Below are 72,089 nucleotides of genomic sequence, written 5' to 3' on the forward strand. Positions count from 1 at the left end.
TTAGTATAAAAATATATAATTATAATATTTTTTTGGTTAATTATTATTAATTAATTACAAGTTGATAAATTTTAACTTGTGATATATATATATATATATGTATATATATATGTATATAAATTTAAATTATGTATATATATATATATATGTAATATTAATAATATATAATTATATTTTTATACTAAATAATTAATATTTTATCCATAACTTGAGTGTATAATATTATTGGATTGAAATGAATTTATTTATTATGATATGTTTAGTATAAAAATATATAATTATAATATTTTTTTGGTTAATTATTATTAATTAATTACAAGTTGATAAATTTTAACTTGTGATAATATTTTTTTATCTTAAATATTATCAATATGTATTTGAAATTAAATTTAAAGATTTTTGTTAATTTTTAAACTTTTTAATTTAATAAATTTAAAAATATTTAATTTTTGACGGGTCCAACGAATCTAACCCGGATTAAACCCTCCGGATTCGCAGGGCGGAGCGGGTCCCGGGTTTAGCCAAACCCACCCCAGTCCCCAGGGGTGTGCAATGGTCTGTTCGGTTCGATTTTAACAAAATTCGGTTTGGTATTTTGGTTTACGATTTTTCAAATTCCTAATCCTAAACGAAACATTTTATTTCGGTTTGGTTCGATTATTTTTATTATGGTTTCGGTTATTACGATTTGAGTAACAATTTAACTTATAAATGAAGTTGTATGTTAAATTATTTAAAATAAATATAATAAAAAAACAGTGATCAAAACAGGTTTTTGATTATCTTAAAACATCAAAATTAAGTAATAAAAATAGGCATAACTATGATTTTTGTAACCAATTTATTAGTTATCTTACAGATATCAAAATAAAATAATAATAAATATAACGATTGACGGTTACCATGAAACGCCTACTACTAATAAATGCAAAATTTTTTTTAAAAAAATAATACTACTATACATACATGCCCATACATAAATGTATATAAAAATAAAATACTTAATATTAAATAATCTAAAAAATATTAAATAAATAAATTCTTAAAAATATTTCATGCGTCAATTTAAAATAATAAATAACGCTACTGAAAAATCTCATATGCGGAATAATAATAAAATAAAACATGTTTCAAAATTCAATCATAATAAACTAAATAACTGCGACGGTCACGGGGTCCACTGCTCCGTGAGCTTATACGTTCTCACCACCGGTAGGAGCTACATAAATGTCATTATGCTCACCTGCACCATATAAACGTAGTGAGCCTAGGGGCTCAACATGTCTAATCCTTTATAACAAGATTAAAAATAATGCATCACGTAAATACTAATACATATACATGTACATGAGCATGCATGGAAACATTTTTCATAACATAAGTGCTGAATCATAAATCTTAAACATAACATAATTTTCTTCATCATACATAACATAATTGAGCAATGCTTTTGAAACCTGAAGATGGTCATATCCATAAGTGTGACGCTCATTTGATAAATCACCTCCTATGGTAGTAAACTACCGAATCATATGGTGGATAACCACCCCTATGCTAGTAAAACTACCGAATCATATGGTGGAAAACCACCCCTATGTCACACATATTTCAATTTCCACCAAAATATTTTATTGCTCATAATTTACATAATTATATACATAAGAAATTTCATGAATGCATGCACTGAAAATTTGTCCGTAATATATTTAATTTATTTTTCATAATAAATATACTTATACTAAAAATATGAATTTCATACATAAAATAATTAAATATATATTCCGGAATTATTTATTTTTTTTCATGGGTTGGTCCAGACTGTTGGTTACTCATCTAGGCCCATTAAACTTAAATAAAACCCAATGATCATATTTGTAGCCCAAATAAATTAATTAGACTTAACTGGACCTAAATAAAATATTTAAGTCCATTAACTTAATTAAACCCAATAAAATTCTAAACTGGCCCAAAAATCCACTGACTGGCCCAAAAATTCACATGGGCTCCTAAGCCCATAAAAATCATTGGGCTAACTTAAATAAATTATTTAAGGCCCAAATAAAATTATTTGGAGGCCCAAATAATTTTCTAACTAATTTTAAAAGCCAAAAACCAATTAATCTCTTAATTAATTAAAAATTAAAATACCCGAGCTCGGCCCACCTAACCCGGACCCGGACCACCTGACCCGACCCTAGACCTACCAGACCCGACCCAAACCCAGCCCAGCCCAAAAACCCGATCCCCCTTGCCCAGCTCCCTTCGGGAGTGAGCAGCAGGTTTTGTGGCCAGATGCCGGCCAGCTCCGGCAACCCACCGGCCGGAGCTCCACCATATACACCTAGAGAACTTCAAGAAGTTTCCAGAAAGCCAAAAACCAGCCAAAACAGAGTCGTAACGAAGGAGAACGAACCTCTGCAAGTCGACCTATCCTGGACTCGCGCGCAGACCTGAGCAGCGCCGGGACTTTCGATCGTGCCGCTTGCTCCGACCATCAATCACCGTGAAATCAATTCCTATAAACACGTAGGGGGTTCTAACACAACAAACCTCACATCAAACCGTGGCCCGAGTGAAGAGAACAAACTCTTTTTCCCGGAACTCTAAACCTGCGCGATCTGTGCACCAGATCTTGAATGCCACGGCTACAGCCCATTCCAGCCCCAAACTCCAGCAACGCTTAACCCTAGGAAACTTAAGACACGTCTCCAACCATAGGTAAGCAGCCGATACCAACCCCATGCATAAAAAACGTGGGTATGCAACAAGTAATCCAAGCAAAACTTGAGTTATTCACATTCTAACCAACTAGTCTTCATGAAATTCAAAGGTACCAGAAAAGAGTTGATGCTTTCAGAATATAAACATGATACATAGCTTATACCGTGTTAAAGGAGAGAATTAAACATGCCTTGATAATTGTTTGATGAATGATCACGCATTTACGGTTCCGGGACGACGAAAATTCTAAGAAACTTGAGGATCGGCTATGGCTTGAAATATTCTGTCAAAAACGTGAGAATGGAGCCTAAAAAATATGGGGGGGGGGGGGTGTCGGCTGAATGGGTGTGGGGTTTGGGGTAGGTTTAGGTTTTTATTTTATTGTAGATTGTAGATAATATCTTAAAAATATCTCACTAAATTAATATGTAAATATTATACCTTAAATATAAAGTTTTAAACTCCTAAAATATTTAAAAGTCTGATAACACAACCAAAATCCCGAAATATAAAATTAGGAAATTTTTAAATATTAATAAAAGTCATTAAAATGACTTATTTTGGCTAAAAATCAACCTTAAAATAAATACATAACTAAATACTAAATTTTTCTTGACAAAATACCTTAAAATATTATTTTAAGGCTCATAAAACTCATAAAATATTTTTTGCTAAATATTTTGGTATCTCGTCCGTCCACGGTCCCGTCTACGCGATCTAGACAATTAATTCCTTAAAAATCTAAAAATACCATAATTGCGGGTTAAATGCTAAAATAAATTTAAATCATGCATATAATTCACATAATAACACATAAATGTCATTTAACCCAAATATAAAATTTTAAATAATTAATTTCCTTAATTATGCATGCGAATTTACGTATTAAAATTTTTCGAGTGTTACATACCAAGTTAGGGATTAACGTTAAAAACTCAAGAAGGGAGGAGAAAAATCTGTAAACATAATGAAAATAACATATATTAGTTATTTTTATTATTTTTTATATTTTAAATGGTCGGTTCGGTTTTTTCGATTTTTTAAAATTCAAAATCGTAAACCGGACCGAAAAATCGAAGTTATCAAAAATCAAAATCAAAACCGACCGAAAAACCATTTAAACCGAACCAAAAAACCGAAATTTACGGTCTGATCGGTTTTTTCGGTTTGAACCGTTTAATGCACACCCCTACCAGTAGGGTGGTTCGATACGGTATACCGCATACCGTACCGAATACCGCATACCATACCGGAAATTTCGATACCAAAATTTTCGATATCGATACCGTATCGAAATTTCGGTATACCGACATGTCGGTATATCGAAATTTCAGTATGACATAAATCCATACCGATACCTTACCGAATACCGATATTCGATACGGTATCGGTATGATACCGTGTATACCGATTTTTTAAACTATTTTTTTTAAAAAATATCAGTATACACGGTATCATACCGATTTTTTTTCGGTATATCGAAATACTAAAAATTCAAAAATCTCATACCGTTATCGATACCGAAAATTTCGATACTTTTGGTTTTTTTCGGTACGATAAAAGCGACATAACGGCATTTCGATATTTTTTGCCAGCCCTACCTGCCCACCCCGCCCCCGTTGTCATCCTTAGACATGAAGCAAAAGCAATGTGACAATTTGAGAAAGATTTCCTAAATCTTCCGCAAGGAACGTGTAGTCATTTTCTACTTTTAAAATTTGATGATAATTCATGATTTGGATTTGCCCTCACAATATTTTCCCATTAACACAAAACGAAAAGAAAAAAAACAATCACAATTGTTTCGTACAACGAATCGAATAAATCATAAATTTCAATCGCTTCACGACACCAATGACCTATAGTTGAGCAACAAATTAAAACTGAATCATATAAGCAATTATGGTAGACATCGAATCATTTAGGGAAGAATATGATCTTTTCTTTTGGATTATGGATTTGATTTGAGAAAATAATTGACGGATATTGTAAATTTGGGATAATTTCATCCTACGTATTATTCCAATAATGCATTTAAAGGTGGAGATTTATTAATATTTGTTGGATCTACTAAAAAAATTATAGACTCGCATGTATTGATAAATCTAAACTCCTAAATTTGGGTTGAGTCGATGCTTGTATAGTTAAGATCTCATTTACGATTTGTTTGAATTGACACCTATCTTGCATTTCAAATTTACCACAAATCTTAAAAAAAAAATAAAAAAATTTACGACAATTATTATTGAATCTAAGGTGGGTGTATTCAAAGTGAGAGATTTAATTACTTTTATAGAGTCTGGTGGAGTTTAAACGTCAATATATATTTAATCTAGACTTTTATAAACTCTACGAAAATCCAAAGTTATCAAAAATAGACTTCCGTGGAGTTTTTAAAATTCATGTGATATTCAACATTGACTTTTAAAAACTTCATAAAAGTCTAGAAGTATTCAAATTTTCAATGGATTTTTAATGACTCCATAAAAATCATTAAAGTACAAACATAAAAACATAATGTAATGTACAATGCTAAAATGTCAAGATTTGTCTTTGATTCATCCTCAAGATTTGAATGGACTTCTAATTATTCATTTTTTCTCTTTCCTCTTTCAAATAATATTTCTACATATTTCTATGTTTTCTAATTCAAATCACATTTCTATAAACACATTTTTCCTTCAAAATTTATAGGTTTTAGCCGATTTAAAAAATATTTATAAATTGTTGATTAATTAATTGTTATAATTTGAAATTAAAAATTTTAAAAAACGCCAAAAATTTCAATTTTTTGAATTTTGTCTGTTGGAATTTTGGAATTAATTTTTTTATTTTAATGCATAAATTATACAACTAATTTTAATATTAATGGCATTAAATGATACTACAGAAAACTAAATATATTATGATATGTAAATATATTATTTTCGCCATTATACTATAATTTTAAAACTTTTGTGTTTGTTTGTAGATAGCTTTCGATATTTCAACACCGTTCAAGTTATAAAATCTATTAAACATATGTCTATGAAAGTCTGCCAAAAACTATGCAGTAATCCGTAGAATTCTGTTTATAATTCTATGACATTCTATAAAAATCAATAAAAATCTGTCAAATTCCATAAAAGTTTGTCATTTTAAAAGTCACTAAAAGTCATTAAAATTTTGAATTGAATACACTCGTGTAAGTGACATCACGTGTGTTTCGTAAAAAAAAATGAAGAATAAAGTATTTTTATTATATATACTTTAGTTTTTTTTTTTTTTAGGATTTGAGATTATTTTGGTAGAGGTTTTAGTTATCATTTTGGATAACAATGATGAAAATATATTAAATATATATGTAATTCGTTTAGATAATATATGAATTTTTGAATTGTTAAAAGTGGATGAGAGATTTATAAATTTACAAAAATAATTATTAAATAAAATATTATTATTTTTTGATTAATTAATTGACATGTGTACTTCTTTGTGTCAGAAAATCGAACAACTAAAGATCTGAACATTAATATATTAGTATTAGCGTATCTTGATAGCGTGTATATATATAATTTTTTTTTTATATTAGTTGATTTTCATGTTATGTTTAGAAGTCACTCGATGAATTAGATATTCAAAAGTTTAAGCGTGATAACTATTTAATTTTAATATTTTAAAATACAAACAAATATATCGAATGTTATTTTGGTAAATAAGATAAAATCTAATCGACTAAAAAGAAAAGATTGTATAAAATGACTATTCTATCTAATAATTTTGATTTTGCTAGGAATTAAATTATGATATAATCGTAATTTTATCTCAAACTTTACCAATTAATTAAAAATTAGTTACGTAAAAGCTCTCTCAAGCTTCACCAATTAATTAAAAATTATTTACTTAAAGACTCTCTCAAGCTTAACCAATTAATTAAAAATTAGTTATTTAAAATCTCTCGAGCTACTATAATAACATAATAATAAGATATATAGCATAATTAAGGTGATATAATATGCAGTGTTTTAAAAATCCCCGCCTAGGTGGCGTCCTGCCTAAGGGTGCAAACGAAACGAACCTATTCGTGAGCTTTACGAGCCCGTTCGATAAATATTTGATTCGCATTCGAGCTTAACGAACTCGAGCCGAATTCGAACATGTTCGAACTTTTTTTCGAGCCGAGCTCGAGCCAAAATTACTCCGTTCGATAGTTCACAAATAGTTCGTGAGTTATAATATTTAAATAATATAATATAATTATATAATAAATATATATACATTTCGAGCTTATCGAACCATAATATCCGAATAGTTCACGAATATGTTCGAATATTTAGAATCGAACTCGAACTTCATTTCGAGCCGAACTCGAGCCAAAATATTTGAAATTATCGAACTTCGAATCGAGCTCGAACTCGAATATGCTCTTATCGAGCCGAATTTGAGCCTTAAAATTTTAGCATTATTCGGCTCGATTAGGTTTGTTTGCACCCCTAGTTCTGCCGCCTCGATTAGAGGCGCCGCCTAGGCGGCCTGAGCACAGGTGCCTAGGCGGGTTACCCATTAATAATAATAAAAAAAAATGGTAATTTTTTAAAATAATAAAGCAAACTTAAAAAGAAGAAAAACAACCACAAACCCACGATTAAGAGAGATAAGAAACAAAACAAAACAAAAAGTGAAAAAAAAAAACATAAAAAACCCAACGTGAATTTGTTTTCAATCTTCAACCTTCTTGCTAAATCCCCAACTATTGAGTATTGACTATATTAGTATATATATTTTACTATATTATTAAAATTTTAAAAGAATTTTATACAAAAAACTGGAAAAACATAAGATATAAAAATTATTTTTCATAGTAAAACTCATAAATATTTCAAAATTTCAATTTTCTGGGTTAAAAAAAAAACCACTTAGACGGCTAGGCGCTAGGCGGTGGGTTGCCGCACGACTACCGCCTAGCGCTTTTTAGAACATTTATAATATGAATTTGAAATACACTCCTATAACCTATTTTGTTCATCCATAGTCAACAGATCTAAAATCAATGGATTTTTAAAATCATCCATTCAAACACAACACGAGGTGATTGAAGAAATCTTGAAAGTCTACAAATATTGAGATGAGTGAAGAGATGAAAACGAGAAGACAAACAAAGGTGTACTAATGAATAAAATTTTTGACTAAAGATATAAAAAATCACGATTTCTTTTCACCAAAATAATAATAATGTTATGGTTCTAGCTAGTGTTTGTCCCGGGGCAAATAATGTGCATCACATGAATTATTTTGACTATGCCAATGACACTTCCCCTTCATTGTCCTCTTTTAATTTTTTCTTTTTAAAAACCACCAACTTTTGGAAATATTGGTTAAATAATTTCTGAATATGCAGAGCAGTTGGTAAGGTACCCAAGAATTTGCACGTTGAGGGGTAGGCCTTTTCTTCAAGCAAACAACTTGTACCCCACTCCATTCAACGTAACTTTTCACACATATTTTTTTTTTGCATAGTTACGACCCTAAGGTCTTAGGCTACGAACTTCTAGGATAATTGCATTTAGTGGCGTATCCAGAATTTTGAATCAGAAGGGGCAAATTTTAAAAAATTAATACAACACAACGTATAATAAATATCATATATTAACTTCATATGTTTCTAGATATTTCATAATTTGAAAATGTTGAATACTAGCTCATTATCAACTGTCTTAAATACACATCGATCAATATGTTGTATCAAACAATAATTTAACAATACATCTTCTATCAAAATTTTATTTTAAGATTTTTTATTGCTGAAAATACTATATCTATATATTTATACGGATATTAATAATGCTAAATTTAAAATTATATCTATATATCAAATGATATAATTGATGTTTATTTGATTAAATTATTAATTTACAAGAATACTCTCTAATTCCTGCAACTTTACACGAATAATTGTTATTTCGCATACCAAAAATCAAGTTATCAAATTATTTATAAGATGTATTAACTTCATTAGAGATAAAACTGAGCAAACCGAAGCAATTTTTGTTTAACACATTCAAGCCAAAGGGTTTTTCATTTTTTTAAAATAAATATAAGACAATACAAATCATAATGCCAAATTTATTATAGCCTATAAATAAATTTATTTTAATCTAATTTTATTCATCAAAGATCATCTTAGTCAATGAATAAATAAATTAATATTTTATAGATATACCATATACATAATACTAAGTTATTTTTTAAAAAAAATCTAGGAGGTGGTTTCTCAATTAAATTTGTATTTAAAAGAGAGATCATGTATATTGTATTAAATATTTTTAAAATTTCAGGAGGGACGGTCGCACCCTTTCGGGATCATGTAGCTATGCCACTGATTGCACTCAATCATCTCAAATTATTGGATTACGTGTGGAATCCAATTTAATAATTTCAAAATTATCATTATATAAAAAAATTCATTTATTTATTTTTATATTTTTGAGTAGAAAGAAAGACATTCATTCATTTCGTGAGTGTGATGAGATAGCTGCAGGCAAGTGATGTTATATCATCAAAATTGTTTACATTTGTAGTACTTTAGGCTTTTCAGCACATGGTGTGGACAGTGGACAAGTCCTCAAATACTCAAATTGTGTTCCAATTCAGAGTATTTACAGAAGCGAAAAGTGCTTGCAGCAAGGGGGAAAAGGAAATTAAGGGGTTATTACATATTAGCCATGTTATTCTGGAAAAAAAAAATAGATTGAAATAATTAATTTGATTTTTTTTTCCCACGTCTTGCATTTACATTCATGGAGAGCAATAATTATATACTAGTAATCCACGCATAATAAAATCCGCGTACATAAATAGTTTATATTATATCTAAAAATAATGAACATTTTTTTGTATTTTTAAATTGATAAATAAAATTGAAATATGGTAGTTATAAGTATTAAGATATATTTTTGTTCATACATTAATTTGACCAAAATGATTATTCTAAAGAATTTATATATTATTATATTATATTATTATATAGATTTACATATGTAAAACCAGTTTTGTCGAGAGAGGGTAGAGAGTCAGATATCATAAATGTTAAACAAGAACGAATTCAAAAATTTTTGTTATGGATAAATTTAAATATAATAAAAAATAAATAATATATTTTTTAATTTCATATATTTAACTTACAATATTATTTTCAACTTCAAATTTCTTAAATAGTTAATAATAACTACATTCAACAAGTTACGAAATATACCGATTTCAATATAAGTAATTACTTTATAATTGAACTGCACAATTAACATCAGTAAGATCACATATCTTATAATTTTTTTTATAAAAAGTTATGGGTTAATTGTTTCTGTTTCCATTCAAACTTGAGCTCAAAGATTTTGGAGGCAACAATGGCACTCTAACTAAGAATTGTTCGGACATCACCAACCTTCCTCTTCCTCCATTAATAGTCAGAGTGGCGGAGCCACATATAGGTTCACTCAGGCTTTGGCTCGGGTGGCCCGAAATTTTTTTAAAATTATATATATATTGATCTTGAAAAAATTTTAGATTAATTTGATAGAGGAGAGAAACCTCTCCTACCCTACTCTATATGCATTCTCCGTCCACGCATTTTTTATTTTAGAGAATGCTACAGTGATCCTCATTCCTCCATATACATATAAAACACAATTTTAGAGAATGTCATTAATTACAAAAATGTCATTTTCGAAAATTACAAAATGGTTATTTTTATTTTTTTAAAATTTTTTTGATCCATTTCATTTTTCTAAATTTTTTAAAATTAATTTTATTGTTTGATTTTTTAAATTTATTTTTAATTTATTTGAAGCTTTTTTTTTATTTTATTCATTATTAATATATTATACAATTTATTTTAAGCTTATCGAATTAATTCAGTTGAATTTTATATTATATAATTATTTAATTACATATGAGTGGTGTGTGTTTGTGAAGAAAAAATAATAGAAAAATAGAATATTGGTAATATTTAAAGGATATGTTTTGGAGAATAAAAATTAATGATCTCAATTTTGAAAAATAGACGATGAAAAATAGAGGATATAGATTGTAGATGACCTTATATAAAGTGAGAAATTTTGTTCGTGTGATACAAATTATTGGATGTATAAATACATACGTGTGTGGGCTCTATAGTATATCATATAATTGAGATTCGACCCATTTATGTTAAGAGCTTAGCACTAACATTGCTAACCCATTTTTCCTTGTTTCAACGTTACCATGAAAAATTGAGTGTGTATCTAAAACACAATGAATTAATTTCACTTGAAAAAAGTTTAAATTAGTTGGGTTAGTGGTAGTGGGGTCCCACAAAATTTTAGCTTTAATATTGTATATCAGATACTGTCTTGTAAAGAAGAGACTGAGTTTCATGGTACAAATGAAGCGTGTGCGACAAATGTGACTGTTGAAGTAATTGACACACGTACAAATTGGTGTGTATATATTGAGTGGTGAATTTGTGAGTAAGTTTTGGGAGTGTGGAGATGGCGGAGTTCAAGCATTTGGTGCTGGTGAAGTTCAAAGAAGAGGTGGTGGTGGAAGATGTTAGTTATCAAAGAAATGGAGAAGCTTGTTTCTGAGATGGACATTGTCAAGTCCTTTGTGTGGCAAGTTTAATTTATTTGGTTCCCTTTTCATGACTAGCAAATTCATTTTTGCCTTCTTTAATTGTTTTTTGATTTGATTTCATGTGTAGGGGACGAGACGTGGAGAGCCTGGAAATGCTGAGACAAGGATTCACGCATGCTTTCTTGATGACATTTGAGAAGAAGGATGATTTCATTGCGTTTGCTAGCCACCCCAATCACGTCCATTTCTCCACCAAATTCTCCGCCGTGATCGACAAGGCGGTGCTGCTTGATTTCCCGGTTATTACGGTCAAATCTCCTGCCTAGCCTAGCCTAGCCTAGCTCATCATCATCATCATCATCATCATCAACAACGTTATATTAATCTTGTTGGACTTGGATCGGACTACTATATATATATATATATATGATGTCAAGTGTGTTTTGGAGTGATTTTGTGGATGCGTACGTTTGTTTTTGCTTTAGTGTAATAAATTAATGTGTGTTTTTTTTTAATATAACCGGATTCGCATTTGCCAATAGAAGTTACATTTTCCCACGCGTGCATTTCTGATATGAGATGAATATAATGTTGTAGGTTGTCATTGTCAAATGGGAAAATGAACTTTTTTCTTTCTTTCGCTCTTTTTTTTTTCTCCCAACCATTGCATTGTTTCTAAGAATAGGATCTGAAATAGAGGTACACAGAAAGACGAATGATGTAGAGAAGAAACTGGCAAGTGTTGATAAACGAGTTAGAAAAGAGATTAATTCATGCCTAGCTCTGATTGGAATATTTTCACACACATTACTACATCAAAATCGATTATATTAATGCGCTTCTTGAGCTAATTTGACCAGTCAGTCTTGTTGGAGAAACTGCATTTTGTAGTACAAACGCTTGATTTCAGCTTGGATTTTTCGTCGAGTGATCCGGCGCTCGACGCTTGCCACCAAATATGAATTTCAGGCTTTTTGTTCAGCCTAGCTCGGATCTGAGATTTTTTTAGGTTTAAAACGAGCACCAAAAAAAATGTCCTTAAAAACTTAATGAAACGGGATCACAAAAATTGTGCAGCCAAGTACGTGTCGGAAGATTGTCTGAAACGTATTGATAGGCAGAAAAATCGAACGATAACGACTTGATCATCGTAAAATAGTGGAAGATTTATTTTTTGGTGGGAACTCACGGGAGAGGTGTTTCGGATTGTATATCGATTCTTATTGAATATTTATGAATAAGATTAAAAATAAATAAATAAATAGATAGTGGGATTCAAGTTTTGGTCATGAGCGACTGTCCATTAATAATCATTAATATATATGAGATAGATCATAGCTAGATCACGATTTAGCTATTTTTTTTAATTTTATTTTGATGCCCAAAATTTGAGGGCCCAAGACGCTTGCCTCATATTTATGTTAAATCCAAACTATTAAGACAATCATTTTGGATACAGAAGCTCTCCCCTTAAGCTTGATCGATCCTGGATTTCGAATTTTGTTCGTCATTACAACCACAATTTGTCAATGACAGTCCCAAATAATCACCACTATTCGTATAGAATCTCTTATGATCATTAAACCCCAGTATCTACATCCACTCTATACTGCTCAATATGTGATTTTATCCATCTATATATTAAGCATGTCACCATCTGAAATATTAATAGCATCTGAACGAGCTTGACATGAGCCGAAGTGAAGTAACATTAATGGGTTGATAAAAACTTTGAATTTTAAGCCCCTAAAAGGTGTTTGAGTTTGTGGAGAAGGTATGCTCTTGACAATTGGTCAAGAGTTCGATTCTTTATGTCAGCACTTTCTCGGACGAGCATATCGCTCGCTTCATGCGGATTACTTGTTCAGCGTAGTTTGCGTGTTATTGTGTTAGTCCAAAAGTTTATCTAGTGCGCAACGAAAAGTAACAATTGCAGGTTTTCACATCATTAACACAATTTTTTTTCTTCCATATTTAGTAACGGGCAAACATCTCTAACAATAATAATAATAATAATAATAATAATAATAATTTAAGCCTTGTGTCAAAAAATCTACTATATATATTTCCTCTACTATGGCCCCAAATCTATTAATTATCTTTATTACAAAAAAAAATATCTATGCTCATTTCTCAGAGATTTCCTTAGGTTTTGCATACTCTGCAAGGTATTTGTAACATGGATTGTAGAACCAAAATCAATCCACCAAGTGTTATAAATCATATCAACCATATTAGATTCATAACAGACAAATGAGATTGGAATACCTTTCGTCTCAAGCCATTTCTGGAATTTAGAGCAATCCTTCCTCATGTGCCCTTTCTTTTTACAGAAAAAACACTTGGATGCCTTTTTGATTCCACCTTGGGGCGGTATTTTACCTTTCTCTTTCTTATTGGCCTGAATCTGATTCTTTCCTTTTGTCGTGAGTAGTGCACTCTCACCCGATTCCATTAACAATCTCCCTTCTTCTTGAACACACATGGTCATAAGTTCATTAATTGACCATTTATCTTTATGTGTGTTATAAGAAATTTTGAAAGGACCGTATTGTTGTGGAAGGGTATTCAGAATGTAATGCACCAAGAAAGTTTCAGATATATCCACCTCAAGCATCCTCAAACGAGCCGTTATATCCCGCATTTTCATGATGTGCTCGCGTACACCTCTCACATTGGTGAGCCTTAATGAAGAGAACTCCATAATCAAGGTGCTGGCAAGTGCCTTATCTGAAGACTGAAACTGTTCATCAATAGCCTTCAGTAAGTTTTTGACATTATTATGCTGATCGACAGAACCACGCATACCAGCAGAGATCTTGGTCTTTATGAACATTACGCATAGGGATGTAAATGAGACGAACTGTTCGGGTCTCGGCTCGTTAAAAGCTCTTTCGAGCTCGTTTAATGAGGCTCGTTAAGGCAAACGAACCAAGCTCGAGCTTTACAATATTCGGCTCGTTAGCTCGTGAACATGCTCGTTAACAGGCTCGTTAACAAGCTCGTAAGTCATCTCTTAGACGAAAAAATAATATTATTGATATTTAATTTATAAATTTACACTTTACTTATGAAAAATATTGAAAAATCTATAAAAATTAATTTATTAGAATAAATTACAAATTTGAATAATTATATTATATTCTTTTTAAATATATAATTTAGTTTTTAATTAATTTAATGAATATTTAAATTTATAGTTTAAATATATTAAGCTCGTTTAGGCTCGATAAAAGCTCGAATAAGCTCGTGAGCCATGAATATATTCGTTAAATAAGCTCGGGCTCGGCTCGTTTATAAATGAACCGAGCTTAAACATTCAAAAGCTCGGCTTGGCTCGGCTCATTTACATCCCTAATTACGCAGAGTCGATTAGATCGTTCACACTTTTCATAAAGATCAACATCATCCGGAATGTTGTTTTCAGTAATAGCAGATGGTTCGTCTTTCCGAATAGTATAATCAATATCCATCCACCCCAATTGAAGAAGAATTCTTTCCTTCCATATTTTATAATTATCGCCCTTTAATTCGGGAATATCACATTTCATATCAGAAAAATTCGCAGGTTGCATAACTGCATAAAAAATATATATGCTTTTAACTTTAAAATTTTTGAGGTAAATATCATGTTTAAAAAACATGTCATAAAAAATCTAGCCACATAAAACTTGCCTGTGGGCTAAAGTTTTAATTCAATAAGATTTTTCCTGTAACTTTTTAATAAAACTATCAAAAATAATTTTTCTTAACTCCTGTGGGTAAATCAAGAAAAATATAATTTTGATATTTTATTCTAATTAATCACATAAATATAATAAATATTCCTGTGGGATAAAATTCATCAGATTTATGTAATTAATTACAATTTATGTCCATTATGTGATCCAAAACAGCTTAATGCATAATTTTATATAATTAAGGGTACTGTGGCTAAACCTTAACTATTTAAAATCATAAGATTCACCGGACAACAATTTTGGCTTCACTTAATTTTAAATTATCATTTAGTAACACAATCGACACTTTCCAAGAGTGCTCCCAGTTGATAGGTAGGGCGAGGCCTCTTTAAAAACCTATCTTTTAAACAGAGCAACGTTCATCAGGGAGACCAGTCGTAAGTTAAGACAGTTTAAATCGGTTTATAAAAAACTCCCTTTAGATCATATTTTTTAATGTCACCTCATAATTAATTATTCAACTTCACAATGTGAATCCAAAATTTTGCATCAAAAAATTTATTATTCACATTTTTAACTTAATTGTTCATATAAATTATAAATAACATAATAATAATTTAATATAAACATAATGTGAATATGACTAATATTTTCCAATATAGTTGCATTTAAAGACTAGAATATAAATGTCAAACATAAAATTAAATTTGCATGTTAATCAAATAAATAAATATCCATAATATTTGACATAATATATAACATGCAAAATTAATTCTTAAACATGTATTGGAAATACATAACTTTAAATTTGAAAATTATTTTCAAATTTAACCGATTTAATGATTATTATAAGAAATAATGACAAATATTAACCGACAACTTTTCGAGCGTGGTTTTCCTTTATGGACTTCCACATGAATGTTCAAAGTCCGACACTTATTTAATTAAAGAATTGGTACAACACGACAACACGAACACGTGAAGGTTGTCTACTTAGTGCATATATATATTAAAAAATTCACATGCACTTGTGGACCTAATTAATCCAACGTGATGCACTTCCATAATTAAATTCCTCATTTGCACTCATCTTCAACCTCTCCATTTTCACTTCAGAAACTTTTACAAAAACCTTCTCCTTCGAAGAAAAATCCAGACAAAAATTTTCAAAATTTTCTTTTCAAGTTTACCAAAACTTTTCTGTACATTTTTTATTCTCAGGCATATCAAAAAGTTGAGAATCAAACCGAAGGTACTACCGAAGTTACTACCGAAGGTTTCGAAAGATTCCAGCAAAATGAAGAAAATATATCCAAGGCAGAGGTATCATGGCTCTGATACTAAATGTTAGAGATTTTTTCAATATCATGTTTATACAATTATAAGAACATGATAAATAATATGCGAAAGCAAGATCGAGCATTACCTCGGGCCATTGAATACTCCGTAAGTGTGCTGCTTTTCATCCTCCAATTGAAGTTTTTTAAACACTTTAACTCTCTCGTAGATGGTGTATTTGTGTTATTATGAGTTTTGTCGGTATTTATAGGCACACTCATACCATCAATGAGTGGTAATGGGAGCACGGCGTGTTTCATGACATTATAAGTTTCACGCCACAACGTCGTTTCATGCTATTGCATGTTTCACGCCAATGCACAGTTTTTCAAAGATGACAGCATCGGTTGTCATCGCTTCCGTCATCATAATATGTGCCATAATTTTCTTACATATTAATGAGAATCGCTTGCTTAATATTTAATGATTTAATAACGAGAAAAGATAATATATTTAAGAGAGAAAGTTAACATCTTAAATTAAGGCATGACAAATAAGGTGATCCTGTATTTAGGAGACGGTGTGGAGCAAACCTAATAAGTTGGGGTTTTTTTTTTTTTGAACCACTAATAAGTTTGGGTTTTAAAAAGCGATGTTTGCATAGCATTTTAAGACAAGATCCTTGTCCACGGTGGTCTTACGAAAACGTTACTGCCGAAAAGCACTAGATGAAATAAGGCTTCCGTTTTTTTATTTTATTTTTTATTTTTAAAATGAAACGATCCTATAAAACCAACTCAAAATTAAAAAAAAATTTAATTGAGTTGATAGGATTGTATAAATAAACAATGTTGTGATTATTAAAATATTTGAGTAGGATGTAAAATAATAGCGTTGAATAATATATAATGTGTTGAATTGGTTTAACCGATTAAAATTTGCGATATCGAGTGATTTGATAAATAATGAACGTACAAAATTTGAATCCAAGATTTGATTTGGATTGTATTCAAAATCATATCAAGCCGACCAATCACAACTTAAACGTAACGAGATTGATTAGTGAGTTCTCAAGTGGAATGAGTTGCCGGCCCTCCATCATATTCAATATCTGGTCCAGTTTTCTTTCATGGACCATCCATTGATCGATCCACGACCCATCAGGGCCCAGATTTCGTGTATGAATTTCACTTTCGTTCCAGTTCGTTAACCACGTCAAAATCGATATAATGTTAATGTATACGGTGTGGTTAGTTTCTGAACCCAAACATAAATATATGTTCAGTTTTTTGTCAGAATTTTTTTTTTTTAACTTCTTGGGCACACATGTTTTTTTTTCGGATGAAATTCGATACAAAACGTTGAAAATATGATACGAATACATGATATTTGAGTATCAACTGTTTTAAATCTGGTACAAATATATGATTTTTGAGTACTCAAATATGTAAACAAATATTGATATTAATGACACATTTGTCTTTTTGGATGAAAATCGGTACAAAATATCTTAAATACGGTACTAATATATGATATTTGAGTATCAAATGTGTTAGATCTGATACTAATATATGATCTTTGAGTACTAAGAAAATATTGATATTAATGACACATTTATCTTATTTGGATGGAAATCATACAAAACATTAAAAATATGATACTAATATATGATTTTTGAGTACCAAATGTGTTATATCTGGTACAAATATATGATTTTTGAGTATTCAAACATATGTTGCAAGTTCATATTAATAAAGATGTTCAGGTTTTAAACTCAAAATCTTTTTTTTATATCCGATCTTGAACAATTAGTGATTAAATATCTTGTATTCGTACCATATTTTCAATGTTTTGTATCATCTAAAAAAAATATGTGGGCCCAGAGAGTTTGAACAATTTTTTTTTTTGACGGGGAACTGAGTATGTAATTATCAAATTATGTTTGAGTACAGAGAGACTGAACACTGAATATTTTTAATAAACGAACTTGGTCAAAGTAGTGTTTTTGAAATCTAACCTTCCCCAAGTGTATTTGGAACACTAGAAAATTTTGTTAAAAGGTTGTACTCAAAATTCTGAAGAAACTTTTACTTCAACAGCAACTAGTCGAGGCGAAAGAATCTCTCTATCCGCAAGACGAAATTGCCCGTTAACAGTACTCAATGTTGGCGGCAATCGTCCCTAAGATACAACGACTAACGATCGTGATATAGCAGCACTACAAATATCACGAACTTCAGCGAACGAAAATAAGTTTCAACTTTTCTTTGAGAAAGTGGGTGAGTGAGGGATTTTCAGAAATCAAAAATCTGATATATACGTTATCGAATGTTTCTGTATTTATTTTCTGTGTTCTAACCAACGTATATATAGTCTTATACACGAAACAACACGTTTGAAGGCGTAAGGATGCAACCCATGACAGAAAAAGCCCAGAAAGAGTCGTGACTTTTCAGTGCACAGAAGGCGCGCTCGGGCGGTAATATTCTATCGCTCGAGCGGCAAAATTTTAGCCAACCTTCTTTCTCGCACTTTTGGCGTCGCGCACGGGCGGTAATATTTTACCGCTCGGGCGCAAGCCACTTTGAACGATGCGCTCGGACGATAATTTATTACCGCTCGGGCGCCCAACTTCTGCCAAGTTTTTGTCCCGCATGTGAGGTGCTGCGCTCGAGCGGTAATAATTTACCGCTCGGGCGCACTCAATAAAATAATAAAATATTATTTTAAATAAATTTTATCCAAAAAAAATAATCGGATCAGAAGACCTCGCCTTGCGCTGGTCGGCCGCGCGCGTGTGTTTGTTGCATCGATTAGCGTCTTGCTCCTTTACAAAACATCTGGTGCCCTAAGAGCTAAATCCCATAATCCAAAGTTGGATTATATAAGGTGAACAATACATTGAACATGTTCCAATGTGGGACAAACCAAAACAAGTTTTTCCTCAAATTTATTCACCAAATTTCAAATTTGTTTCAACACAATTCAAATAAGCATTTCAAGCCCATTTCAATTATAATTCATTCAATAATTTTTTCAAAATTCCCCCACATGAATAAATTTCACGTAAATTAGCATTCTTACTAAAAAGTCATTTTGAGTCATTGTTACATCAGGATAGGCAGCTTGTGACTTTGAACCTACCGTAGTAAAATACTATCGGATTTACTAGTTGCATAGTGACGCGATGTCTTGAACTAGTCAACCGTTTTTGTAAACCAAGACAATAGTACTTACATAACAATACTCTAACATATTTTGTTCTCACGTTGTGTTCATTTCGGCCCTGGACCATATCTTAGATTCATAAGTGTTGCAATCAAAGCAGCCAATACTTTGCACTTATATAGGTGATCTTTTATCAAGAGTATCATGCGTTACTCCACCTCATAGGTATAGGAATCATTAAAAGATAGCTTAACCTCACCACATTTTACAGGTCATTTATACTTGGATTTTTCAGGAATGAGTGAGTAATTATTTCAAGTACTCAAACTAACATTTATAACTTAGTTGTCCCATTGAACCAAGGATTTGAGATCTCCAATTCTCAAGATTGGGTTACCGCTATAAATATTTTTATTTGTGGATTTTAAACCCATTCCTCCAAGTAGTTTGTACATTTGATCTCCATTTATAATTTTTGTAAGAGGATCCGCAAGGTTTTCCTTTGACTTCACATAGTCAACCGAAATAACCCCATTCGAGATTAGTTATCTTATGGTATTATGTCTCCGACGAATATGTCGAGATTTACCATTGTACATACTACTTTGTGCTTTTCCAATTGCTGACTGACTGTCACAATGAATCGTAATGGAAGATACCGGTTTATTCCAACATGTAATATCTTCGAGAAAGTTTCAAAGTCACTCGGCTTCTTCTCCAGCTTTATCTAGAGCAATAAACTCGAACTCCATAGTCGACCGAGCTATACAAATTTGTTTAGAGGATCTCCATGACACCGTTCCTCGACCGATCGTGACTTTTCAGTGCACAAAAGGCGCGCTCGGGCGGTAATATTCTACCGCTCGAGCGGCCAACTTTTATCCAATCTTCTTTCTCGCACTTTTGGCGTCGCGCGCGGGCGGTAATATTTTACCGCTCGGGTGCAAGCCACTTTGAACGATGCGCTCGGCGGTAATTTATTACCGCTTGGGCGCCCAACTTCTGCCAAGTTTCTGTCCCGCATGTGAGGTGCTCCGCTCGAGCGGTAATAATTTACCGCTCGGGCGCACTCAATAAAATAATAAAATGTTATTTTAAATAAATTTTATCCAAAAAGAATAATTTATCAGAAGACCTCGCCTCGCCGCACCGCGCCAAGCGGGCCGGCCACGCGTGTGTGTTTGTTGCATCGATTAGCGTCTTGCCCCTTTACAAAACATCCGGTGCCCTAAGGGCCCAATCTCATAATCCAAAGTGGATTATATAAGGTGAACAATACATTGAACATGTTCCAATGTGAGACAAACCAAAACAAGTTTTCTCTCCAATTTATTCACCAAATTTCAAATTTGTTTCAACACAATTCAAATAAGCCTTTCAATTTCATTTCAATTATAATTCACTAGCAACCGATGTACACACTATGCGTGTACATAAATAATTTAATGTCTAATTAAAATTATAATAAATATGAAATTTTAATAATTTGCAAATAATATGTCGATATTAAAGAAATACAATGAAATTGATTGGAATGAATCCTTAATTTTAGCAAGACTTAAATAGTGGGTAATGAAATTGATTGAAATGAATCCTTAATTTTAGTAAGACATAAATAGTGGGTGGTTTTTTATAGTAGGAGTGAGAAATGTAACTATATTTTAATCATTTTATCCAATACTCTATATGAAGTACAATGCATGTTTTGGAGTTAAATTTATAAATTTATGTTGGTGTCATCAAACACACCAAAATTAGTTTTAAATGAGTTTCAGCTTTTATATAATAGTATAGATTCAATAATTTTTCCAACAAATTTTAGTTTTTTTTTTAAAAAAGGTTTGATTAAAGTCATATTGCTAACTATCACGAATATTATCTCTCCCGTTTACTTTTAAAATTTAAATGAATTGTTTTAAGAAATGCAATACTTCCTTATGCAAGACTCATCGCCGGTACAAATTATATGAAAATCATAAACAACCAGTGTTTCATGTTTGATCTTGAGGACTGCGGGGAGCTAACTAGCAACAGAACCAAGATTTTCGTGTAAGCGAAATGCCCGGAATTTATTCAGCACGAAAAACACAAGGCCGGGGCCGGGAATAGCTAGAAATCAAAGTTTACACAAAAAAAATATACATGATTGTATATATAATAATAACAGAGTAGTCTAGCTAGTTTGAAGCCTTGTAGACAATTAGAAGTGTATGGCTGTCAAGATTAGGACAGATTCACATTAAAAAAACACAAGAATAATGGGGTTATATCTGTTTACTGTCTTGAAAAGAACCAGTTGCATTTCCGGAAGAGGCTTCCAGTTCAAAATTCAAAAGGGACCCGTGACTTGTGGTCCAAAGTTATTGCAGATAGGAATGTTCCATCTGTCAACCCCTTTCAAATTTATTTTCATTATGCTAATTTGTGGCAATCATACCCCCTTCTGCCACTCACCAGTTTTTCTGTACTTTCAAGCCCCAGTACTACTCAATTCAACCATTTTTATAGTTAATATCAATATATATCAATGTGCTTTCAGTTATTCTCCGTCACTGTGCAATGGTCGAGTTCAAACTTCAAACTACCCCAAAGTGCTACCTTAACCTTAACCTTAACCTTAAATCTAATTACGCATGTTTCGTCACATCAGCACAGCAGTATCAACATTGATATTAGTCATGAGTTGAGATATTGACTCATAGATACACCGTTGAGGTACGTGTGAGATCGAAATATTGAACAATAAATAAACTAAGGTAGTGTTTTGTAAAGCTTTTAGAAAGCACTTCTCAGCTTTTTCTTAACAAAATTTTAAAAATTGTTAAAAAAAAGCTGAGAAGTATTCTTTAAAAGCTCTAAAAAACACTACCTAACAAAATCGATAAACAATGTCGTTTTATTGAGATTCTGCACTTCGATTTGTTTTGGTCTTTAAATTCACCTTCATGGCAAGTTTTATCGACGACCCAATTATCAGTCGTCCCTAACAAGTAGAAATTCAAACACAACTATGTGCTACTTCATAATTTTAATTAAATAAAAAGAATCATTTACATGAATTATGCACCTAAGTACGTAATAGAAGAGAATAAACATTCACAAACACGACACATATCAATCACATTAATTGATGCCTATCTGCTAAATCTTCAATTTTATTTCAGTAAAAATACGTTTCATCACAAAATATATATCTTCGGGGGATATGGAATTCCATATGATTTATCAATGAATTCATAATGAATTTCATATCCACCTTTTTCATTAAACTTCTAACCAGCTAATCTGAAACATATATATATTATGGAAGCATTAATTCACATGTTATTAGTTTCGGGTAGATTTCAACCTAACATATGGGTAATACCCCAATGATAAATCTAATGTCTCATGATTTGTCACGTCAACAATATATAATTAATTACGTGTATGTGTAAAAATACAAACTGTTGAATACATGATTTGACTATTAGCCAGATCTATCTTTCGTACTAAAGGATATTCTTGCAAGCATAGATAATTAATGAAAACTGATCTAGTTTATCTTGATCATTATTGTGCGTCATCTTCTCTTCCAGCCACAATCTGCTGTTGTCGAATCCGCTTCGAGTCCTGAACATGAACACCCCACACCCCGATCCAGGATTATAGAACCAATCATGAACATCCCACATCAAATCAATCACCAATCCATCCAAGAAAATCGTCTGATTCCCCCTAAAATTCCACTGCAGCCTCTTCACCTGAATCGCCATCTTTTTGTCTATGGAAAGTTTCGCAATCGCGGTCGCGGGCATCATCGCGGAGACCACCGTTCCAGTTACAATGAAATTTTGCGAAACGGTCGCGGAACGGATTTTAATTTTTAAATATTATAAATATTTAAAAACTAAAGATTTCATAAAATTATTTAGATCTACCAAATTGAAATGAATATCATAAAAATAGATTATTTGAAGTAAATAAGAAATTATATTAATTTATAAAATTTTATGTAACACAACTTAAATCATTAATACATATAAAATATTCGCAACTTTTCAAAATTTAAATATATTATTTAAAAAATTTAGTATGTAACCCTTTGAATTTTTGAAATTTTTTCAGTTGGAAATTTATATGTTCATCATAACTAAGATCAATTTAACGTGATAGACTAATATTATGCATAAAATCTTAAATAACATGGTGTTACAAACTATTAAACATCAATTTAAATAGAAATACTTTAGAATTAACTTGGTTTATTTTTATCACACTTTCTAATGAAAATTTCTCAATAGAAATAGTTAACTCTTGGTCTCCTCTTTATTAATCTTTCGTCGATGGATGAGCAAAAAGAAGACCGAGATTCACCATCTTACATCGATTGTTGTTCTTTACTTCCAATGTTCCTAGTCAAATCAATGTTAAACATACTAAATTACACTTATGAAATGAGAATAAAATGACACTGCTAAATGAAATATAAGTCGAAAAAAACTAATATATTTACATATAAATTGTTTTAACAATATTTATATAGAAAAGTACCTGTAATGTCATCGACATTAATACCATGATGAATGGCGTGGAGGAACAAAATCATCAGTGTACTCTCTACCGGGATTAAGTTGAGAAAATTGATCTCCATCATATCTTTGTGGATATAAACTAGTGTTAATTTGTTCACCTGAATATTGATTGAATAGGGGATTTGAAACCGAATTGGTATTGTGTGATGAACGTGGATTTAATAATGTGTCATCACGACGGTGATAGCCTCCAAATTCTTGATGCCCAAAAGAATTACTAGCGCCACTTGAAGATATCGAATTATGATCATCATGTCTAAAACCAGTTGCTGCGAATGATTGATGATCATTATATGTATTTTTTCCACTACTAGAATACTCTTCAAATTGATTATTTTTGGAACTGGTGTATTTAGACGACCCATCAAATCCATAATTTCCGATTCCCTTTGCTTGAGATGATAAATGATCCCGTCTTGTGTTATAACCATGAGAATACCCAAATCCTGGTTCATCATATCCGCTGGCACTATGACCAAAAGATTGAGAGTTCCAATAGTAGTTTCTCGAATCATCTCCAGATTGATATTGATGGTGACCCCCCAAGCCAAGATTTTTTACTTGTTCTTCTACACCCATATATGAATGTGAAGATCCACTCAAATTTTCATCATCTTCGGCACTCGAGAACCCTGTCAAACTTGCTAAAAAGCGACGTTGTGCCTCTATCCCAGGGCGATACCCATGATCAGTGTCTTGTGTGGCATAATAATTCTCTTTCCCTCGTGCCCATGACATGCTAGTATCATATTCATTATCTAGACGTCCTTATCATCATCTTGATTTTTTTTACCACTTTCTTGATTGTTTCCATCACCACTAGCATCACTGTCATCACTGTCATCATTTTCAGATTCATCCCTGTCACTTAAGACGATTTCTTTGCCTTTTGATAATCTTGAGCTCCTCTCATTGTTCGTCTTCTTTGAATGACTTTGACCACTAGGTGTGATGTTGTGATGTTGGGAATTTGAAGTTTCATGGTCTTGATCTAACCATTCTAAGTCATCGTCTTGCAATACAGGAGGTTCATTATCTCTTGTCCATTCATTTAAAATATCATCATCTTTGAATATGTGATCAAGATCTATAGGACTGTAGTAATCATCATCTTCATTTTTATGCATCAAATTTCGTACTCTTAATCGCATATTGTAATGGACATATACCAATTTATGCAACTTTGCTATTGCCAAATGGTTGCGAAGCTTGGTATGTATCAAAGACCATGTACTCCAATTTCTCTCACAACCAGAAGATGAACATGTTTGGCTAAGGACTTTAACTGCAATTTTTCTCAGATGAGGAGCTTCTTCACCATACTCATTCCACCATTCAGCTGATAGAAAAAAATATGATATATATTGTACATATTTAATATTTATGGAAAATATAAATAAGCTCAAACCTGGAAGACTTTTTTTAACTGCCATTTTTGCAAGTGGGGACACAAACTCTCCAATTTGTTCCGTGAACAATTTAATCTGTAAAACATGTTTCATAAAACAATAGTGTACTCAATATAAACCATGTTATGTAAAATTTATAACTATCATACCTCATTGATCATTGAAGCCTGTGCATTTAAATCGGGTTCTAATCTCTTGATTACTGTCTTCAATCCCCGTCGTACTTCATCGGTATAAACACAAGTTCCAGAATATTGGAGCATTGGATTCAGAAAATACGCTGAAACAATCAATATATTAAAAATATATTATCAACTAAAATAATGAATTTGTTTTATGTAAATATAACGTCATTTACCTGCAGCATGTAGGTGTTGGTGTAATTGATTATACCAACGATCATCAATCACATCCCAATACAATTTCCAGTCCTTGACACTTTCTTTTATAGACAACTTAGCTCTATCCATTGCTTCATATATAATTGACAGAGTTGGCTTGTTGTCTTGGTCAACCAACTTCAGAACTTTTACAAGAGGTTCCATTGCTGCGCAAATGTCACGAGCTGACTTCCAAAATCTCGTGTCCAAAATGATTGCTAAAATTTTTTCGGCAACGTTCCTTCTCTTGCTTGTATTATTGTACTCAGTCCACTCAACTGAAGTACACAATCTCTTCAAATCTTGACAATAACAAACGAGATTTTCCAAGGAAATGAATTCCGTAGCAAAGCGAGTGATTTCAGGTCTCAGTAGTTCACGATCATTTGTGTAGATTTTCATTAAGTTCACGACTTTGTCACTGTTATATATGAAACTTGTTATCTGCTTTTCTTTGTCAATGCACTTCTTTACCTTTGTCATCTTACCAATATCTTCAAGCATAAGATCAATGCAGTGTGCTGCACAAGGTGACCAAAATATGTGAGGTCTTTCAATCATCAATTTCTGACCAGCAGCCTTATTTGCACTTTCACTATCTGTAACCACATGCACAATATTTTCCTCTCCAACCTCGTCAATGACTTTATTCAAAAGAGATAATATAAAATCAGATGTCTTCCTTTTGTTGGTGCAATCCACTGAACTATGAAATATCATGTTGCAGTCACAATATATCATGAAATTGATGATAGGGTGTTTGTTGCGTGTGCTCCAACCATCGCACATTATTGTACATCCATACTTTGGCCATTTGAATTTTAATGTATTTAAATATCCATTAATATCCTCCACCTCCTCTTCCAAGAAACATCACCTATTTGACGTCCGGAAGGACCTTGTATTCCAGGTCCAACATCTGCGATAGTATTAATCATTGCTTGGTAGTATGGACCACTATCTGCCGCATGAAATGGAATTGCATTGTATATAAACCACTTGGAAATAGCCTTTCCAACATCTTTAACCTTTTCAGGAGCAAACCAACTTTTTATACTCTTTCGTTTCGATGGAAACATGTAAGAATCAATTCCTTTCGATGGTAGCTGAGCTCCCTCTCTCACGCTGAAGCTACGAGACATTTGTTTTTTTAATTTAGGATTTGCACCAAGTGATGATGAACTACCACCAAAATTTCCTGAAATTAAATAATAAGTTAATAACAAGCATTGGTATTTTTATCTATAAAAAATATTACATATATATATATATATATATATATATATATATATATATCTTCTAAAGCATCTTCATTGGTATCATGAAACGTATCATTATCTTCACTGTCACTGCCACTATCGAGTCCATGTATGCTCTGTTGAATTGCATTGATTGCAATCTCTCTCTTTTTTTGGATTATATTTCTTTGGGTCTTAGAATCTTGAAGATGTTTTCGTAACATCAATAATATCTCCTTCGGAGCTTTAGTGCACGACTCAACATTTCCAGCAATATGTGCAATATGTTGTTTTAATCTTGTGATTCCACCCGTTACAACTTTTCCACAAAATTTGCATTGTATTATTTTTCGATTATCTCCGATGGGTTTACCAAACTCCCAACCAATATCGAGTTTTGGAGCCATTGTTCAAAAAGGTTTACTGATTCACACTATATTCTGGTTTGAAATGTAAATACAAAAGATAGAGAAATCAAATGATGATATTATAATTTCGTTGAATTCTTTCAATAGTAATTTATTAATCATATCTAATCTTAGAATTATAATTTTAACGTTTACAAATTTAAATTAAATATAATTTCTATTAAATAGACACCATATTTAATTTTGTTGCCATAAATTCACAACTGTGGCCTTTAATTAAAAGTTATATTAAGTCAAAAAAAAAAATTAACTTTACGTGATCTTACAAAATTTCTATTAACCTTACGTATGCAAATATGTATGATTTTCCTACACTATTTTAGCACGTAAAGTTAATGGTGTACGAAAATACATAATCTAAGATTCAATAATTATCTTTAATCTAAGCACAAAATTCGTAAGGAAAATTTTTAATTAAATTAAATTCATTTTCAATATTATATCTCAATAAAATTAACCAAAAATATAATTTACAGGAAAGTAAAATTAAACATAGATGATACTTACCTTTAACATGTACGAAGAAAACACGAGAAGATCAAGAGATGCGTAGCAGAGTTCAACGAACTAATTAAATTACACTGTGATGAATAATAAAAAAATATTAGATCAAAATCTAACTAAACAAAAATATCATTATAACAAAAAATTATTATTATAATAATCAAAATTTAAACATTACTTATCTCTTAGGAAATAATGAAGACAAGAATAACACTGAGAATAAGAGCAGAAATCGATCGAATATATATAGAGAGAAATAGAATGCATAGGAAGAGGTTGGTTTTGCCGTGAATTATGATGAGAATGAGAGAAGAAATCGATCAGATATATAGAGCGAAATAAAAAGATGAGGAAGGGTAATTCACGGGCGAACTGTTTATTGAATAAAAACATCCGACTTTTTACGAAACAAAACAAAAAAAAAAGTTTTCATCATTTAAAAACAATAAGATAGGACATAGTCAGTGAGTCACAAGACTTACAAGTCACAACATGCTAATGTCTCTTTTTCTTCTTAGTTTTAATTTTTTTATTTACACTAGTCAATAGTCAAGTCTCTGTTGGAGAACGCGGCGATCAGATCAATCAAGATTGATACCCGGTGCAGCGGAAGTTTAAAATTAAATATGGAACGATTCCATAATGGGTATCAAACCTTTACGATTAAATTGTGTGTGTGTGTAAAAATTAAATAACAATTATGAATTTTTACCTCCAATCTCGAATCGAGATTTATGGACACCAACAGATTGCTCTGCTCTTGTTGTATATCCCTGGAACTGATGGACGAACTACTCTTCAATCAGGTCCACGAACGGATAATTAATCCCTCTGATAGATTGCACTAGAAAATCTATCAGAAGTTTCTACGAAGAGAATTAACGAATTTGATCCGTTAAACCAGACTGTAATTCAAAATTCACAGGCTGGATTTTTTCGAGCAGAGGGAGGGAGGGGGTGGCCACTTATTAAAAACGCAGCTAGGGTTTTAAAAATATTTTTGTGACCTGTTGTATGTAATTTTTGTACTGCAATAACTTATTTATAATGTAGGCCACTAACAGCTTAGGGCCCATTAGTCATAAGTTCAAGCCCGACAAGCAAAGCCCGCATGTTCAGAAATTAATATAAAATTCATCGTGACTCCGATTGATAAACCGATTTCACCAATGTGCACAGAAACCATTTCTGCACCTTTTAAAGTCAAGATAAATTTTTCTGAATCCGAATTCAGTGGTTTCAAAAAATGCCCATCACTATGTCATTTTAGGAAATCTTACTCCTCTACTCTTAAATAAGAAGTCCAACTTCTTTGTTCATTAAATTTAACTCTTTAAATTTAACTATCTCAATGGGGATTAAAAATCCATTACTCTGTGTGACCCTCAATGGTTCAGGGATACAGCTAGCCGTGGGCTCACAACTCCTTGTGACTCGGAACAACAATTTCCGACTTGCCCATCGATCATGGTAAGAGCGCCTAGCAACATCGCCCCATGATTCCCTAGGTATCACTGATAGTGCCTGCAAGAACCAATAGATTTTGGTTAGCGTACAGTACGGTCCCTTCATCCATATATCCCGATCGAATCAACAACCATTGGTAAATCGAGAGTCGTTCGAGATTCGATAACTATGCAATACATCTTGAAGATCAAATAGTGACATCGCATGTGTTACTAAGAAATCATTTCTTAAAACACATCATGTACTCTGGCCAGAGATTCGTCACACTAATATCTCCTCAGATCGCATAGGATATCCACACTCGCAAGTATGTGGTGAATCCTTGACAACAAAGCATCGACTCATATATGTGTTGTAACTGTACCCAATCCCGACACCTGATGACCCCAATAGAGTAGGTAAACGAGTCAAAGCACAGTACTAGCATATAGAGTCTCAATGATGTTTCAAGTAATAAGGACTAATGGTGTACAACCAAAACCGCGGACTTTATCCACTCGATAAGTGATAACCACTTGGAAAGTCCGGATAGGGTAGTTCGATCATTCATCATATGAATATCCATTTGCATGCTTCGAACATCTCTATATTCCTTACCAATGAAACGTGGTACTCTGCATCGCAAATGCTAGTCTCAAACTCGAGCGATCCTTATCCTCATTATCGGACGGCTCAATCGACTAGGAACAGTTTAGAATATACAGTGACTATAAGATGTGTTTCATGATAGACATCTCCATGTTCTACCACATCTTACATACACTATAGTATATTCAAGTTCTTTATCAAAACAACAATAGTATATCACAATATAACAATATGAAGAAAGATAAAGTCATTGCCATTAATAAAAGTGTAAATTATATTAAACAAAAGATTGTTTACACAAAGAGTCATCAAAGCCCTTAGCCACAAATTGGCTCACTGGGAACCTACTCTTTCAATCTCCCACTTGCCCTAAAGCCAACTAGTCATACTACGTAGACCCATTGCTTCGCGATGTTTGTCAAATAATGGTCCTGGCAAGGGCTTAGTAAGTGGATCAGCGATATTGTCTGCAGAGGCCACTCTTTCGACAGTGATGTCTCCTCTTTTCACAATCTCCCGGATGATGTGGTATTTCCTCAGTACGTGTTTGGATCTTTGATGAGACCTTGGTTCCTTTGCCTGAGCAACGGCACCCGTGTTGTCACAGTACACCGGGACTGGACCAACAACTTCAGGAATGACGCCCAACTCTTGGACGAAATTCCTCATCCAAACGGCCTCTTTAGCAGCAGCTGATGCTGCAATGTATTCTGCCTCAGTGGTGGAATCCGCTGTGGTGTTCTGCTTGGAACTCTTCCAAGAGACAGCACCGCCATTGAGCATGAACACAAATCCAGAGGTTGACTTTGAGTCATCCACGTCACTTTGGAAGCTAGAGTCGGTATAGCCTTCCAATTTCAGTTCTCTTCCTCCATATACCATGAACATATTCTTAGTCCTTCGTAAGTACTTAAGAATGTCCTTCACGGCTTTCCAATGCATTTGACCGGGATTAGCTTGATATCTGCTCGTGACACTCAGAGCAAATGCTACATCCGGTCTGGTAGATATCATCCCATACATGATACTACCTATGGCTGACGCATATGGTACATGTGTCATTTTCTCTATCTCTTCATCCGTCTTGGGACACATAGACTTGGATAGAGAAACTCCATGACACATGGGTAGATGTCCTCTCTTGGACGCATCCATTGAAAACCGTTTCAATATGGTGTCGATGTAGGTTGATTGAGTGAGTCCTATCATTCTCTTAGATCTATCTCTATAGATCTGTATCCCTAGAATATAGGATGCCTCACCCAAATCCTTCATCGAAAATCTACCTGATAACCATATCTTTGTTGACTGCAACATCCCTACATCATTCCCAATGAGTAGGATGTCATCAACATAAAGTACTAAGAATGTCACAGCTCCTTAACTACTTTCTTGTACACGCATGGTTCCTCCGGGTTCTTGATGAAACCAAAATCCTTTATTGTTTCATCAAATTTCTGGTTCCAACTTCTTGATGCTTGTTTTAGACCATAAATTGATCTCTGAACCTTGCATACCTTATGCTCGCTTCCCATGGATGTGTACCCCTCAGGCTGCTTCATATAGATTTCTTCCTTAATGTCTCCATTAAGAAAAGCAGTCTTCACATCCATTTGCCATATCTCATAGTCATACCAAGCAGCTATGACAATAAGGATTCTTATGGACTTGAACATTGCAACTGGTGAAAAGGTTTCATCATAGTCAACTCCTTGTCTTTGAGTATAACCTTTCGCCACCAATCGCGCCTTGTAGGTCAATACCTTACCATCAGGCCCAAGCTTTCTCTTGTAGATCCATTTACACCCTATTGGAACAATTCCATCGGGAGGATCTACTAAAGACCAAATTTGGTTTGTATGCATCGAATCTATTTCCGACTGCATAGCTTCAAGCCATAAATTTGAATCCGCATCAGAAATTGCTTCCTTGAAGTTTCTTGGATCACATCCAACATCGGGTTCATCTTGATCCCCTTCAAAAAGAAGACCATATCGAATAGGAGGTCTAGAAGTCCTCTCGGATCTTCTAGGTACAGGCGTGTCTATCAATGGTTCCTGAGGTGTAGGATCGTTATTTTGTATTTCGGGTTCTTCTCGAATTTCTTCGAGTTCCATCATCTCGCCTTTCTTATCCAATAAGAACTCCTTCTCCAAGAAGGTGGCATTCCTTGAAACAAACACCTTTGTTTCAGCAGGATAATAGAAATAATATCCGATTGAATTCTTCGGATACCCTACAAAATAACATAAGGTGGATCGACTATCCAACTTATCTCCCACTGTCTGCTTCACGTAAGCAGGACATCCCCAAATCCTCAAGTACGAATACTTAGGAGCTTTGCCATTCCATAACTCGTATGGTGTTTTGTCCACTGCTTTAGTGTGGACGTTGTTCAACAACAATACCGCCGTTTCAAGCGCATAGCCCCAAAACGAAGGTGGAAGTTCAGTGAAGCTCATCATGGATCGAACCATGTCCAACAAAGTTCGATTACGATGCTCCGATACACCATTCAGCTGTGGTGTCATAGGAGGAGTCCACTGAGAGAGAATCTCATTCTCTTTTAGATAGTCCAAAAACTCGGTACTTAAGTATTCTCCACCTCGATCCGATCGAAGTGCTTTAATACTTTTACCTAGCTTGTTTTTTTACTTCAGCCTTGAATTCTTTGAACTTTTCAAATGCTTCAGACTTATATTTCATTAAATATAAATACCCATACCTAGAATAATCATCAGTAAAGGTAATGAAGTAGGTGTGGCCATATTGAGTACCAACTCTAAATGGACCACAAAAATCTGTATGGATCAAATCCAACAGATTTTGACTACGCTCAGGTTTCTCCTTAAAAGGAGATTTAGTCATTTTTCCTTTCAGGAAGGATTCACAAGTAGGTAGAGAGTTAATATCAGACATATCAAACATGCCCTCTCCCACTAGCTTGTTCATCCTCCTTGAGGAAATATGATCTAGCCTATCGTGTCAAAGGTTTGTCGGGTTTTGACTATCGATTTTCCTTTTGTTTGTTGTTGCCGGTTTATCAACATAATTTATTGGAACGTATTTTAGTTTTAAGTTATATAGATCGTTTTCAAGTTGTCCATTTCCAATCAAACATTCATTCTTGTAAATATTGCAAATCTCATTCACAAAATTGCAAGAATAACCATCTCTATCAAGCATAGAAACAGAAATAATGTTTTTAATCAAATCCGGAACAAATAAAACATCTCTCAAAAGTAACTTAAAACCGTTCTGCAAAATTAAATAAATATCTCCCACAGCTTTAGCTTCAACTCTGGAACCATTTCCGAGCCTCAGCTGGGTCTCACCCATTCTAAGCCTGCGACTTCTTGTCATCACCTGCAAATCATTGCAAATGTGAGATCCACATTCGGTATCCAATACCCAAGAAGTAGTATTAAGTGAAACATTTATTTCAATATAGAACATACCCTTCGCAGTTTGCAACTGCTCTAGATATTCCTTGCAGTTACGCTTCCAATGACCGGGCTTCTTGCAGTAATGACAAACATCCTTGGACTTTTCCATGTTTGAAGCATTTGTCTTGTACTTCTTCTCGGGTTCAATTTTTTTGGGTGGGGCAGAACGTTTCTTACCCTTTGTACTTGGCCCCTTCTTAGCAGAAGAAGAGGAGCCCACCAAGAAAGTCAGACAAATATCAGTGATTGTTTAAGTAATTTACTAAGACATAAAATAGGCGAAATTTAATTTTATGAATTTCACTCCCACTATTTTAACGATTTCACTACCCTCTATTGAAAACGGAAAACTGTTTCCTTAGTGAGAACATGGAGTCCAATTGACAAACTATGATCCCGAATAATATCAGCCAACCATAATTTTCAAAAGGTAGAGCCCAATTGCTTCCAAAGCAACCTCCACGTTTTTACCTCATGTCCAATAAGGGCCCAATAATATGACGTCGTTTATTGTGACATGTCAAGATGACCCATCAATATTAAGTTGTGATGGACGGTCGCCATGTGGATCCCCCAATAATATGAGCCAATCCCATGGGAGTTCCACCCAACTTACAACATGTGTCGATCCAATGTACAGCTTTTCGACGAACGGGCCCCTCCAATAATATGAGCCGGACCGTATCCGCGGGTAGCATCTCATACATTGATCGTTGATGGAAGGTATGAACATTTAAACAAATTTAAATTTCCTTTATTTATCTTGATATCAATTTTAAATCATATTTAAAATGAGGGATTTTAATTTTGAAAATTTGTCTCATCATTTTTAAAATTTTGTATGCTTGCCGGATTCACACAATTTTGTCTAAAAAATGCATACAAACAATAATATCATATATTATATAGGATGATCGATTCCATTTCTAATCGACCCGTGGTTGCCAATCACGAGTCTTAGTCCAATCCTAGGTAATATGCAGTATGCAATGCAATCCTATTACATTAGCTTCCAATTTACATTTCTTCTGTCTTTATTGTCTGCTGGGCCCACCTCTATCTTCAAATCTTCATCTCCCACTAAATCTAATGTATTTACAATAAATAACAATGACAAGTAGGGGATACATTTTTAAGGGGTGGGAACGGGCCATAAACCAAGCCCACTTTTATTACATATGACAATTCATATTGGGCCATAAACCAGGCCCATTAATAAATCCAACAACAATAAAAACAAATGTAAATTCCTAACATACACCTACAAAATTGGTCATGACAATCGATCATCCTTATCCAATAACATTTAATTCAAAATTAATTTATTGGATAACATGCAATGGCAATTTAAATTTAAAAGGATAAAATCATATTTCATATATAAAATCTTATTTTACGTACAAAATCATATTTTATCTTTTTATCAAATAAAATCATATTTTATCTATAAAATCCAATTTTATACATAAAATCATATTTTACTCAATATATCCATAAGATCATATCTTATCATCAATTGTACCAAAAATAATTAATTTCAAAATTCAATTTAACGGATAAAATATTTAAATTTTCAAAAAATTCAAATTTATCCAAAAATCAATTTTAAAATTTTCGAACTCGAACAATTCGATCCGACGCCTCGTGGACCAATCAAAAACAATTTTCGATCGGACCAAAAATAGAATTTTAACATATTAAAATTTAATTTTAAAATTAAAAATTAATTTTTCCGCGGGCCGCCCGGGACACTCCCGGGCTGCCCGCGCCTCGGGCCGGGCAGCGACCATCGCTGCCCGGGTTTTTGCCCGAAAAAAAAAAAATTTATTTTTAAAATATTTATTTTGTTTCAAAAACCGAGGCTTAAAAATTTTTGTACAATCGATTAATTTAATCGCTTGATCTGAGCAACCTGTCTTTGATACCACTGTTGGAGAACGCGGCGATCAGATCAATCAAGATTGATACCCGGTCCAGCGGAAGTTTAAAATTAAATATGGAACGATTCCATAATGGGTATCAAACCTTTACGATTAAATTGTGTGTGTGTAAAAATTAAATAACAATTATGAATTTTTACCTCCAATCTCGAATCGAGATTTATGGACACCAACAGATTGCTCTGCTCTTGTTGTATATCCCTGGAACTGATGGACGAACTGTTCTTCAATCAGGTCCACGAAAGGATAATTAATCCCTCTGATAGATTGCACTAGAAAATCTATCAGAAGTTTCTACGAAGAGAATTAACGAATTTGATCCGTTAAACCAGACTGTAATTCAAAATTCACAGGCTGAATTTATTCGAGCAGAGGGAGGGAGGGGGCGGCCACTTATTAAAAACGCAGCTAGGGTTTTAAAAATATTTTTGTGACCTATTGTATGTAATTTCTGTACTGCAATAACTTATTTATAATGTAGGCCACTAACAGCTTAGCGCCCATTAGTCATAAGTTCAAGCCCGACAAGCAAAGCCCGCATGATCAAAAATTAATATAAAATTCATCGTGACTCCGATTGATAAACCGATTTCACCAATGTGCACAGAAACCATTTCTGCACCTTTTAAAGTCAAGATAAATTTTTCTGAATCCGAATTCAGTGGTTTCAAAAAATGCCCATCACTATGTCATTTTAGGAAATCTTACTCCTCTACTCTTAAATAAGAAGTCCAACTTCTTTGTTCATTAAATTTAACTCTTTAAATTTAACTATCTCAATGGGGATTAAAAATCCATTACTCTGTGTGACCCTCAATGGTTCAGGGATACAGCTAGCCGTGGGCTCACAACTCCTTGTGACTCGGAACAACAATTTCCGACTTGCCCATCGATCCTGGTAAGAGCGCCTAGCAACATCGCCCCATGATTCCCTAGGTATCACTGATAGTGCCTGCAAGAACCATTAGATTTTGGTTAGCGTACAGTACGGTCCCTTCATCCATATATCCCGATCGAATCAACAACCATTGGTAAATCGAGAGTCGTTCGAGATTCGATAACTATGCAATACATCTTGAAGATCAAATAGTGACATCGCATGTGTTACTAAGAAATCATTTCTTAAAACACATCATGTACTCTGGCCAGAGATTCGTCACACTAATATCTCCTCAGATCGCATAGGATATCCACACTCGCAAGTATGTGGTGAATCATTGACAACAAAGCATCGACTCCTATATGTGTTGTAACTGTACCCAATCCCGACACCTGATGACCCCAATAGAGTCGGTAAACGAGTCAAAGCACAGTACTAGCATATAGAGTCTCAATGATGTTTCAAGTAATAAGGACTAATGGTGTACAACCAAAACCGCGGACTTTATCCACTCGATAAGTGATAACCACTTGGAAAGTCCGGATAGGATAATTCTATCATTCATCATATGAATATCCATTTGCATGCTTCGAACATCTCTATGTTCCTTACCAATGAAACGTGGTACTCTGCATCGCAAATGCTAGTCTCAAACTCGAGCGATCCTTATCCTCATTATCGGACGGCTCAATCGACTAGGAACAGTTTTGAAACGACCCTAACTCTATAATAAATAAATATGCGGAATTTTTTTTTTTTTTTTATATATACTTACTAAATAAAATATGTACATATATGCCCATACATATATGCACAGAATAAAAATATTTAAAATGAATAAACAATTAAATACTGAAATAAAAATGCATTCTTAAAAACATAATAAATATCTGAGTCAATCATTAACTAAAAATATACTGCATAATTAAATAAAAGTTTGCATGCACCGAAAATATTAAATAAATATTCTAGAGCAACTGAAAATAATAAAAATATGTATCATGCTGACAACACAAAAACATGCATAGCGACTCAGAATATTTCACGGTCACGGGGCCACTGCATGCATGCTCATACGTCCTCGCCTCCGGTGGGTACAACGTCATCCTCAACGTACTCACCTGCACCATACCAGTGTAGTGAGCCTAGAGGCCCAACATGCTAACATAACAAGGGTTTAAAATAATTTAAACCAATTTAATACTAATACATACATATACATGAATGAGCATGCTTTAAAAATTAAATAACATAACTTACTTAAATAAACATACATAACATATTACATAACATTATTGAGCAATTCATTTTCTAACATCGCATGGTTGTATCCGTAGTATAACCTTAAATCATACATTAAATACTGATCAGCGTGGAAACCTACGTACGTGGCCGGTGACGAATCACCTCTTAAATTGGCAGTAAACTGCCCTTCAATCATATGGGGACGAATCCCCCTTAAATTGTCACACTACATCAACTTCCAACATAAAATATTTTATTGCTCAACTTAACATTAAATCATGCATAAAATAATATTTCATGAATACATGTACTTGAATAAAATATGTGTCCATCATATATATTTAATTTAATTTCTTACTAACATATAAATATTAAAATAACTTAAATGCATAAAAATAATTAAATATATATTCAGGACACATGCAAATTTCCTCATGGATGGTCCTGGACTGCTGGCCCTACACACAAGCCCATTATCTTAAATCTGGCCCATTAACATACTTAAGCCCATTATTTCAAACCTTAAGCCCAAATAATTATTCTAAGCCCAATTAAATTAATAAAGCCCATTAAAAATTTTACCAAGCCCAATAACACTTAAACTGGCCCAATGGGCCCAAAAACTCAAAGACTGGCCCAATAATTTTTATGGGCTCAAAAGCCCACAAAATTAATGGACTAACTTAATTAAAATTTTAAAAGTCCAAATAAAATTATTTGGGAGTCCAAATAATTTTATTTCAATTTATTTGTCTCAAAAACACATAATTTTGTAAAATCCTTTAAAAATAAAATACTCGAGCCCGGCCCACCAAACTCGGACCCGAACTCACTGACCCGACCCACTACCTAACCGACCCAACCCGGACCACTCAGACCCGACCCGGACACCTAAACTAGCCCAGCCCAATCCCCCCTCTCCCCTTGCCTCTCGGCCGAGAGCAGCAGGCCCTCTTGGCCTGCTGCCGGCCGGCTCCGGCCGCCCCTGGCCGGAGCGCCGCCGCCCGGACGTATCCCACGTCCGGGCGGACCTAACCCAGTCGGGCCCTAGCCCCCATGCAGCTAGGAACCCTGAACCCGAAGCCCCTGAACCCGTAACCCTAAACTGTGACCATCTTGGGGCCGATTGATGTAGCTCGGTCATGGCTCCATTCCAGCCTGAACCGTCCGACTCCAACCGACCCTAAGGCTCCCTAGGACCCTCTTGAACCCTAGCCAACAGCCCTTGACCGATCTATATCAACAAAACGTGAACATGAAGCAAGGCAAGGAAAAAAATCGAACCCTTCAACTCTTTTCTAAAAAATTTCGAAAGATTTAATGCATAAACCATCAACACAATATAGATATCTGATTGGCACGAAAAGTTGAAAGAAAATCATGCCTTTCACCGATTTGTAGAGTTAGAAACGTGTACGACGGACTTCGGGACGACGGGACGACAACGGGGTGCCTTGGCCTTGCTTGGAACCTTCGAATTAATTGGCTATGGGGTCTTGGAGGTTGCTGGAGCGTTGGAGGGGATGATGAACAGTAGGGGTGGCGGCTAGGTGTGTGATCGGTAGGTTGAGGGATGGGTTTGGGTAGATTAGGTTTTAATATATAAGGAAATAGGTTTTTAGGTTAATTAATAATACTAGAAAAATATCATATAAATTTAAACATTCTAATTACAAGTTCAAATCAGAAAATTAGATTAAAATTTATAAAATCCCGAAATTAAAAATTAGGGGAATTTTAAAGATAAGAAAAAGTCATTAAAATGGCTTAACTTTGAATAAAAAGGACTCCTAAAATTATATAAAGTTAAATACTTAAAATTTTGAGATAATAAAACTCAAAAATAATATTTTAAGGCTCTAAAAAGGCTCATAAAATAATTTGGATGGAAAGTTGTCATCTCGTCCGTCCACGGTCCCGTCTACGCGATCAAATAATTAAAATACTAAAAATCATAAAAATCACTAATTATGGGTTAAATGCTTAAAAATAAATTAAATCCTGCATAAATAATTCACATAATTATTTAACCCATAAATCATAAATTTAAATAATTAATTATCCTAATTATGCAGGCGGATTTATGTAATTAAAAATACCGGGTGTTACAATTCTCCCCCCCTTAAATCGAATTTCGTCCTCGAAATTAAAGTACTTACCCGAACAACTCCGGGTAGCGAGTCCTCATGTCTGCCTCGGTCTCCCAAGTAGCTTCCTCCTCTGAGTGATTCAGCCACTGGACTCTGACCATCGGTATGACCCGCGTCCTAAGCCTCCGCTCCTCTCTAGCCAAAATCCGCACTGATCTCTCCTCGTAAACAAGATCTGGTGGCAACTGCAAGGGCTCAAAATCCAACACATGCGACGGATTGGAGACATATCTCCGAAGCATGGATACATGAAATACGTTGTGCACTGCCGCTAGCCCTGGAGGTAGAGCTAAACGATAGGCCAACGTGCCAACTCGCTCCAAGATCTCGAATGGCCCTATGTATCTCGGATTAAGCTTGCCTCTCCGCCCAAAACGCGCTACTCCCTTCATAGGTGACACCTTCAAGAATACGTGATCACCTACTGCAAACTCCAAATCGCGACGTCTGGCATCTGCATAACTCTTCTGCCGACTCTGCGCAGTCCTCATCCTGTCTCGAATCTGCGTCACAATGTCAGCTGTCTGCTGCACAATCTCCAGACCCAACAAAATCCTCTCTCCAACCTCATCCCAATGCACCGAAGATCTGCATCTCCTCCCATAGAGTGCTGCATATGGAGCCATACCTATAGACGACTGAAAGCTGTTGTTATAGGTAAACTTCACTAATGGCAGTCTAGTCTCCCAAGATCCTCGAAAATCGATAACACAAGCTCTCAGAAGATCCTCGAGAACCTGGATCACTCTCTCGGACTGACCATCTGTCTGGGGATGAAAAGCTGTACTGAACAACAGTCTAGTCCCCAAAGCTGTGTGCAGACTCTTCCAAAACGCTGAGGTGAACCTCGGATCTCTGTCTGACACGATAGACACTGGTATGCCATGCAGTCTAACAATCTCTCTGATTTAAAGCTCTGCATACTGTGTCAAGGTGTAAGTAGTCCTTACCGGCAAGAAATGAGCTGACTTGGTGAGTCTATCCACAATCACCCAAATCGCTGTACACCCTCTAGTACTCCTCGGTAATCCAACTACAAAGTCCATCGTAATGTTCTCCCACTTCCACTCCGGAATGGGGAGAGGTCTAAGAAGTCCTGCTGGACGCTGATGCTCTGCCTTGACTTGCTGACAAGTCAAACACTCTGACACTACTCTCCCGATGTCACTCTTCATACCGGGCCACCAATACAATAGCTGCAAGTCTTTGTACATCTTCGTACTTCCGGGGTGAATGGAGTACGGAGATGCGTGAGCCTCTGTCAAAATCTCAGCTCGCAACTGATCGACGTTCGGTACCCACATCCTCCCACGGTACTGAACGATGCCATCCTCCACTGTATACAAGAGATTTCCTCTAGCCTCATCTCTCTGTCTCCATCGCTGTAACTCCTCATCAGTGGACTGCCCCTCTCTAATCCGATCTCGCAGAACTGGCTGCACCGTCAACACTGACAAGCTCGGTGCATGGCCACTCGGATAGCACTCTAACCCAAATCTCTGAATCTCGGTCTGTAGTGGTAACTGTACAGTCAAACATGATACCACTGACGACTTCCGACTCAAAGCATCTGCCACCACATTAGCCTTACCCGGATGGTAGCTAATGTCACAGTCATAGTCCTTCACCAACTCCAACCATCTGCGCTGTCTCATGTTCAACTCCTTCTGTGTGAAGAAGTACTTGAGACTCTTGTGGTCTGTGAAAATCTTGCACTTCTCGCCATACAGATAGTGCCTCCAGATTTTCAAAGCGAAAACCACTGCTGCCAACTCCAAGTCATGCGTCGGGTAGTTCTGCTCATGAACCTTCAACTGTCTCGACGCATACGCAATAACCTTACCACACTGCATAAGCACTGCGCCCAAACCAAGTTTAGACGCATCGGTGTAAACCACTAACTCCTCGTGTGGTACTGTCATCGCTAACACTGGTGCTGTAGTGAGTGCTTCCTTCAGCTGATCGAAGCTCCTCTGACAGTCTGAACTCCATATAAACTTCGCATTCTTCTTGGTCAAGGAAGTCAAGGGTACTGCGATAGAGGAAAAACCCTTGATGAACTTCCTGTAGTATCCGGCCAAACCCAAGAAACTGCGAATCTCTGAAGCATTCTTCGGAATGCCCCAATTCTGCACTGCCTCCACCTTAGACTGATCGACTGCAACTCCATCTCTCGAAATAATGTGGCCAAGAAATGTCACCTGCTCAAGCCAAAACTCGCACTTGCTGAACTTGGCATACAACCGATGCTCCCTCAAAGTCTGCAATGCTGTTTGAAGGTGCTGTCTATGATCCTCGATGCTCCTAGAATAGATCAAAATATCATCAATAAAGACTATGATGAACTGATCCAGATATGGCTGAAAGACTCGGTTCATGAGATCCATGAAAACCGTTGGAGCATTGGTCAACCCAAATGGCATCACCAAGAACTCGTAATGCCCATATCGTGTCCGGAAAGCAGTCTTGGACACATCTGCATCCCTAACACGCAACTGATGGTAACCAGATCGCAGATCGATCTTGGAGAACACTGAAGCTCCCTGCAACTGGTCAAACAAGTCCTCTATCCTCGGTAGTGGATACTTGTTCTTCACTGTGACTCTGCTAAGCTCCCGGTAATCGATGCACAGTCTCATACTGCCATCCTTCTTCTTCACAAACAACACCGGAGCTCCCCAAGGAGAAAAGCTAGGTCGAACAAAGCCTTTCTCTAACAACTCCTGAATCTGCTCCTTCAACTCTTTCATCTCGGTAGGAGCAAGCCTGTACGGTGCCTTAGAGATAGGCACGGTGTCTGGCACTAAGTCAATACTGAACTCCACCTCTCTCACTGGTGGAATTCCGGCAACATCCTCCGGAAAGACATCCGGAAAGTCACGAACCACCTCTAACTCTGATAATGATCTGCTAGATGGCTCTGAAGTCGTGACAATACTCGCTAGAAACCCCTGGCAACCCCGTCTCAACAACTTCCTCGCCTGAATATAGGATATCACCTGAGGAATATCACTGCTCTGAGATGCATGAAAAGTGAACGGGTCGCCCCCTGTAGGTCTCACTGACACTGATCTCCGACGAAAATCAATCGAAGCTCCATTGACTGTCAACCAGTCCATACCCAAAATAAGATCAAATACACTCAAAGGCAAGACTACTACATCTGCTCGAATGGAGTGTCCCTGCAGCTCTAACTCCAATCCTCGAATAACCTTCGAGGTAGACATAATCTGCCCTGACGGCATAGTAACATCATACCCACTGTCACTACTCTCAGGTGTAATGCCTACCCGCCTGATAAACTCCAGGGAGATAAACGAATGCGTAGCCCCTGAATCTAGCAACGCAAACGTGGAGTTGCCTCCAACTAGAATTCTCCCTGCACGCAGAAAATTCCCAACAGTTTCATACCACTTCTAATTTTTCCCAAACGAGTCACTACAAGTTCTTAATTCTAATCACAAGTAAAACATGCTTCCTATTCTAACATGCAGTTAAATGACCCAAATAACAAGAATTTCAAATCAATTACTAAATCTATAACCAAAGGAAAAACATTAAAATACTAGGGATAGGATGTACCGGTGATCAAGGAGGTGTCTGGATCGACCTCCTCAGCCTGCATCACGAACACCCTACCAGCGGTGTTCTTTTTCCTGGGACAGTTAGCAATCTGATGCCCCGGCTCTCTGCAGTGGAAGCAAACTCCTGCTCCCAATAGGCAAGGTCCCGAATGCATCTTCTGGCACTTTGGGCAAGTGGGATGAGCTATGGCATTAGGGGCCCCGCCCCTCTGCTGCTGCTGCGGCCTCTGCTGCTGTGGCCTCTGCTGCTGATTCGGGCCCTTAGCCGGCCCTGTATACTGCTTCTTCGCAGGAGGCTGCGAAGATGGTCGCTGATACCCAGTCTGAACAAACTGCCTCTTACCCTGCTGTTGCTCTCTCTGGATCGCTCTCCGACCCTCCTCCGAACGCAAAGCCCGGCTGACTGCAGACTCATATGTAAAAACGTCTGCCATGCGTACATCGTGTCTGATCTCTGCCCTCAGGCCCTCAACAAACTGTCGCAGCTTCTCCTGCGGACTCTCAGCAATCATGGGCACGAAACGACAGCCCCTCTCAAACTGGCTGATGTACTCCACCACCGATCTGTCCCCCTGACGGAGACTCATGAACTCCCGGATCATGCGGCTGCGCACGTCCTCAGTGAAATATTTGGCGTAGAAGATACGCCTAAACTCAGCCCATGTCAGAGTCGGTAGATGGACTCCTCTAACTGCCCCCTCCCACCATGAGGCTGCATCGCCTCGCATCATATAAGTAGCACAGCTCACCCTGTCGGCGTCTGTGATCCCCATGTAGTCAAAGATGGACTCAAGTGAGCGAATCCATCCCTCAGCCACCAACGGATCGGTGGTCCCCAGAAACTCCTTAGGCCCCTTCTTCTGGAACCTCTCGGCGACGTCCTCCTCGTGGGACAGTCTGGGACGGGCTGCCTGCTGCTCCAGCAAGGCAGTAATACCCGCCATCATAGTGGCACTGACCTGCTCCAGTGCTGTAATAGGGTGCTGCTGAGGTGGCGGTGGAGGTGGAGGTGGAGGTCCCCCTCGCCTGTTCATCTGTCTCGGAGGCATTCTGCACCACCACATATTTATTTACGTAAATCGCCATGCATAACTAAGTGTTTTGAAATTAATACTAACTTAAATTCTAGAAATTTAAATCATACTATAAACATTAAAACTTACAGACCGGTAGCGTGGATTTCTGAGCTCGCATAGCAGTGAGGACCCCTCCGAGGACCGTGCTCTGATACCAACTGAAACGACCCTAACTCTATAATAAATAAATATGCGGAAATTTTTTTTTTTTTTTATATATATACTTACTAAATAAAATATGTACATATATGCCCATACATATATGCACAGAATAAAAATATTTAAAATGAATAAACAATTAAATACTGAAATAAAAATGCATTCTTAAAAACATAATAAATATCTGAGTCAATCATTAACTAAAAATATACTGCATAATTAAATAAAAGTTTGCATGCACCGAAAATATTAAATAAATATTCTAGAGCAACTGAAAATAATAAAAATATGTATCATGCTGACAACACAAAAACATGCATAGCGACTCAGAATATTTCACGGTCACGGGGCCACTGCATGCATGCTCATACGTCCTCGCCTCCGGTGGGTACAACGTCATCCTCAACGTACTCACCTGCACCATACCAGTGTAGTGAGCCTAGAGGCCCAACATGCTAACATAACAAGGGTTTAAAATAATTTAAACCAATTTAATACTAATACATACATATACATGAATGAGCATGCTTTAAAAATTAAATAACATAACTTACTTAAATAAACATACATAACATATTACATAACATTATTGAGCAATTCATTTTCTAACATCGCATGGTTGTATCCGTAGTGTAACCTTAAATCATACATTAAATACTGATCAGCGTGGAAACCTACGTACGTGGCCGGTGACGAATCACCTCTTAAATTGGCAGTAAACTGCCCTTCAATCATATGGGGACGAATCCCCCTTAAATTGTCACACTACTTCAACTTCCAACATAAAATATTTTATTGCTCAACTTAACATTAAATCATGCATAAAATAATATTTCATGAATGCATGTACTTGAATAAAATATGTGTCCATCATATATATTTAATTTAATTTCTTACTAACATATAAATATTAAAATAACTTAAATGCATAAAAATAATTAAATATATATTCAGGACACATGCAAATTTCCTCATGGATGGTCCTGGACTGCTGGCCCTACACACAAGCCCATTATCTTAAATCTGGCCCATTAACATACTTAAGCCCATTATTTCAAACCTTAAGCCCAAATAATTATTCTAAGCCCAATTAAATTAATAAAGCCCATTAAAAATTTTACCAAGCCCAATAACACTTAAACTGGCCCAATGGGCCCAAAAACTCAAAGACTGGCCCAATAATTTTTATGGGCTCAAAAGCCCACAAAATTAATGGACTAACTTAATTAAAATTTTAAAAGTCCAAATAAAATTATTTGGGAGTTCAAATAATTTTATTTCAATTTATTTGTCTCAAAAACACATAATTTTGTAAAATCCTTTAAAAATAAAATACTCGAGCCCGGCCCACCAAACTCGGACCCAAACTCACTGACCCGACCCACTACCTAACCGACCCGACCCGGACCACTCAGACCCGACCCGGACACCTAAACTAGCCCAGCCCGATCCCCCCTCTCCCCTTGCCTCTCGGCCGAGAGCAGCAGGCCCTCTTGGCCTGCTGCCGGCCGGCTCCGGCCGCCCCTGGCCGGAGCGCCGCCGCCCGGACGTAGCCCACGTCCGGGCGGACCTAACCCAGTCGGGCCCCAGCCCCCATGCAGCCAGGAACCCTGAACCCGAAGCCCCTGAACCCGTAACCCTAAACTGTGACCATCTTGGGGCCGATTGATGTAGCTCGGTCATGGCTCCATTCCAGCCTGAACCGTCCGACTCCAACCGACCCTAAGGCTCCCTAGGACCCTCTTGAACCCTAGCCAACAGCCCTTGACCGATCTATATCAACAAAACGTGAACATGAAGCAAGGCAAGGAAAAAAATCGAACCCTTCAACTCTTTTCTAAAAAATTTCGAAAGATTTAATGCATAAACCATCAACACAATATAGATATCTGATTGGCACAAAAAGTTGAAAGAAAATCATGCCTTTCACCGATTTGTAGAGTTAGAAACGTGTACGACGGACTTCGGGACGACGGGACGACAACGGGGTGCCTTGGCCTTGCTTGGAACCTTCGAATTAATTGGCTATGGGGTCTTGGAGGTTGCTGGAGCGTTGGAGGGGATGATGAACAGTAGGGGTGGCGGCTAGGTGTGTGATCGGTAGGTTGAGGGATGGGTTTGGGTAGATTAGGTTTTAATATATAAGGAAATAGGTTTTTAGGTTAATTAATAATACTAGAAAAATATCATATAAATTTAAACATTCTAATTACAAGTTCAAATCAGAAAATTAGATTAAAATTTATAAAATCCCGAAATTAAAAATTAGGGGAATTTTAAAGATAAGAAAAAGTCATTAAAATGACTTAACTTTGAATAAAAAGGACTCCTAAAATTATATAAAGTTAAATACTTAAAATTTTGAGATAATAAAACTCAAAAATAATATTTTAAGGCTCTAAAAAGGCTCATAAAATAATTTTGATGGAAAGTTGTCATCTCGTCCGTCCACGGTCCCGTCTACGCGATCAAATAATTAAAATACTAAAAATCATAAAAATCACTAATTATGGGTTAAATGCTTAAAAATAAATTAAATCCTGCATAAATAATTCACATAATTATTTAACCCATAAATCATAAATTTAAATAATTAATTATCCTAATTATGCAGGCGGATTTATGTAATTAAAAATACCGGGTGTTACAAGTTTAGAATATACAGTGACTATAAGATGTGTTTCATGATAGACATCTCCATGTTCTACCACATCTTACATACACTATAGTATATTCAAGGTCTTTATCAAAACAACAATAGTATATCACAATATAACAATATGAAGAAAGATAAAGTCATTGCCATTAATAAAAGTGTAAATTATATTAAACAAAAGATTGTTTACACAAAGAGTCATCAAAGCCCTTAGCCATAAGTTGGCTCACTGGGCACCTACTCTTTCAGTCTCAATAATTTCCCTCTACTAAATGTCTATCTTCTTTTGCCTTCTGGGCCTCGCAGAAAAGGCTGGATTTCCATTTTCTAAATATTAATACATGAAAATGGGCAGAAATTTATCTTCAAAGTTCCCCTTGTTCCGATCCCGATCGGTTCCACCGTTCTATCGCCCGTTCCGCCGTTAAATCGCCGTTCTCATCACGGAAAACGTTGAGCCAAAGCATCTACCTTCAAGCATTGGAACTTCGTCAAGGTTCCTTACGTTCCGGCCGTTCCGATACCGTTTCTGCGAACCAATTGGAAACAGACAGCGCCGGATACTTGAACCCTTCGTCTCCGCCGCCGCCGCAGCGAATGGAAATGTCGTGGGAAGTCCCGGTTTCGGAGAATTGGGCCTTGGTGGAATAAAGGGTGTTGCCTGAATAATGCTCTTGACGCGTGATTAATGAGAATTTAGCCATTTTTTTGCTGGTTTGTATCTTCTTCCCTGTGCTAGCTTCTTCCGCCATGTCTCCAAGAATCAGGCCCAGCTCTGAATCCACGATGATGAAGACGTAATACCCGTCGACCGGTTCCGGTCCGGTTAAGTACCTGGCGGCGGAAAGATCCCAAAAAAGCTCGATTTTACAGCCATCGAATTCGATCGATTTGTTTCCTTTCAACTTGCGAAACAAGCGCGAATTGGTGTTGAGTTTGATGGAGCTGGATGGATCTTTGCCGAAGAACACATTCAGGCCTTGAAATAAACTGTTCTTGCACCATGTGAGCGTAACTAGCATCTGCTTTTGGGTGGAGGGAACTATCCTGTATATACATGTGACGGCATTTTGAATCGAAGGAGTCGAATTCGAATTCGGGGAAATACAAGAGCTGTTGGAGTAAGCAGAGCATGAAGTTTCAGAGACTTGGACTGCATATTCAGTTAAACAAGACGCGAAATCTATCATCTTGTTTGGGAGATATATATATATATATGTATATCTTCAAGAAGATTTGGAATTGGGAGGAGGGGATTCAGAGGAAGAGGAAAGAAGGGAGACAGTAGGATTTTTTGGGATAGAAATCCTCTGATTTTGCTGCTTGATTTTTTTTTTTTCTCGCCCCAGACAGAGAAATTCTTTGAAAATGAATAAAAATTGTCGATGTATAAATACAAGGAATATGGACAGAATATAATCAATGCAGCAGTAATGTAATGACAAAGGCAGCGTGGCTTTGTTTATTTATTTATACAGGATATGTATAATGTTACTTTAACTGTTTTTTTAAGGTATTCTTAAGAATTGGTCATTAGTCAGTGGTCATAACTAGAAATCTTAAAATATATAGTCAAAAAAGAAACATGGAAAATAAGCTGAGTAACCCAAAAATTATCCGTTTGGGACCATGCCGCATACTTAATATTAATTTTGTCACAAGATAGTTGTAAAAAAGTACATAATGATAGGGAAATTTATCTTGGTTTTGTTTTGTTTTTTTTGTTTTTTTATCACGGGAGATATTTGTTAGGGTGATTACAACAATAAACCTGTAAATCTATAGAATCTACTGTATCATAAGATTCATATCACTTTCGCTTCAAAAGTAAAAAACTCCCAATTTTTATAAACCTCTTCAGACACATAATGCAAATATTTTGGGAAGATGTATTGTTGTGTTAATCATCAATGGTACTATGCACACATCTATTTGGACTCACGTTCAACTTGATCTACATAGTTGGACCGGTCCAACTCAACTTCAATGGGTCATTTGCACCCACCTCACCTCCCTACACTTTTTGTTTTTGACATTCTTCTCCCTTGCATGTTATAATTTTTATACTTGATTAGAGAGATAAGTGTCAAATGCATAAAGTGTAGATGAGGTGAATGCAAATGACCTCATCTCCAATTGTAGCACCCTAAACACATCTGCCACAGTTTAATCATATTAGAATGCATTCACTTAATTAAACATAATAATATTAAGCTTAATCCTCACTTGAGTGATTGTACAACCCCATTGAAAACCGTAAACAATAATCAAATTCAATTATTATACATCTGTGTCGAAAGATGTAAAAAAAATCCCATAATTTAGTAACTAAATAAAAAACCCCTCTCAGTAATCTCTACTAATCTCGTCTAGCTATTGCTAGGGCCTCCTGACTCGTCCAACCTGATACTTCCCTATGAGAATAGGGTATATAAGATAAAAGTAAGAACATGGCAAAAAATTGTCCTGTATGTAATGTATGAGTAAACATATCAATATGCATACGCGTGAATATGTACTGGTAATCTAGGATCAAACACTAGAAAATGATGCTCAGTCTGTGGTTCCATATGTGTGTAAAACTCTACGCCAAAGCACCAGTGGGTGGCTCCCACACATAACTTGATCTTGGACCTCCAATATCATGGGCCATCGTCGCACTATGCACATAGCACAGGCTCCTGATACTCAATCATCTAAAAAAACTAGGGTTGAGCGACCCGACTCAAAATGACTATCTTCGTTGCATTCAACATCGTCTCTCGATATGCAGTCGTCTAAGAAAACTAGAGCTAAGCGGCCTGGTAGCGCTTAGTGCGACGATGGCCCAATATCATGGGCCATCGTCGCACTATGCACATAGCACCGGCTCCTGATACTCAATCATCTTAAAAAACTAGGGTTGAGCGACCCTACTCAAAATGACTATCTTCGTTGCATTCAACATCGTCTCTCGATATGCAGTCGTCTAAGAAAACTAGAGCTAAGCGGCCTGGTAGCGCTTAGTCGTGTCGCGCCCAAATTAACCCAACTCAACTCAGATAAATAAAATGTAGTAGCGAAAGTAGGGATCGTTCCCACGAGAAAAGTGAATTTATTTGTGTTCTTAAAAATACTGAAAATAAATAAAAAGAGGATTTTGGATTTTTAAAAAAAATTAACTACTAATAATTTTAAATAAAATAAAATAATTAAAAACAAGTCTTGGTATCAGTCGATTCCACCCTTGAAATTATTCATTCGATCATAGATTCCCTAAAAATAATTAATTCTCATTGAATATTCACCATTGAAAATTTAATTCATGTTTCACCTTAATTTTAGTTAACTAGACACAAGCGTTCTAAATTAACCCTTACCAATGAATTAACCCAATTCAAGTGATTAGATTTAAACTCACGGCAACATTCAAACTAGTAAAAGTGATAAATCTAGACAACTCATACACAAGCGGATGAATTTAGCCTAGTCAATTGTTATCCCTACAATTCCTAATCTCACAAGCGGACGATTATTAATTGTAGTTGCTTCACAAATCAAAGGTTTCAAACAATTACGAATTTGAATTCCAATTTAGCAGTAGATTGTATAGAAATCACAGGCCTATAATCTCACACACAAGCATGGAAATCAATTCAGAATAACTCTTGATACGCAATTCGAATCAAACAATGAAATCAAAATCTCACAAATTGAATAAAATCAAGGGTTTTGTCTTCCTTAACCAAGAATAAAAACAAGAAGAATTAAAATTTAAGAACAAGAAAGATAAAACCTAGCCGCCAAGATGGTTCTTGAGCCTTTTCTGCGTCTCCTCTCTCTTCCCGTTCAATATCTGACTCTAAATTCGAGATATATTTTTAATTAAGGCTAGAGTCCTTAATAATAAAAATTCCTAAATTACAGAGTTTTTTCCCGAACAGCACTTCTCGCTCGATCGGCAAGATGTTGCGAATCAAGCGAGACCAAAATCTTAATCCTACTGTTTTGCAAATACAGCGGCCGCTCGATCTGCAAGATGTTGCGGATCGAGCGAGCAACTTTTTTCCCAGCGAGCAGCGATTTTGCAAAATTCATATCCGGAGATCTAGCCGTCGGATTGAGCTGAAATTTGGGCAGCTGATTTAAAACATCTTGAACTTTATTCTGGACAGTGGAGATCGGATTTGGACTTATATAAAATTAAATATGATTTTCTGATCATTGATGATCCGTAATTCATTCTCTTATGCTCTTCAATCATGCACATTATCATGGCGCAGATGGCTTCAATCTTTACTGATTCCTTTTCTTGACAAAATGCTACGTCCTACACAATAAAACGGGAAGCATGTTGTGCAGACATGATAAACAAAATATGAACAAAATGCTAAATCAAAATATATAAATGCATGCAAAACAACGATAGAACGATATGAAAATATGCAACACAAACATGAATATCAAATACCCCCACACTAAATCCTTGCTCGCCCTCGAGCAAGTTATGCAAAACAAATGAAAATAAAACAAAACAATCATAAGTAAAGATGGATCATGACATCATAGCCTCAATGAAGTTTCTCCCACAAAACAAGCTTACGAATACTCTCGATTTTCAATGACACAACTTCAGTTAAGCGCAAACGTGTGTGTGTGTCATGTTAATCCAGCTAGTGCAACATCAAAAGAAAAAAGTTTTAAGACTCTTCGCCGACCTAAGACATATCAGTGTACGTTTCACCCTCAAGAATCCCTCCTCTCAACAACCCTTTAACACAACACAACTCTCTTGAGATAAAATTACGTACCTCCGGATTTTGCACCCGGTATTGCAATAGCCCCAATAATTACCCGCTGACTTAGCTATAACTGGCTAGGATACGAACAATCATTCTATTTTTTCTTTCTAATCCCCTCGTCTATAGCCTGGATGGAGCATCAACCCCATTTAATCCGCATACTTAGCCTTGATCTTGCTCTTTTAGGATTTCAATCCTGTCAAGGCCCAGATGGAATTGTAAATTTTTTTTCTCTAGGTACGCCCAAGATCGTAGGTGTCACATCAAAAAAATCATCAAGGTTCTGTTGGAACACGGTCGTTCTCCGAATCGAAAAGAAAGTGATACTCGGTGCAGCGGAAGTTTTAAAATTTTATATGGAACGATTCCATATCATGAGTATCAAATTCCTACGATTAAAATTAAAACATAAAATTTAAATCATATAAATTTTACCTTAAAATCTCGAAGCGAGATTATGGACACCAACAGAATAATCTGCTCTTGTTGTATATTCCAGGAACTGATGAACGAACAATTCTTCAATCAGGTCCACGAACAGATATTTAATCCCTATGATAGACTGCACTAAAAAGTCTATCAGAAGTTTCTACGAAGAGATAGAACAGATATGATCTGTTAAAATCAGTCTGCAAATTCAAAATTCATAGACTGAATTTCGAATATTGTGCAAGAGAGGGGAGGGGTCGGCCGAAATTCTGGAGAGGAGGCTCTCTAGGTTTCGAAATTTTGTGACCTGTGTTGTGTAATTTCTGCATTGCAATAACTTATTTATAATGTGGGCTGCTAACAGCTTAGGGCTCATTAGTCATAAGTTCAAGCCTGACAAGCAAAGCCCGCATGTTCAAAAATTAATATAAAATTCATCGTGACTCAGATTGATAAACCAATTTCACCAATGAGCACAGAAACCTTTTTTGCATCTTTTAAAGTCAAGACAAATTTTCTGAATCCGAATTCAGTGATTTCCAAAAATGTCCATCACTATGTCATTTTAGGAAATCTTACTCCCTCTGTTCTTAAATAAGAAGTCCTACTTCTTTATTTACTAAATTTAACTCTTTAAATTTAATTATCTCAACGGGAATTAGAAATCCATTACTTGTGTAACCCTCAATGGTTCAGGGATACAGCTAACCGTGGGCTCATAACTCCTTGTGACTCGGAACAACCATTTCCGACTTGCCCATCGAATCATGGTAAGAGCGTCTAGCAACATCGCCCCATAATTCCCTAGGTATCACTGATAGTGCCTGCAAGAACCAATAGGTTTTGGTTAGCGTACAGTACGGTCCCTTCATTCAAATATCCCGATCGAATCAACAACCATTGGTACATCGAGAGTCGTTCGAGATTCGATAACTATGCATTACATCTTGGAGATCAAATAGTGACATCGCATGTGTTACTAGGAACACCGAGTAACCTAAAACACATCATGTATTCTGGCCAGAGATTCGTCACACTAATATCTCCTCAGATTGCATATGATATCCACACTCGCAAGTATGTGGTGAATCCTTGACAACAAAGCATCGACTCCTATATGTGTCGTAATTGTACCCAATCCCGACACCTGATGACCCCATTAGAGTCGGTAAACGAGTCAAAGTACAGTACTAGCATATAGAGTCTCAATGATGTTTCAAGTAATAAGGACTAATGGTGTACAACCAAAACTTGGACTTTATCCACTCGATAAGTGATAACCACTTGGAAAGTCCGGATAGGGTAGTTCGATCATTCATCATATGAATATCCATTTGCATGCTTTGAACATCTCTATGTTCCATACCAATAAAACGTGGTACTCGACATCGCAAATTCTAGTCTCAATCTCGAGCGATCCTTATCCTTATTAGCGGATGGCTCAATCGACTAGGAACTGTTTAGAATATACAGTGACTATAAGATGTGTTTCATGATAGTCATCCCAATGTACTACAACATCTTACATACACTATAATATATTCAAGGTCTTTATCAAAAACAACAATAGTATATCATAATATAACAATATGAATGAAGATAAAGTAAATTCAATTATTAAAACATGTAAATTATATTAAATAAAAGATTATTTTACAAAGAGTTATAAAAGCCCTTAGCCACAAGTTGGCTAACCGGGCACCCACTCTTTCAATCTTTCACTTGCCCTAAAGCCAACTAGTCATACTACGTAATCCCATTGCTTCGCGATGTTTATCAAACAATGGTCCTGGCAAGGGCTTAGTAAGCGGATCAGCGATATTGTCTGCAGAGGCCACTCTCTCGACAGTGATGTCTCCTCTGTCCATGATTTCCCGGATGATGTGGTATTTTCTCAGTACATGTTTGGACTTCTGATGAGACCTTGGTTCCTTTGCCTGAGCAACGACACCAGTGTTGTTGCAGTACACCGGGACTGGACCAACAGCTTCAGGAATTATGCCCAACTCTTGGATGAAATTCCTCATCCAAACGGCCTCTTTAGCAGCAGCTGATGCTGCAATGTATTCTGCCTCAGTGGTGGAATCCGCTGTGGTGTCTTGCTTGGAACTCTTCCAAGAGACAGCACCGCCATTGAGCACAAATACAAATCCAGAGGTTGACTTCAAGTCATCCATGTCACTTTGGAAGCTAGAGTCGGTGTAGCCTTCCAACTTCAATTCTCTCCCTCCATAAACCATGAATACATTCTTAGTCCTTCGTAAGTACTTAAGAATATCCTTCACGGCTTTTCAATGCATTTGACCGGGATTGGCTTGATATCTGCTCGTGAAACTTAGATCATAGGCCACATCCGGTCTGGTAGATATCATCCCATACATGATACTACCTATGGCTGACGCATATGGTACGTGTGTCATTTTCTCTATCTCTTCATCAGTCTTGGAACACATAGACTTGGATAAAGAAACTCCATGACACATAGGTAGATGTCATCTCTTGGATTCAATCATAGAAAACCTCTTTAATATGGTGTCGATGTAGGTTTCTTGAGTGAGTCCTATCATTCTCTTAGATCTATCTCTATAGATCTGTATCCCAAGAATATAGGATGCCTCACCTAAGTCCTTCATCGAGAATCTACCTGATAACCATATCTTTGTTGATTGCAACATCCTTACATCATTTCCAATGAGTAGTATGTCATCAACATAAAGTACTAAGAACGTCACAGCATCCTTAATAACTTTTTTGTACACGCATGGTTCCTCCGGGTTCTTGATGAAACCAAAATCCTTTATTGTTTCATCAAATTTCTGGTTCCAACTTCTTGATGCTTGTTTGAGACCATAAATTGATCTCTGAAGCTTGCATACCTTATGCTCGCTTCCCATGGATGTGAATCCCTCGGGCTTCATCATATAGATTTCTTCCTTAATGTTTCCATTAAGAAATGCAGTCTTCACATCCATTTGCCATATCTCATAGTCATACCATGCTGCTATGGCAATAAGGATTCTTATGGATTTGAACATTGCGACTGGTGAAAAGGTTTCATCATAGTCAACTCCTTGTCTTTGAGTATAATCTTTTGCCACCAATCGTGCCTTGTAGGTCAGTACCTTACCATCAGGCCCAAGCTTTCTCTTGTATATCCATTTACACCCTATTGGAACAATTCCATCGGGAGTATCTACTAAAGACCAAACTTGGTTAGTATGCATCGAGTCTACTTCCGATTGCATAGCTTCAAGCCATAAATTCGAATCCGCATCAGAAATTGCTTCCTTGAAGTTTCTTGGATCACATCCAATGTCGGGTTCACTTTGATCCCCTTCAAGAAGAAGACCATATCTAATAGGAGGTCTAGAAGTCCTCTCGGATCTTCTAGCAATAGGCGTTTCTTGTGATAATTCTTGAGGTGTAGGATCGTTATTTTGTATCTCGGGTTCTTCTCGAATTTCTTCGAGTTCCATCATCTTGCCTTTCTTATCCAATAAGAACTCCTTCTCCAAGAAGGTGGCATTTCTCGAAACAAACACTTTTGTTTTAGTAGGATGATAGAAATAATATCCGATTGAATTTTTCGGATACCCTACAAAATAACATAAGGTGGATCGATTATCCAACTTATCTCTCACTGTCTGCTTCACGTAAGCAGGACATCCCCAAATCCTCAAGTACGAATACTTAGGAGCTTTGCCATTTCATAACTCGTATGGTGTTTTATCTACTGCTTTGGTGTGAACATTGTTCAACAACAATACCGCCGTTTCAAGCGCATAGCCCCAAAACGAAGGTGGGAGCTCAGTGAAGCTCATCATAGATCGAACCATGTCCAACAAAGTTCGATTGCGACGCTCCGATACACCATTTAGCTGAGGTGTCATAGGAGGAGTCCACTGAGAGAGAATCCCATTCTCTTTTAGATAGCTCAAAAACTCGGTACTTAAGTATTCTCCACCTCGATCCGATCGAAGTGCTTTAATACTTCTACCTTGTTTGTTTTCTACTTCAGCCTTGAATTCTTTGAACTTTTCAAATGATTCAGACTTATATTTCATTTAATATAAATATCCATACCTAGAGTAATCATCAGTAAAGGTAATGAAGTAGCTGTGACCAAATTTAGTACCAATACTAAATGGTCCGCAAACATCTGTATGGATCAAATCCAATAGATTTTGACTACGCTCTGGCTTCCCTTTGAAAGGAGATTTAGTCATTTTTCCTTTGAGGCAGGACTCACAAGTAGGTAGAGAGTTAATATCAGACATTTCAAACATGCCCTCTCCCACTAGTTTGTTCATCCTCCTTGAGGAAATATGACCTATCCTAGCATGCCAAATATTTTTCGGGTTTTGACTATCGATTTTCCTTTTGTTCATTGTTACCGATCTATCAACATAATTTATTGGAACATCTTTTAATTTTAAGTTATATTGGTCGTTTTCAAGTTGTCCATTTCCAATCAAATATTCATTCTTGTAAATATTGCAAATCTCATTCACAAAATTGCAAGAAAAACCATCTCTGTCAAGCATAAAAACATAAATAATGTTTTTAATCAAATCTCGAACAAATAAAACATCTCTCAAAAGTAACTTAAAGTTGTTCTGCAAAATTAAATAAACGTCTCCCACAGCTTTGGCTTCAACTCTAGAACCATTTTCGAGCCTCAGCTGGGTCTTACCCATCCTAAGCTTACGACTTCTTGTCATCACCTGCAAATCATTGCAAATGTGAGATCCACATCCGGTATCCAATACCCCAAAAAGTAGTATTAAGTGAAACATTTATTTCAATGTAAAACATACCCTTTGCAGTTCGCAACTGCTCGAGATATTCCTTGCAGTTACATTTCCAATGACCGGGTTTCTTGCAGTAATGGCAAACATCATCATCTTTGTTCCCGTTCGAAGCCTTTGTCTTGCCCTTCTTCTTTGGTACTGTTTTCTTTGGTGGGGCAGAACTTTTCTTACCCTTTCCACTTGGCCCCTTCTTAGAGTTAGAAGAGTAGCCAACTAAGAGTACCGATTTATCCTTCTTTAATGTAGCTTCGTAAGTCACAAGCATATTGACCATCTCTTCAAGGGTGGCCTCTATCTTGTTCATATTGAAGTTCATTACAAATGGGTCAAACGATGAAGGAAGTGAGAGAAGCAACAAGTCCGCGTTGAGTTGTGCTCTAATGTCAATTTGAGTGTTACCAATTTTTCAATGAGCCCAATCATGTGTACCTCATGCTCACGAACCGAAGTCCCATCTTGCATGCGGCATGCCATGAGCTCTTTGACAGTTCCGTACCTCTCCGATCTTGACTGAGCTCCAAAAAGTTCTTTGAGAGTTTTGTGAATGTCAGCAGCATTCACGGCATCCTCAAATCGCTTCTGAAGTTCATCAGACATCGAAGACTGCATGTAACTTTTAGCCTTGATGTCATGGTCCCACCATTTATCAAACTTATCAAACTCTTCCGGGCTTGTGTTAGCTGGGGCTTCCTTCGGAGGAGGCTTCTCTAGCACGTAGAAAGCCTTTTCCGAATTTAGAACAATTTTTAACTTACGGAACCATTCCGTGTAGTTTGCTCCAGTCAACTTGTTTTGTTCGAGAATCGTGAATAGTGGATTACGCGAATTCATTGTAATGAAATACTGAAATGGAAACAGACAATAATCAGTGATTGCTTAATTAATTTACTAAGACATAAAATATGGCAAAATTTATTTTATGAATCTCACTCCCACTATTTTAACGATTTCACTACCCTCTAGTGAAAACGGGAAACTGTTTTCCTTAGTGGGAACATGGAGTCCAAATGACAAACTCTAGTCCCGAATAATATCAGCCAACCATAATTTTCAAAAGGTAGAGCCCAATTGCTTGCAAAGCAACCCCCATGTTTTCACCTCATGTCCAATAAGGGCCCAATAATATGACGCCGTTTATTGTGACATGTCAAGATGACCCATCAATATTAAGTTGTGATGGACGGTCGCCATGTAGATCCCCAATAATATGAGCCAATCCCATGGGAGTTCCACCCAACTTGCAACATGTGTCGATCCAATGTACAGCTTTCCGACGAACGGGCCCCCCAATAATATGAGCCGGACCGTATCCGCGGGTAGCATCTCATACATTGATCGTTGATGGAAGGTAGGAATATTTAAACAATATTCAAATTTCCTTTTGTTTATCTTGATATCAATTTTAAATCATATTTAAAATGAGGAATTTTTATTTCAAAAAATTTGTCTCATCATTCATAATTTGTATGCTTGCGGGATTCATACAATTTAGTCTAAACATGCATACAACAATAATATCATATATTATTTTAGGATGATCGATTTCATTACTAATCGAACACCTGGTTGCCAATCACGAGTCTAAGTCCAATCCTAGGTAATATGCAAGTATGCAATGCAATCCTATTACATTTAGCTTCCAATTTACATTTCTTCGGTCTTTATTGTCAGCTGGGCCCACCTTTGTCTTCAAATCTTTATCTCCCACCGAGTCTTATAAATTTACAATAAATTTCGATGACAAGTAGGGGATACATATTTAAGGGGTGGGAACGGGCCATAAACCAGGTCCACTTATATTACATATGACAATTCATATTGGGCCATAAACCAGGCACATTAATAAAACCCAACAACAATAATAAAACCAAATGTAAATAACCTAACATACACCTATAATATTGGTCATGGCAATCGATCATCCTTATCCAATAATATTTAATTCCAAATTAATTCATTGGATAACATGCAGTGGCAATAAATTTAAATAGATAAAATCATATTTCATACATAAAATCTTATTTTATATATAAAATCATATTTTATCTAGTTTATCCATAAATCATATTTTACATATAAAATCCAATTTTATAGATAAAATCATATTTTATTAGCAATTGTACCAAAATTATTAATTTAAAGATTTAATTTATTGGATTAAATTTATAAATTTCCAAAATTCAAAATTTATCCAAAAATTAATTTTCTTAAAAATTTTGGGCTCAAACAATTTTGACCTATTGCCTCGTGGACCAACTGAAACAATTTTCAATCGGGCCAAAAACTGGGTCCGATAACAATTAACGGGCTGAAATTCAAAATTTCAAAAAAATAAATTTTAATTTTTCTGGGCTGTCCGGGACGATCCCGGGCAGTCCCTGACAATCGGGCCGGGGGCCCAGCCCTTTGCTGGGCCGCTGGGCGCGGCCCAGCTGCACGCAGACACTCTGCGCGTCGGGCAGCCCCACCGAAAACTTAAATTTTTTTTTTTCGTTTTATTTTTCTGAAAAAGGCTTGTACAATTGAATAATATTTTAATCGTAAAATCCGAGAACAACCTGGCTCTGATACCACTGTTGGAACACGGTCGAAATCCGGATCGAAAAAAAAGTGATACTCGGTGCAGCGGAAGTTTTAAAATTTTATATGGAACGATTCCATATCATGAGTATCAAATTCCTACGATTAAAATTAAAACATAAAATTTAAATCATATAAATTTTACCTTAAAATCTCGAAGCAAGATTATGGACACCAACAGAATAATCTGCCCTTGTTGTATATCCCAGGAACTGATGAACGAACAATTCTTCAATCAGGTCCACGAACAGATATTTAATCCCTCTGATAGACTGTTCTAGAAAGTCTATCAGAAGTTTCTACGAAGAGATAGAACAGATATGATCTGTTAAAATCAGTTTGCAAATTCAAAATACACAGACTGAATTTCGAATACTGTGCAAGAGAGGGGAGGGGTCGGCCGAAATTCTGGAGAGGAGGCTCTCTAGGTTTCGAAATTTTGTGACCTGTGTTGTGTAATTTCTGCACTGCAATAACTTATTTATAATGTGGGCTGCTAACAGCTTAGGGCCCATTAGTCATAAGTTCAAGCCTGACAAGCAAAGCCCGCATGTTCAGAAATTAATATAAAATTCATCGTGACTCAGATTGATAAACCAATTTCACCAATGAGCACAGAAACCATTTCTACATCTTTTAAAGTCAAGACAAATTTTCTGAATCCGAATTCAGTGATTTCCAAAAATGTTCATCACTATGTCATTTTAGGAAATCTTACTCCCTCTATTCTTAAATAAGAAGTCCTACTTCTTTATTTACTAAATTTAACTCTTTAAATTTAATTATCTCAACGGAGATTAGAAATCCATTACTTGTGTAACCCTCAATGGTTCAGGGATACAGCTACCCGTGGGCTCATCACTCCTTGTGACTCGGAACAACCATTTCCGACTTGCCCATCGAATCATGGTAAGAGCGTCTAGCAACATCGCCCCATAATTCCCTACGTATCACTGATAGTGCCTGCAAGAACCAATAGGTTTTGGTTAGCGTACAGTACGGTCCCTTCATTCAAATATCCCAATCGAATCAACAACCATTGGTACATCGAGAGTCGTTCGAGATTCGATAACTATGCATTACATCTTGGAGATCAAATAGTGACATCGCATGTGTTACTAGGAACACCGAGTAACCTAAAACACATCATGTACTCTGGCCAGAGATTCGTCACACTAATATCTCCTCAGATCGCATAGGATATCCACACTCGCAAGTATGTGGTTAATCCTTGACAACAAAGCATCGACTCCTATATGTGTCGTAACTGTACCCAATCCCGACACCTGATGACCCCATTAGAGTCGGTAAACAAGTCAAAGTACAGTACTAGCATATAGAGTCTCAATGATGTTTCAAGTAATAAGGACTAATGGTGTACAACCAAAACGCGAACTTTATCCACTCGATAAGTGATAACCACTTGGAAAGTCCGGATAGGGTAGTTCGATCATTCATCATATGAATATCCATTTGCATGCTTTGAACATCTCTATGTTCCATACCAATAAAACGTGGTACTCGGCATCGCAAATGCTAGTCTCAATCTCGAGCGATCCTTATCCTTATTAGCAGATGGCTCAACTAGGAACTGTTTAGAATATACAGTGACTATAAGATGTGTTTCATGATAGTCATCCCAATGTACTACCACATCTTACATACACTATAGTATATTCAAGGTCTTTATCAAAAACAACAATAGTATATCATAATATAACAATATGAAGGAAGATAAAGTAAATGTCATTATTAAAACATGTAAATTATATTACATAAAAGATTGTTTTACAAAGAGTTATAAAAGCCCTTAGCCACAAGTTGGCTAACCGGGCACCCATTCTTTCAGGTTCAACCGTGCAGCTGCAGCAGGATTTTAAAAAGGAATTGATCGTGATTTTGAACCTGTTCTTTCCATGACCCCTCTTAATTGAGATGAGACAGGGGATCCAATGTTTGAATTGAAGTAGGAATAAAAACACCTATTGCCGTGCAATGGTCCAACAGAAACCAACTCGTCTAATACATTGCTACAGTTCACTGGTCAAACATGTGTGCTTAAGAATATTCACTACTCAACCTCAAGTTTCTCATATCCAATCAAGAGTAAATTTTTAACAAAAAACCATTTCTTACAACCTCTTCATAGGCTATCAATTTCCATCCTACTTATGTAACAGGACAAATACTAACAAATTAACAAAAGATATGGAACGAACTATATGCAAGTACGCAACAAAACAAATGCAGAATAAAATGACAAACAATGAATGAAACTCCCCCCACACTTAACCAAAGCATTGCCCTCAATGCTCTAGCACTAACAACATAAATGCAAACACAAGATAAAAATGCAAGCGAAAAAAAAAACAAAACAATACTCCCCTGGTTTAAGTGTCGGCACTTTCCTCCTCGATGTATGACTGAATAACGGAAGACTTCTATTGAAATTTTGGACTGCAGATGAGGCGGCTAGGTTCTAAAAAACAAGTAAAATAAAACAAAACAAAACAAAACAAAACAAACAAAAACGAAATAAAGGAAAAAGATACTGGGTTGCCTCCCAGCCAGCGCTTGATTTTCAGTCGTCGGCTTGACTCTCAGAATAACTGCTCAAAGAGCGGCTGACGCCCAAAGTAAATGTCATATGACACTACAAATGGGTCTTGGCTCCATATGCCCTCAAGCTTGGCTAGATGTAAACAGATTAAGCTCGTCACCTCAACAACACTCTGTAACTGGTAAACATCGGGAAAGAATATCTCTGCGGGCTCTTGGAAGCCAACATATTTTGAAACTGGTACTCCATCATACGTTGTTTCTTCCAGTACATCTTTCGGCTGAGGTTCAATAAGAAGAGAAGACTCAAGCACCTCTTAATCTTCAGCAGGAATTGATTCGCACTCCCAATCCTGGTTCTCTGAATCAACATCATCGAGCCAAACTGGGTTGGTCACTGCTTGAGTATCTTTATTCACCTCTTGTTCTTGGTGTTCATGGAGGAATGATCTGTTCATATTTTCTATTTGCTCTGCAAGGTGACATCTAGAAATTTTGTTATCTTCAATAGCTTTCTCAGTCGATGCCACAAGCTTGCTCATGATATCCTCCAGCGGATGTAAGACCCCTTGAAAACAACTTCCCTCCTCCTGTTGAAACTCAAATGGTTGGTCTGTAAAATCTGGGTATTGAAAGTGTGAAAACTGGTAGTAGTCAAATTCTGCCATATCATCCATCAGGTGTCTAATGGTCTCATCATCTCGGCAAAATATTGAAACACCGGCGGTGAAAGCTCCATCAATTACCCATCTTCTTGTCATTGCATCCAAACCATTAATAAAATGTGTAAGGAGAGGATAGTTAGAAAAATCATTATACCGGAAGATGGTTTCCCAATTATTGAATCTGTCCCATTCTGCGTAGAATGGCTCTCCGTGTTGCTGGGTAAAACTTGTGAATACTTGTCGATTTAACATCTCGAAGTATTACACCATAAAAATCTCGCAAAAACAGATAAAAAAAATCAGAAACTGAAGAATAAAATAAAAACAAAAACACAAATAAATTAAACGTCTTTCCTCGGCAGCGGCGCCAAAATTTGGTAGCGCTTAGTCGTGTCACGCCCAAATTAACCCAAATCAACTCAGATAAATAAAATGTAGTAGCGAGAGTAGGGATCGTTTCCACGAGGAAAGTGAATTTATTTGTGTTCTTAAAAATACTAAAAATAAATAAAAAGGAGATTTTGGATTTTAAAAAAAATTAACTACTAATAATTTAAAACAAAATAAAATAATTAAAAACAAGTCTTGGTATCAGTCGACTCTACCCTTGAAATTATCCATTCGATCATCGATTCCCTAAAAATAATTAATTCTCATTGAATATTCACCATTGAAAATTTAATTCATGTTTCACCTTAATTTTAGTTAACTAGACACAAGCGTTCTAAATTAACCCTTACCAATGAATTAACCCAATTCAAGCGATTAGATTTAAACCCACGACATCATTCAAAATAGTAAAACTGATAAATCTAGACAACCCATACACAAGCGGATGAATTTAGCCTAGTCAATTGTTATCCCTACAATTCCTAATCTCCCAAGCGGACGATTATTAATTGTAGTTGCTTCACAAATCAGAGGTTTCAAACAATTACGGATTTGAATTCCAATTTAGCAGTAGATTGTATAGAAATCACAGGCCTATAATCTCTCACACAAGCATGGAAATCAATTCAGAATAACTCTTGATACGCAATTCGAATCAAACAATGAAATCAAAATTTCACAAATTGAATAAAATCAAGGGTTTTGTCTTCCTTAACCAAGAATAAAAACAAGAAGAATTAAAATCTAAGAACAAGAAAGATAAAGCCTAGCCACCAAGATGGTTCTTGAGCCTCTTCTGCGTCTCCTCTCTCTTTTCGATCAATATCTGACTCTAAAATTCGAGATATATATTTTAATTAAGGCTAGAGTCCTTAATAATAAATATTCCTAAATTACATAATTTTTTTCCCGAACAGCACGTCTCGCTCGATCGGTAAGATGTTGCAGATCGAGCGAGACCAAAATCTTAATCCTACTGTTTTGCAAATACAGCGGCCGCTCGATTTGCAAGATGTTGTGGATCGAGCGAGCAACTTTTCTCCCAGCAAGCAGTGATTTTGAAAAATTCATATCCAAAGATCTAGCCGTTGGATTAAGCTGAAATTTGGACAGCTGCTTTAAAACATCTTGAACTTTATTCTGGACGGTGGAGATTGGATTTGGACTTCTATAAAATTAAATATGATTTTCTGATCATTGATGCTCCGTAATTCATTCTCTTATGCTCTTCAAGCATGCACATTATCATGGCGCAGATGGCTTCAATCTTTACTGATTCCTTTTCTTGACAAAATGCTACATCCTACACAATAAAACGGGAAGCATGTTGTGCAGACACGATAAACAAAATATGAACAAAATGCTAAATCAAAACATATAAATGCATGCAAAACAACGATAGAACGATATGAAAATATGCAACACAAACATGAATATCACGGCCCTACTCAAAATGACTATCTCAAAAGATAGCATGCTCAACATGGTATACAATGTCTCATATATTATATAACAATATAAACATGTATCATATGATAGATAAAGTGAAACACATAGATATACATACTCAGTCGATATTTTTTCAACCCGCCTAAAAGACATCCTGACCCATCCCCTTTATCAATGGTTAATGGTTACAACGATTTGTGAACTGACCCATCTTACGGTTTGGTGCCAAAATGAAATTTGGGTTTTTTATTTATAGGTAAAGTTCGAACGGTTCGAACTGTGTATGTTATTACGTTTCGTGATCGTTTTGTCACCTATCTAATTAACATTGGCTCCAGAAGGTCTACACTGATACGCATATGTGCATATTTTACATGTAATAGCATCTTATTCATATTCAAAGAGTATCTTACTATATTATTAGAGAAGAGCAACACTTAGTAACTGAATTAAAATTAATTTGGTGAAGCAAAAACGATCGAAATATCTAAAATATTCTTCAAAAAAAAAAATGGAACAAAATCTATATCTCTATTTTAAACTTCATTTGTCCATTATAATCTCTATTTTTGTGATTTAATTTTATTTTTCAAATTTAAATTGATTCGAAACAAAAATATAATACATATATACAATAAATAATACTCATATTTTAACCAAACACGCAGCTCATTTTATTTTCAAATTTAAATTGATTTGAAACAAACATATAATATAAGAATGTAATAAATCTCATATTTTAATCACAGGCAACGCGTGTGCAGGCGCGACTGGTATTTTATTAAAAGCAAGTCATTACACTAATTTTTTAATACGTGCCTTACTATAAGTAATCCGTAATTTATTTATTTTATTCCACATGTATTTTGGTTAAGATTCATCTTCCAAATAAATTATGGTTGGGTTTTTTTAAAAAATAATCCAAAGAGAGAATATTTGAAATCAAATTTCCAAATATGTGTGTGTGTTTTATTGTAGTACTTAATTAAAAATGATTTTTTGTGAGATGAGTCGATCTAAATCATATTTATAATGAATGACAACATTTTTTACATAAAAAATAATATTTTTCATGAGTCAAGTCTTATATATATTTAAGACTATAAGATATTAATCTCACAAATTAACTCATGAAATTATCTCATAAGATTAATTAACAACTTCCTTTCGAAGCCTAGTTTGCATTTTAATTAAATCCTGTGTTATTGGGGTTGGAGCAATATGCAAAAATTTATTCCCGAAATGATGGATTCCATCATTATAAATTCACTAGCTAATCGAGACTTTGTAACGAGATAATTCAAATTTTTTTTTATCATATGATAATTCAATTAATTTCTTAGTCCGAATATTTGTGTATAACGTTCCCACTGTTTAACTAAAATAATCGACTTTCTGATCAAGTATCCCCTTTTCTTGAAGGTGGTTGTTCAACTTTCTCGGGGACCCTTCTTTTTCCCTCATTTTAGTGATAATCATTTAAAACCCTCATTGATTTTTGTTTTATATGTGACGTGAGGATAAAAAAATAGAACCGTTTGGCTCCTGAGACGATATCTATAATATGAATGAAAAACAATAATAATAATAATGTTATAAATATATTATTATTATAGATGATTATCTTATTAAAGATATGTGATCAAGATAAATATGTAAAGATAATATTTGTATAGATTTGTATCTTGTAATCTTTCCCTATAAATAGGGGTGATTGAGTTCAATGAAATTTGCACCTGAGTATTGACTCATCAATACTCAAATTTATGAGAGATATTCATTGGTGTTCTAGAAGTAGCACAAAAAAAGATATTCATTGGTGCTCCGAAGTAGCACAATGAAAATAATTGATATATTGGTGCCCATGAAATATCATGAATATGTTGATGGCTATAAAATAGCACTACATGAATTCATGATATAATATATTGAATATTGAGATATTCAAGAATAAGATTTGATATAAGATCAAATATATTGAGAATCTAAAGAGATTCCTATTTATAATATAATATATTGATAATCTGAATAGATTCATGATAAATATATGATATATGATTTCGTATATAAAAAAATTGAAGAAATCATGATTGATATCTGATACGATATCCAAGATTTATAAATATCGATAAAAGGATGCAAGATTTTATCAATATTGAAATATTGATAAAAGGATGCAAGATTTGATAATATTCGTGAAGAATATTAATATAAGATCCAAGATTTGGAAATATTCTCGAAGATTATAATTTAATGCCCTTTTGGTTGTTGAGGATTTTATGAATTGGAAAATTTAGTACAATTTTTCAATGAATATCGATATATGATCTAAAATTTTCAATATCCATAAGAAAATATTATTAAAGATATATGTGAGATATATATCAAAAGATATTGACTTGATATCGATTCAAATCATATATTTGTTTTTAATGTTCTAGAAAAAGCATGATCTATTATTTGTCACTATTTTTATGAATAGCGACTTGATGTTTAATGATGAACTGCATATGCTATTGATTGAAAATTACGAATGTGCGGTAGTAAGATCGCAACACTATCAACCGAAAAAAAATTGTTAAATCCAATGAATTGGACCATCATCTATATTGAGCAACGAGGATGATGGATTGATGGTAGCCTATGCATGATGATGTCAATGAGTTGATTTATGACTAACTTCAAGTCATTTTATTTATTTATTGAACTAATTTATTTTTGGTAAATTAATTTTGTATTTGTTTAAACTAAATTTTGGAAAACTCTAGCATGTGTTTTGATTAACATAAATTATTTTGATGATATAAAATAAGATCTATAAATTTTGTGAATCTATTCTATTAGTCAATATATTGCATGAGATATTGATTATGCAATTTGGTGATAAATTTTCTGATTTGATAAGTTTTATATTTTAAGGATATATTGGGTGAAGAAAATTTGAAAATGAATACAAATTTAATGTGAAATGATACTCGTGATAGATCGAATGTCACTGTTGAAGGCAAAAGATCTACTTGATGCATACAGGAATTTGAAAAGGTACGTTCGATTTTTCAATTTCAATTCTTTTAATATAATATCTTATTTATATTATTTTGTTCAAAAAAAGACAATTATGACAATTGTCTAATTAATGTGGTCCATTCTTTTAAGTGAATGTGACAGTGACAATTAACACAGTTGATACACTGTAGTTTAATTCTTCAAGGAAGAATATGTCATCTCGTATGAAGTGAGATATGAATCATAAATTCGGCACAAAATATTGAGATATACGTCATAATCAAGTATTGTACTAAACGTACATCGGTATCTCGTATCACTATCGTACCTGAAGTACGTCAAGAGATTTTATTGATATCAATCAAGCAAGATATTAAAGTTTGTGGAGATCATTGATGTCTATCCAAATTATATGTTTCATCATACGTTGATATGAATATATGAAAAATCTTGAAGATCGTTTGATTGACGATGAAAAAAAATGATGTGCTTGATATTATAAAATAGTGATACACAATAATGATGTATATGTATTATTGAATCTAGTAGGTATTGATTTGGTTTAAATAGTATATTACAAATCAATATTTATAGAAGAGCTAAAGAGATCCAAAAGTATCATTGATACAAATACCTTCAGAGTTTGGCATAATGGATTGAATTGAACATTCAAATTATATAAATAGTTGAAAAACTATTGATAGTGCACAAAGATGTTGATGAATAAGCCAAAAGTTTTTGGATCGATAAATATGAAAGTTTTTGAATCAAAGATCCAGAAGATTTTATAAATTCTTATTGGTTTATCAAATTTGATATAACTATCATTAGCTCAAATTGGTAGAGAATCCCCATATTATCTGGAATGAATAAATAATGTGGGCCCACGAAGCGCAACATGATGTTTGCGAAAATACGTATTGAGAAAATTTCCAGAATATGTAATCAAGACAAGCTTAATCAGAAGAGAATATGCATATCAATTTCATGATTATAAATACATTGGTTTAGTTGATTTATTTTGTCTCCAATCAACTATTAAACCATGAGAATAAATGTGTCATATTTGGGGATGTCTGAAAGATATATTATAAATATTATGCCAAATGCTCATGTACTGAAAGTTAATGTTTGTGCGAGAAATGCATTACAATAAATCTCTTGAAGGGATTATAAATATGTTGAAAATAAATTGAATCTTATGATCAATTATCTTGAGAAATGAGATTTTATGACGCAAAATTCTCATTTATTATTCTTGTAAAACAATGTTTCCAACATTGAGGGGAAGGAAATAGAAGCTACAAGAATATTTGAGATCGATCCCAGTGAAATATAAAGTAACATGATGTTCAAAGTTTAAATCTCAAATACATTATTTGATCTTGTGTATAAGATCGTTTAGCTTCATTTATGTTCAAGTTGAACAATATATATAAATCGTCTTTAGTGACAAAACCACTTTAAAGGAAATGAGTGAATATCTCAATGTGAAAAGAACAATAGAGGCTGGTCGTTATGAAATAAATCGACGTCCTGCAGGATCATATTTTATATTACTTGCAAGTAAATGAAAAAGGACGCTAGAAGCGTGAACGATCAATTATTTTAATGAATCCAAGTTGGATTATGTTATTTTTGAAGAATAACAAGTATATTAAAAGATGAGATTTCACAAATTATTTGGGATGGAAATGATATAATCATTTGTGTGTTTTGCTATTACGCAAAATGATGATTATTTTGAACTACAATTTGTTGAACTTTCAATAACAATGATATGTGGCAATATGAGCAAATATTAGCAAAGTTTCTCAAAGTATTTCAAGCGGATTATGAGAAAATATTTTTACTTATCGTGGATGCACTGATTTGATGGTGATACATATAGAAACACCTCGAAGGATTCGATGCTCAAAATATTGTTTTTGCCAACTTGAAGAAGAAGAAAAGATATTTGGTCTTGAAGTACCATATATATGGCAAAATCAGCATCTGAATCAATTTTTGGCAAATCAATGCATAAGATTGAAATATTCAGAGTTAATAATTTCAAGTTAGTTTGTAAGAGGGGGAGCAATGAAAGTTGTATTCTTTTTTCCTTGTCTATGATTTTTCCCACATGGTTTTTTATAACAAAGTTTTTAATGAGGTAATTAACAAGTATCAAGAGATGCCGTACTCTTTTTTCCTTCATTAGGATTTTGTCCCATTGGGTTTTTCCTGATAAGGTTTTAACGAGGCGCGTCTATCGTCGGGAAGACATCCAAAGAAAGTATATGTTGTTGTACTCTTTTTCCTTCGTTCAGATTTTTCCCACGGGGTTTTACTGTCAAGGTTTTAACGAGGCAACACTTGAGTTCCGATGAAGTTCCTAGACATACATCTTGACAAATGGAGATTTTGAAGAATCAATTGCTTGTGCAAATAATCATCTAAGGGGGAGTGTTATAAATATATTATTATTATAGATGATTATCTTATTAAAAATATGTGATCAAGATAAATATATAAAGATAATATTTGTACAGATTTGTATCTTGTAATCTTTCCCTATAAATAGGGGTGATTGAGTTCAATGAAATTTGCACCTGAGTATTGACTCATATGAATTCTCTCATCTCTCATGAATTCTCTCTACTCATCTCTCTATTTCTATTATGATTTATAACAAATAATAATTTATACAAGGGAGTGTCAAACATTTTTTAACGCGAAATGAGAAATGACAAAATAAATAAAGGGTTATGTTACAGGTTTTTTTTATTTTTAATTTAAAAAAATAAAACATATTCAAAAATAATGCATGTCATCATTTAGGTTTGATAAAAAAAATTATTATATCAATAATAAATAAATAATGGTTTTACAAAATATTATTAATTATATTTATTTAAAAACTAAAAACTAAAAACTAAAAACTAAAAAAAAATGTTGTATATGAAGACTTTGTGATCAGAAAAATTAGTTAACCTAAATAAACATATTTAGATAAATTTATGTTATATCATATTTTTAATATAAATTTTATTCTTATATTAAAAAATTGATTAGCGGAGTTATTGACTTATTTTAATTTGTTTGGATATCTGCAAGTCTTTTTAGTTCTATGGATAAACCTAGAGGATTAATTCGGATATATTCGGATCGGTTGGAGTTTACAATTTTTTATATGATTTCTTTTCGGCTCGAATTCGGGTTGAAATTTTTTTATTAGCATTTTTGCATAAATTTGTCTCAAATAAATTTGAATCAACTCCTCTAAATTTATCCACAGAACCGAGAGAAATATACAAATCCAAACAAATTAAAATAAATATATAACTTTGCTACCCAAATTTAAGTTAAAAATAAAATTTATATTTTAAAAATAAAATAAATTTAATGAAAATATGTTTATTTAGATTAAATAATTTTTTTATAAATATATATGATCAAAAAAATTATTTAATCAATTTAATTTTTTTTAACCGTAAATTTTTTGTTTTGTTTTCTTAATAATTTTTTAGCCCGATCATCAAATTCAAAAATTAAAACTAAAATTCAAATTTTTGAAATAAAATTATCATAATGTTACTAAATAAATAATAATTGTACAAAATAAAATTAATTATATTTTATTAATTTAAAAGCAAAAAAACAAAAACAAAAAAAAGGGGAGGGGTTGCACATGGGCACGTGCAAAAATTGCAAGTCCCCATGTGCTTATGTTGGCAGCGTCCGCTGCCAGCTTGAGCGGACGCTGCAAATATTGCGCTCACCACAGTGGATTGCAGTAGCATGCATTATTTTTGATTTTGTTTTATTTTTGAAAATTAAAAATAAAAAAAAAAAAAAAACCCTTATGTTACACGTATATATGGTGGATTGTACATTGGATTATATATTGTACTTAAAATTATTTAATTATCTTACATATATTTGTGAAAGATTTTTTACAAATAAAGTAAATGGATAATTTTATAATATCAAAGCGAATGTGTATCACAATATGCAATAGTATATATATACATGTAGCATTTTTTATTAGTAAATTCATTAAAGCTGCGTAAATTCAGATTGGGTCTTAAGCAAGCAAAAAAGACTAATTATTAATCATGAAACAGAAACAAAATTGAACATATTGAATAATGGGGAATGAATGAGTAAAGGGGCTCGGAATTTCCACATAAAAGAATTAATGTTAGCTTGTATTAATTGGATACAGATGAATATAAACACTTCTTGGACCCCAAATGTGATGTAAATAAATTGAATTGATT

General features: G+C 34.8%; 1 protein-coding gene and 1 pseudogene across 1 annotated transcript; one reads left to right on the top strand and one right to left on the bottom strand.

Moving 5' to 3' along the window:
* Positions 1-11,095: 11,095 nt before the first annotated feature.
* Positions 11,096-11,909, top strand: LOC140885016 (stress-response A/B barrel domain-containing protein At5g22580-like; annotated as a pseudogene).
* An 11,015-nt stretch (positions 11,910-22,924) lies between these two features.
* On the bottom strand, positions 22,925-48,556 carry LOC140878522 (uncharacterized). The gene is made up of 3 exons (XM_073282121.1): positions 47,695-48,556; positions 41,927-41,931; positions 22,925-23,196 (listed from the first exon to the last, which is right to left on the bottom strand). The coding sequence occupies exons 1-3, from the start codon at positions 48,345-48,347 to the stop codon at positions 22,925-22,927; spliced, it is 930 nt and encodes a 309-aa protein (XP_073138222.1). The 5' UTR covers positions 48,348-48,556.
* Between the last annotated feature and the right edge of the window lie 23,533 nt (positions 48,557-72,089).

Source organism: Henckelia pumila, chromosome 2 (genome assembly GCF_033568475.1).
Source record: "Henckelia pumila isolate YLH828 chromosome 2, ASM3356847v2, whole genome shotgun sequence".
Taxonomy (NCBI): Eukaryota; Viridiplantae; Streptophyta; class Magnoliopsida; order Lamiales; family Gesneriaceae; genus Henckelia; species Henckelia pumila.

Excerpts from the sequence above, each read along its gene's own strand:
- LOC140878522 (XM_073282121.1), bottom strand. The coding sequence starts at position 48,347 with ATGATAGATTTCGCGTCTTGTTTAACTGAATATGCAGTCCAAGTCTCT.